At 37.7% G+C, this 72,089-nt stretch overlaps 2 protein-coding genes and 1 pseudogene across 2 annotated transcripts in view; 2 read left to right on the top strand and 1 right to left on the bottom strand.

The window, feature by feature from the left end:
* Positions 1-3,425, top strand: part of LOC114688040 (arylacetamide deacetylase-like 2) — a 10,781-nt gene extending 7,356 nt beyond the window's left edge. Inside the window, exon 3 of the mRNA XM_037206627.1 lies at positions 1,740-3,425. Coding sequence (XP_037062522.1) covers positions 1,740-2,342 — 603 coding nt within the window. The 3' untranslated portion in view covers positions 2,343-3,425. The remainder of the gene's footprint in view (positions 1-1,739) is intronic.
* Positions 3,426-13,908: 10,483 nt separating this feature from the next.
* Positions 13,909-48,333, top strand: LOC114688041 (arylacetamide deacetylase-like 2). The gene is made up of 5 exons (XM_028862664.2): positions 13,909-14,093; positions 33,579-33,801; positions 33,986-34,055; positions 35,585-35,756; positions 47,228-48,333. Exons 1-5 carry the CDS (start codon positions 13,956-13,958, stop codon positions 47,828-47,830), a joined length of 1,206 nt encoding a protein of 401 aa, XP_028718497.1. The 5' UTR covers positions 13,909-13,955; the 3' UTR covers positions 47,831-48,333.
* LOC114688042 lies at positions 43,225-43,361 on the bottom strand (annotated as a pseudogene).
* Positions 48,334-72,089: the final 23,756 nt, after the last annotated feature.

The raw sequence follows: 72,089 nt of genomic DNA, 5'->3' as shown, positions 1-72,089 counted from the left end.
TGGACAGTGTATCATAGCATTAATTCCAACTTCTTTTGATTTAAAGATTGTGGAGTTTTCAACTACTGCCTAGAGAAATATTATTCTCTCTTTTTCTCCACCTTAAATGCAACAGTTTTCATTTAATGCCTCTGTGTATGCATGTGTTATGGGAGTATATATGTTAAAAAAATGTGTGTATTTACAAGTGCTTGTTCATGTGCATGCTCATACATGCAGAAGTCAGAGGTTGACACTGGATGTCTTCCCTGTATTTCTCTACCTTATTTTTGAAACTGGGTTTATTAATTGGGCCTCAGATCACTGAGTCAGTTAGATAGGCTGTCCTGTTAACTTCGGGGATCCCCTTGTGTCCACTGTATCCTCACAGTGCTGGGTAACAGGCACATGCTGCTATGCCCAGCTTTCTTGGTTCTGACCATCTGTACCCAGGTCTTCAAACTTGTATCAACAAATGCTTTACTGAGAGAGCCATCTCATTTCTCATTCATTTTATTATATATTTCAATTTAAAGTTAAGACAAAACTACGTTATAACCTTGGTGCTCTTCAAATACAAATATGTGTGCTAGCTCTCTTAGGGGCCACCCTCCTGCTACTCATGAAAGAACTATCACAATTCTGCCATAATTCTGAAGCTGTGTTCAAGGCAGAATTGTTGTCTACTCTTCTGAGAGGTTGCATTTTATCTAGAAAATTCCCATTCCAAAGCCACTGGGAAGGAACAAGGACCCAGGAAAGATTCTCTTAGGGAAATTTTTATTTCTTCATTTTCTTCCTGAACTTGTAAGAGCCCTTTTCTACTCTCCTGCAATTTAAAGTTAGTCAGATGATTAACCTTGTGATGAGCTAATGAGATTTCATTAAATTCTTTCATTTCCTTTGCTTATGAAGTCATAGTCTTGAGAACATTTTGCATACCTTGAAATACCCAAAGAATGGCTGTGTATACATTCACTGATGCATAACTGCTCTACAGTCTGGTGCTGGTTAAGTATTCATGCTTACATGATTACTAGATTCACTGCTGTGAAGTGCACAGGAAGAATATAGCTACTGACTCAGGACTCCTCTTATTTCTGATAAGAAACAGGCTACACATGCAACATTCCACATCCTTCTCTGCTATTCTGTTTTCCATAAATTGTTTTCTATATCTTCTATCACTTCTATCATGCCCATTACTTAGATAAATATTAGGTGTTTCCATCAGATTTTATATATGGGTTTTGGCATTTGTATTACATTATATTTGTAGTTTGGGCTCATTATATTACTTAGGTCAAAAATTATTTTAGGGAAACTACACATAGTAATACATGCTAATTTGTAGAACACTTGGGAGACTGAGACATGGGGACAGTATGTTCTCACACAACCTAAGATGCACAACATAACCCTATCAAAAACAACAAAAGCTAAATTTTTTAAAGAAACAAAAAAAATTTCACTATAGTTGTTTTTTCATCATTACTAGGGTGCTCCTGATCTTCCTGATCATATTCCTGTTTGGTAGTCATATGTGAATAAATGTGTGAGCACCAGAATATGCATTATTTCTGCACAGATGAAAGTGGGATGACACACTCTTGTGTCTCTAAATTAGAGTAAATTTTATGGAAAAAATCACTAATAACGTTTCAGCTTAATAAATTTATTTTACCACAGGGTATTAAGGTGAATATACCAATCATTTTGTTTGAAAGCTATTGACTCATGAGTACTTATTATATGTCTAGCTACAGAATGATCCAGAATACAAAGACAGAATTAAGGCACAAGCCTTGATTTACCCTGGCCTGCAGTCAACTGACACCCTTCTGCCATCTCATCGAGAGTATGAACATGGTCCAATTCTGTCCAGAGAGATGACAGTTAAGTTGGCGTGCCTGTATGTGGCTGAAGACAAAGCTCTGCTCCAGGCTGCACTGAGAAATGAACACATGCCTGAAGGATCAAGACACCTGTTCAAGTTTGTTAACTGGAGTGACTTACTTCCTGAGAAGTTTAAAAAGAACCATGTTTACACTGAGCCCGTTCTTGGAAAACTGAATGATTCCTACCCAGCACTTGTGGATAGCAGAGCATCCCCTTTGCTAGCCAGTGACTTCCAGTTACAGAGTTTGCCTCTGACCTACATCGTCACTTGTGAACATGACCTTATAAGAGATGATGGTCTCATGTATGTAACACGGCTTAGAAATGTTGGGGTTCCAGTTACTCATGACCACATAGAGAAAGGAATCCATGGAGCCATGTCATTTACCAGAGCTCCAGTGTTTCTACAGCTAGGATTAAGAATGAGAGATAGGTATATTAGTTGGTTAGAAGAAAATTTATAAACAAATCTTACATGTAGCTAGGCAGTCCATATGATGAATGAGAATGGCTTTGGATAAAGCTGCATTTCAATTTGAATGAAGATGATTGTGTATGTTTGAGGAAATTACTTCATCTTCTCAATTTTAAAAATTTTGCTAAAATGATAATGTCCATGTCATTATTCCCATTAATTATTGTTTGTTAGGAAAGATGTACTCTGAGTATTCAAAAATGGTAGGATAATGAAAAAATGTGATGAGATTCAAGGATATGATATGAAAGGAGTCATGAGGACTGGGTGGGTTGGCATATTACTCTCCAGCATTCTAGAGGCAATAATCCGTGAGATCAAGACCAGGCTGGTCTTTGTAGCTAATTCTCCTCTACTCATTGTTATACAGAGGCATGCAGTCTCAAAAAAAACTTCAAAAATATTAAACAAAAGAAACCATGAATGAGGAGAAAGTCTGATAAAGAACTATTACAAGGACATTCTTATGGACTAAGCTTTATACTGTACTTCTGCCATGTTTTTTCCAGTCATGTTTTGTCCATACATTATTTTGGTCTGCTCTAGGTAAATTAAGCTAATTGTTCTTTTCACTCACTTGCCATGAAAACTGTATACTGCTTTTTACAAAAATGCTTTGTGTATTGGAGGAAAAGTTTAATATCTGGATTGTAAATTGTTCCTAAAGCTTAAATATTTACTCATACTTTTGTAAAATCAAACTTGAAGGGACCTACATGGATTGCATTCATTGATAAACAGTGTCTCTTGATGCAGCCAACTGTATATTGCAGGTGGAGTTATTTATAGTATCCTCTTGAATTTCTGTCATGAATCATTGTGCACATGGAGGCTGCATATGCAAGGACTTATCTGAGTTGTTGGTGATTTCCAAATCTGTTTGCTTCCCTATGATGATGGGACCCATGCTCCTGTCAGCACAAATCAACTCATAAATATCTGCATTTCGGCTGGGAAGTATTGAAATTAATGTTTAATTTTCTTATGTCCTAGTGCTTCTGCTTCTTGTGCATGGTTGTTTGAACTTGCTTGTGCTTTTTATTAAATGCCAAATAAACCTTCTGAAATGGAAGCTAAGTGTGTTATATAGATTTAGCTGGAAATGTGACTTTCATCTCCAAACACATTTTCATTAGGGCTTTTCTTCAGCTTGAACCTTTTTGTTCATCTCAACTATGATTCACTCATATGTAAGAGTTGCCTATGTGAGGGAAGGTGACCAGTAGGGAGAAATGAACACCAACAGTTAGGAAATTCATGAGGGAAGACTGACCTCTGCTGACATCTAGGCAGAAAACAACCCAACAAGCAGTCTGTTGGAATAAGAAGACACTGCCTGTTCACAAACTGGTTTAACAAGTTTGAACCAATCTCAATGGGACAAGAACCTCCTTACATCAAATTATAATGAGAACACGAGGATACAGAACAAACAATAGAATAAACAGGACAAAAGTGACAACTTTTGTGTAAAATGAAACCCAACAGAAGAGCAGACTTCTCATCAGAAAATAAGCTTCAAGGGAAGCTGGAATGAGATATTCCATCTGAAAGATAGTAACTGCCAACTCTGATTACCATCTGTAGCAAAATTATCCTTTTGAACCTGGAAGAAAGAGAAAAACTTTCTATGCTAAACATAACTAAAGAAGCTCATGGCCACTAAGTCAGCTCTACTGAAGTAGGTTCAGGATTGGAAAGGGGACTCAAACTGTTCTTATCTCTGAGAATCCAAATACTTCCCCTAAGAGGAAGTTTTTCTGTTTCTAAGTGGTATTTTACAGAAAACTCCACACTTTTGATATCCCTGAACTTGGTCCCTTTCTCTGGGAATTTGGGTAAATGAGAGACTATGGAAGTAAAATGGGGCTCTACAGAGCAGGAGACAATCATTCATCTGATGCCTGTAGCCCATTTCTTTCTATTTGAATGGCAGTTTTGGACACAAAACTGTATTCAGTTTTTTAATTTGATTATTTGTCTTCTTGAGGTCATTTTCAATTCTTTATATATTTTGGATATTAACACTCTATCAGATGTGCAATTGGTTAAGATCATTTCCAATTATGTAGCCTGTCACTTTTTCCAAATGATTGTGCCCTTTGTCATAGAAAAGCTTTTCAGTTTCATGAAGTCCCATTTTTAATTGTTAGGCTTAGTGCCTGTGCTATTGGTGTACTGTTTAGACAGTCTCTTCCTATGCTAATCAGATTAAGAATATTCTCCACTTTTCTTCTATCAGATTCAGATGATCTGGAGGCCAGTGCATTGAAAGATAGTGGGAAGGGGTTTATGGGAAGGGTTGGAAGGAGAAGAAATGTTGCAACAATTAAATTATAATCTGAAAAAAATGTAAATCAGTAACAAAATAAATTTTCATAGAATGAAATGAAATCATAAACAAAACATAAAGGAAACTTATTGTACAACACAAAGATATGGTGATATTTTAGTTGTATTAAAATATTATTTGTATGTTAATAAATAAAGTTGCCCAAGGGTCAGAGCTATTAGCAAGCCATAGGAAAGCAGGGCAGTGGTGGCATAAGCTTGTAATCCCAGCACTTGGTAGGCAGAGCTAGGTAAGTCTCTGTGTGTTCAGGGATACAGCCAGCATTGGATACACATGCCTTTAATCTCAATACCAACCATAGAAGACCTGGAGGTCTGTACAGACAGGCAGTGACGAGACAGTCATGTGGTTGGGTTTACAACCAATGAGAAGGCAGAACAGAAACTCTATATAAAGACTTTAACACAGGAAGTAGCTCTGGTTCGGAGAGGTAGGACCACCACAGGAGGAAGAGTAAGGTTTTAGCTCTTATTTCTGACCTCTTGGCTTTCTTCTTTGCATTGGTTCTGTTTCTTATTTAATAAGACAGTTGGTTACATCTACACAAAGATAGTTATAAATTGCTTTAAGTGCATACATTCAGAAACTATTTAATGATGCACTGTTGAAACCTGGATTAAGAAGAGCAAGTAGTCCCAGCATTTAGGAGGCAGAAGCAGGTAGATCTTTGTATTTGAGGCCAGCCTGGACTAGAGAGTGAGTTTCAGTATAACCAGGGATACTGGTTATACTGAAAGAAACCCTGTCACAAGAAACCAGAACTAAAAAAAAAAAAAAAAAAAAAAAAAAAAAAAAATCAAACCCCAATTAGTAAAAGGAACCATTATGATCAGTACATGTTCTAGTCTATGCAAAACAAGAACACAAACAACCCACTTACTACCTGGGCCTGTAACTAAATAGAGTTCTCAAGAGAAAAAATACAACTGGACAAATGGCAGAGAACTTTTTTTTAACATCCTTGTCTGTGAGGAATACTCAAAACAAAAAATACTTTGAGATTTCACATTACCTCAATAAGAATGACTAAGAGCAGCAAACAAACAAAAGGAAATGCTAGAGTGGGGATTGAAAAAGGGAAATACTTATTCACTGTTGGAGCAACCACTATGGGAATCAGTATGAAGTTTCCTCAAAAATCTAAAAGTATATCTACCATATGACCCATCCATACCATTCCTGGACATATTCCCAAAAGACTCTGTATCCTACCCAAAATACACTTGTTTATCCATTTTCATTACTACTCTATTCTCAATACAAAAAAATGGAAACAGCATAGGTATACATTAACTGATAGATGGATAATGAAATATACACAAAGGAATATCATTCCATTAAAAAAAATAGAATTATGAAATTCTTAGATAAGTGGATGGATCCTGAAATAATGGTTCTGAGTGAAGTAACTCAGGCCCAGAAACACACTTCTGCAAGTTTGCACTCACATGTGCATGCTTCTTTTTTAATCTTTAGTAAATGTGTTTAAACTGGTGTACACATAGAAATCAGAAAACTGATATGGCTTTGGGAGGATTTCAAGAAAACAGATGGTATGAAGGGGGAAATGGATACTGGAATAGGAAGGGTTTATGGAGTGAAGGATGGATGGGCAGGTTAAGAAGGGAGTATGAAGAGGGATAACAAACAAAATCTTTCATATGCCTTATAGAAATCTACTATTTTAGAAGCTTCCTAAAATATATAGCTATTATGAAAAGAATTTAAATGGAGTTGTCATATATCAGGGAAACAATGCTTCTTCCAGACACCATCATCTACCAATGAAAAGAATCAGTGCCAGGTAAGGGAGAACTCTTTCCAAGATGGTAGTCAATGGGTCCTATAGTTCATCCCCAAACCTTACAGGCTATTGCAATTGCTCTTGAATACACTCCAGAACTTGATGGTGAGACTCTATTGCTGAAGACATTTGAGCCATAGGGCATGGAGAAATCAAGCTATTGCTGATCTAGAAGCTTTGGCACTGCTAGCTAGATTTCACCATGCTTCAGGATTCCATATACATTACTGGAAAAAAGCTTGTGAGCTACAGTCATCACTGGTATAGCAAGATATGGATACTGGCACAGCAGTAGAATGATTATTATACGATAACCAACAGTTTTGGAACCTGGCATTCCCAGTATCCTGTGGTCTCTACTGCAACTAAGTCTTCATCCTCACCTATGGCTGTCCTGACATTTGCAGAGAGACTCTGAACCTGCCACATAGTGTTGAACATCAGCAGCTCTCCATGACCCCTCATGCATTCAAAAGTTACCATGTGAGAGACTTCTACCCTATACTCTGTTGTGGGAATTCATTCTGTTCATCAATGGCTTTGGCATACAAGCCATAGTGTGTAGCTTTTTCTGCATATGTGACCTTTGAAGTGCTGAGGGAGAGTCATCATTTGTGCTTTTGTGTGGCCAGGACAAGGTCAAGCAGTATGGAGCAGCTTGCAGTTGGTCCCCATCCCACCAGAAGCAGAAGGACAGGACAATGGTAGCTAGACCAGCAGGATTAGCAGTCGTGTCTTCCTCGTTCTGTATTAGTGAGTCTGTATGCACATTGCACCCCTTCAATAAATTAATAATAGACTTTTGTAGATTGTTGCATTATCTGGTGCCCAGTGTGGGGCACAAACACAATGTTGAGCCCCATTTGTTATGAGAATCCATGAGAGTCTGTTCAAGGCTCTCAAGAATTTATTAGGGTATAAAAGAGAAATAATACATTCACTGATACAGAATAAGGAAGATGCCACTGCCAATCTTGCTGGTTCCGCTGCCACTGTCTTGTTCTTCTGCCCAGGGTGGCAATGGGGACCCACTGTAAGCTGTTCTATGCTGCTTGACACAGTACTGAGTTAGGGTTTGTTTATAAGTTGTTATAGGGTTGGGGGTGGAACAATAAAGTTTAGACTCAGGAATCTCTTTTGGAATAGAAAAAAAAGGGGGGATAAATAGGATAATAAGGTAGATTATTATATCTATCAGTAAACTAAAATAGCAACTGTCAATTTTAGATAATTTGCATTAGTATGGATTCTTGTATATTGATACAAATATAAAATTATTTTCCTATTCCTGTGTAAGATAAATTGTATACTGATACAAAGTCAAAACTGTATTTATCATATTGTACATGTTTTCCAACTTCTGTTTAAAACATTTTTGTATATTGATACAAATGTGAAATTATTTTGCCATTATGTATGTATGTTTCTACTTCTGTTTAGGATATTATTTTGCATATTGACGCAAATTAAGCGTATGTTTGTCATATTGCACTATACATTTCTACCTCTGATTAAGGTATTTTTCTATAATGTTACAACTTCCATGTCATTGTCCTTAAGCTGCACATCTTTTTAAAGATTATCTATTTTTATAATGTGAAGCTTTAGTGTTTAAGCTATATAGGTTGGTAAGAATTGCAGGTTAATTCACTCTGCCCATGACCTTGGACTATCTGTCCTGATAGAGGCAGTGCTTCTGGCCTGCCTACATGACCTCTTAAAAGAGAAAATGGAGGGGGTCACAATCTCTCTTTGATGTGGAAGGCTTCCTGATGCATGGTTCAGTGAACTGTTTTGGAGTTTTTCTACATCTTTCCCTGGGAGACAAAGAGGCAACTGCATCACTTCATTTTATATTTGTGAGTGTGTGGTCCCCCTTTTATCCCTTAATAAATAAGTCTTCCCAGATATCCATGGATTTCTTACATTATCTGGTGCCCAGCCATAAAACAAATATTTTAGCAGACTTCCATAAATTTACAAAGACCAAAGCTAAGGGTATCAATAAATAGCATTATAATTGAAGTCTTTCTAGAGACAGGAGTAGATGTGACTATAAGTACACCAGAATCATGGCATTCAAATTGGCCACTTCAGGAGGTAGATGTTCAGCTCCTAGGGATTGGAACCCTATCTCAGGTAAAACAAAGAATGAGGTGGGTTGAATGCATAGGGTTAGAAGGACAGAAAGGAAGGTTGAGACCATATGTGGCTAATGTAGCAGTGAATATATGGGGTCGTGATCTGTTACAGCAATGGAATACCCAGATTAATACTCCTCCAATCTCAGAAGCAGACCATAGATCAATTCATGTTTCTGGGAATAATATTATAAGACATTATAAAAAAGCAGTCACCAACCATTCAGGCTGTACAAAAACAGGGCATACATAACAGCTGTTGAACTTTTAGAGGTATCAATGACCCTATCTTTAAAATGGCTAACTGATGAACATGTCTGGGTTGGGCAGTGGCCTATGGCATCACAGAAACTACAGGTCTTAGAACAGTTTGTTAGGAGCAGCTAAATGCTCGACATATTGAAGAATAAACCAGACCTTGGAATTCTCCTGTATTTGTTATTGTGGAGACTACCTGCCCAGGGGTAGCATGGCCCACAGTAGTCTGCCTCTCCACCAATAATTAATTCAGATAATGTCTCACAGACATGGCCACAGGCTAGGCATCCTATTCCAAGGTGGCTCATGTTTGTGTCAAGCTGACAAAAACCAGTAGCTTACAATTCCAAAATCAGCTAAAGATTCCATGGGAAAAAAGAAAATGACAAACTAATGTCCATGATTAAATATTTACAAAATATTTGTAAACCAAATTCAAGAACTCATGTAAAAGTTCACTCACCATAAGAGGACTTCATTGTAGAGGTGAAGGAATGGTTCAGTATACATAAATCAATACATGTTGTAAATAATGCAAGTGAATTCAAGGGAAGAAATCATAGGATTTTCTTAGTAGATATAAAAATAGATTTTGATGAAACATAACACCATTCATGATAAAGTTCTTTAAATGGGAAGAAACATAATAATAAATATATTTTTATTTATTTTCAACATAATAAGGGATTTTACAATAAATGACTAAAACTTTAAAGAAACTGAGAAACTAAAGAAAAAACAAATATGGCTAAGGATATCGATAATCAATGCTACTGGGAACGGTCCATTTTACAAAAGCCAAATATAGATTCAGTGCAGATTATTAAAACTGTATGTCATTCTCCAATGAAATAGATAAAAATCATCTTAAGTTCTTAAGAAATACAAAATATCCTGCATACCTAAAACAATCCTAGGAAAAAGAACATTCCTTGATGAATCCCCATGCTAGATTTTCCATAGGGTAGAGCCATAGGAATAAAATAAGCATAATACAGACTAGAAAAACATCCATGTAGATAAAAAGTATTCAAATATTACAATAGAAGCCATGAAAATAAATCCATGTGACTACATCCCACTGACTGTAGACAAACATCCCAGAAATACATGTAAGAGGAAAGACAGTGAGAGAGTGGGAGATCTGAATTTCTACCCCACCCCTCGTCCCATTTTGCATGGTATTGAAAGGAACTGTCTGTCCCCTGACAGTGCCTGGTGCCCGCTACACTTTATCAACTGGGTGGCAAGCGAAACTGTATGAAAACCCCTGGCATTGATCAGAGATTTACATCAGCAGTTGGGATGCCCTCTCAAACCCTTTAGAAAAATCAGAGCCCTGCAGCTTCAGCCTGGTCTTAAAATGCTTGAATCCCCAAGAACATCATTCCAGTATTTCTAGTAGTAATGGAAGCCAGGGAGTGATGGGGAGTAAAAACCAACCAGCAGAAGGGCTGCTAGGTGGAGGCCTGTGGAGGTTGTACTGGGCCTCGGTAGTTTCCTATGGCTGTAAAACTAAGGCATCCTGATGCCTGAAGATACTTACTATTTCCCTCTCCTTCCCCTGATCCTCCCCAATCTCTCTTCCTCTCTTCTCTCTCTTCCCTCTTCCCCTCCTGCTCTTCCTTCCCCATTCCCTTCTTTTCCTTCCTCCTTCCTTGCCTCATTTATATTTTGGAGAAAGGTCTTGTCCCATATTTAGACTGCCCTGGAGCTTTGTGGTCAGTTTCACTGTGAACTCAGGATTCTTCCCTTCAACTCCCTGTTGCTGGGTTTCAACTGTGCCCCACCACACCGGACATAGCTTTGCTTTGTTTTGTTTTGTTTGTTTTGTTTCTTTCAGTTATTTGAGTGGGAACATCTCCTTTAAAGGTTGCCTTGTGACCCTCTCTACTTCAAAGGGCAATTGAGAACTTCTCACATGGCCTCCCTTTTCCTCCTCTCAGGCTTGTCTCATGTGTCTAAGTGGAGAAATCTCCTCACTTTAAGGGATCACGGGGTCAATGAGGCTAACCCATCTAATCATATTGTCTGAAGGCCTTTGTTTGAAAACTTCATTCCACCTACAAAATTTCTTCATAGACTACTAAGATTGTTAGTAGATCTACTAGACTAGATCAGTCTCCAGTGACTGGGAATCTTGAGGAGCCATCTTGGAATTCTGCTTGCTACAAGGGTTTTGTCCTTGTTCTGTCTGCAGTTGTGAGGCTGTTGTGCATTCTTCTGCATTTATACTGATTCCAGTTCACTGAGATATTGGACTGTGGGGTTGTGTCATCTGTCACTTTAGACCCAAGTCATCCTCAGTCTCTTCCACCTCCTCCCTTGCTTCTTCTCTCTTGGGCTTGTAAGAGTCAACCAGCATGGAGGATGAATAATGAACAATGGACAATAAACAATGGTTTGTTACCTTTTACCTTTATTTTTTTCTCTGATTCTCTTGAGACAAGATTTATTGGTATGCCCATCATGTTTATGCTTTCATGAAAACCATTGAACAAGTCCTTAATTTTATAGTTTTTTTTTAATATTCTTTCCTATTAGGGAAAAAATGGCATTTCAGAAGTCAGAGAGTAAAAACCTTTTTATTTTTCTTTTTTATTGATTATAAATTCTGTTTTTGAAAATTTGAGGGTAAATGGCACTGACCTGACTGGATGGAGGGAGGATAAGGTCCAAATTCCCTGTGATTTCTATGCAGTTCAGAGGAGAAAGGCAGTGAGAACATGCAAAAGGAAGCTAATATTGTAGATAGTGGGCTGATGTTTCCAGGATGCAATGTGGGGTCGTTCCCTTCAGCTTGTTTGCAGCCTCCTTAGCCCTCTTCCACCCATGATCTATGCAGTTCTAGTTCCCAAAATTAGAGTGTGACTTTTTACCGATATTTTGGTATAAAGACAGTTATCAAAGCAGGGTTGGGTAACGATTGCAACATGAAACAAGTAAGAGTTCCAGGAACAACTTCTGCCTACCAGTAATTTAGGAAGGTGGGAGGGTCCTCTTCTAGTGAAAGTATTCTATGGCAGAACTGGTAAAATATGGATAAGTGAAGAACTTTCACAAAGGAACTGACAAATGCCAAGTTATAATCAATTTTTAAAATCTTTTATCTAATCTGATTATATGGAATACCAGGATGCAACAAGTGTTTGTTTAATTGGTATGTAGTTTTCCCATGATTATACAGTAACTATATGAATCTACAAATTTTAAGTTTAATAGATGGTAAGCCACATACAAAAGTCAGCATTAGATGAGTTCATTCTCAATTTGGAAAAGAATAGTAATTTCATTTCTAATTGTCTCTAAAGATAACTGTCTGAGTAGACTTCAATTTCCTTTTTGAATTTAATTAATTAAAAAATTTCCTTAATTTTTTTTATCCTGATCAGTTTCTTCTCTCTCCTGTCCTCCCATCCCCTCCCCCTTGTTCCCCTCTACCCTCACCATCCCCACCCACTTCTCCTTATATTCAGAAAGGGACAGGCCTCCCATGGGCATCAACAAAGCATGGCACTTCAAATTGAGTCAGGACCAAGCTCTTGGCCCTGCATCAAGACTGCATGTAAGACTGTAATCTAGCATGAGGAATAGGTTTCCAAAAGCCAGCTCAAGCACCAGGGGACAGATCTTGATGCCACTGCTAGGAGCCCCACACAGAGCTCAAGCTGTACAAAGGTCACACACATGAAGAGGGCCTACAAGGTCCCAGGTGTGCTCTCTAGCTGTCGGTCCAGTGCTCTTGATCTCCCAAGAGCTCAGATCAGTTGTCCCTGTGGGTTCCCCCATCATGGTCTTGACCCCTCTGGCTCTTACAATCCCTCCTCCCTCTTTTCAACAGGACTTCCTCCAGGAGCTCAGTGCATGGCTTAGCTGTGGATCTCTGCATCTGATTCCATCAGTTACTGGGTAAAAGTTTCTGATTACAATTAGAGTAGTCACCAATCTGATTACAGGAGATGGTCAGTTCAGGTACCCTCTCCACTATTGCTAGGAGTCGTAGCTGGCATCATCCTTGTGGATTCCTGGGAGTTTCCCTGGCACCAGGTTTCTCCCTAACCCTGAAATGCCCCTGCCCCATAGAGACATCTCTTTCATTACTCTCCCCCTCTGCTCTGCCCCCTACCTGCTCAACTCAATCCCTCATGTTCCCATCCCCCATCCCTTCCCCAGGCCCCATCCCCTATGCCCAGTTTACCCAGGACATCTCTTCTATTTCCCTGTCCTTTGAGTCTTCCTTATTACCTAGCCTCCCTGGAGCTGTGGATTGTAGCCTGGTTATCCTTTACTTTACACCTAATACCCACTTATGAGGAAGTACACAGCTTTCTGGGTCTGGATTATGTCACTTGAGATGAGTATTTTCTAGTTCCATACATTTGCCTGCAAATTTCATGATGCCATTTTTTTTTCAGCTGAGTAATACTCCATTGTGTAAATGTATCACATTTTCTTTATCCATTTAGTTGAGGAGCATCTAGGTTGTTTCCAGGTTCTGGCTATTACAAATAACTGCGATGAACATAGTTGAGCAAGTGTCCTTGTGGCATGTTTCAACATCTTTAGAGTATATGTCCAAGATTGGTATAGCTGTGTCTCGATGACCTGTGGTGTAGGCGTTAGCCTTAAGGTTGAATAAATGATATCTATCATTTTACCTTATTTTTAAACTAATCACTACTCTTTGCAAAGTAGCAAGAGAACAAAGGATTCATTTGGTCCTTTTTTTGGTGTGCTCTAATCAGGGTCCTAATTGCTTCTGCTCTTCTGGTGTTAAGTGATGTAAGAGGAGCTCACTGGTCTAACAAGTTTATGCCATTGCTGCACACTTTATTAGATATTCTGTTGTAAATTCTATTTCACAAAGCTGTACAGTTGTGTAACCAGTTTCATCTGTGGCTTGATCTGAGAAGTGAATGTCAAGTCACTATTGCTAAAATTATCATTTTATCTTAGATAGTTCACCTACTTTTGTCCTACTGCTCCCTAGCCTATATATGAGATGCCATTGACTGTCACCGCACACAAGTTTGGTGAAGATTTATCATGGGGTACAAAACTCTGTGCTTTGGATTCTCCTGTATTCTATTTGCTTATTGTGTTTATTCGCCTCTTCCAGGAAATATTGAAGAACCTTGGAGAGTGAGATTGGCAGATACCCTTGTAAAAATGACTTCACTTTTGGTAATATATTTTTTTCCTGGGGAATTGGGATGCTATGCTATAAGTATATTTGAAACTCCTTTTACTTAAAGTGTTTGAAAGAGATTTCAGGGTTTTTTTTTTTCCTTTCTTTTTTTGCTTTTGTTTTAGTTGTTTGGTTGATTGTTTTGGTTTGGTTTGGGTTTGGGTTTTTCAAGGCAGAATTTCTCTATGTAATCCTGTTTGTCCTGGAACTCACTCTGTAGACAAGACTGGCCTTGAACTCAGATATCTGTTTTCCTCGGCCTCCTGAGTACAGTGATAAAAGATATTCACCACCACTTGGCTTTCTTTATGATTTGTAAACCAGATGATATTGCTGTATATTTAATCACTAATATCCTTAACTGATTGTCTACAAACAGGAAGACAGACAGTGTTTGCTAAATCACTACATATAGTGACCTTATGGCAACATCAGAATAAAAGAAATAGTATTATCTGAAAAAAATATTTGGGAATTGCTAGGAAGTTAGTTTATGTTTGATGCTTTAAAAAATGCCTAGGCTCCTGTTGGTGGGCCCTACTTGGCAAAATTGTGCATTTATTGACCATAAATGACTGGTTGTTTTCTGTCCATAACTTTCTCTGGTGCCACTGTTGTCCCTTGCTAATAAGAAGAGCTGTGGGGTTCTTTCCACAGCCCTTTGGTGGTGTTTTATACTTGTTGGGCACACATATAGCTGTGAATGATCAGGATGATAATTTCTGCCTATATTTTACATTACTCAGACTGATTTAGGATTCTCAGTCACAAAGATAGCCTATTACACAGAAAGCTAACTTTAGACTTCAGAGTAGATTCAAAGCAGTCTGGTTGCCCCTAGAGACAAATAACAAGGTCCATTTCCCAGGTGTTGTTTGTTGCTGATTCAAGGTCAGAGTAGAAGCAACTTTATTAGTCATAACTTCCTAAGTAATTGATTTTTGCATGTTGTCCCAGTCTCAGGCTCAAGGTTCAGTCAATTGTTTACTGTCTGGGATCCCTCACCAACTTAGAGCTATGTGCATGGATCAATGTGACATTACTAGCCTAAGAGAAACTACATGACTTATTTTGTGTTATGAGCATGGGTTGGACCCTGAAAAGTAACATAATTTTCCAGAGTTTGGTTAAGAAAGGGCAGCAGCAATGTAGAAGAGGAAGTTATGAAGAATGTGAGTGAAGTGTGTGTGTGCTGAGTGAGACACGAATAAGAAAAAGAAGTGTTAGGGAAGATGAGAGAAATGTGAGAAAATGAATGAATGAATGAATGAATGAATGAGCGAGCAAAGAGAGAGTAAATAATGTGGAAGAAATACATGTGTGTGAGTGAATATGTGTGTGTGAGAGAGAAAGCTGTGTGAAAGAGCTTCTGCTATGTATAGGAAATGTGTAAAGAGTGGAATGAAAATGAGAAGGAACTGTGTAAAGTGTTATGCAGTGAGAGAGCTATGTATATGAGATGTATAGCTATGGCTGTGTGGAGAATTGAAACTGTATGGAGGCAAGGAAGATGAAGCTACCATAAAAAAAGAGATGTAGAAGAGGAATTATGTAAAAGAAAGATGTGCAGACCTGTGAAAACAGATATAACTGTGTATCGAGATATAAGGCCATATGTATGTAGAGAAAGATACAGAGCTGTATGTACAAAATGTAACAGTGTGAAGATATGTAGCTGCGTGCAGACAGAAAGAGTCAGAGACCATTTTTAAGAAGAAGTAAAAGAGAAACTTGCCATCAGAAAATGAAATGTGTGCATTTCCTTATTTTACCCCTCAGATAAAAATGTATTTCTAAATACCCTGAGATAGAAAAAAATCTAGCCCTCAGAAAGATAAAAAAGTTTCCTAAGCCCTCACTGCCTTTGTGGACTTGTTTGAATACTCTGGGGGTAACTGGAGTCTGGCTCCCAAAGCTACCAATACACTATATTCTGATCATGGTTTCCCCTCTCCCATTTCCTCCCAGAAACTCCTCACCTCCCCATTCATCCAATCCATTTATTCTTTCTCTCTTTTTCCTTAGAAAACAAGCAAATAAAAACACAACACACACATATGACTATAAAAACAGAAAATTGGAAGTCATAAAATATAAGGAAAAGACAAATAAGATTTTTTAAAAATGCCTAAAAAAGCAATATTAGACAAAAAATCTACAAAACACTGGACAGTTCATTTTGTGCAGGCTATCTCTCCTGGACGTGGACCTAATCAAGTCTAACCCAGTGAGACCCCGCTGGAGAACACTAATTTTTGCATTGCAAGCAGGGAATGGTTGGAGATAGCTTCTTTGTTAGTGATAGGAGAGGAGCCCCTCTCTACTTCCCCCTCTCAGCACTGGGACCCCATCTGGTTTGAACCTGTGTAGGCCCTGTGCATGCTTCCACAGTCTGAGTTCCTATGTGTGTCAGTTCTGTTGTGTGTGCAAGACACTGGTTCCTTGGTGTCATCTATTTCCTCTGCCTCTTACAATCTTTAACCTCCTCTTCCACATAGCTCCCTGAGCCCTGAGAGAAAGGGTTTGATGAAGACATCACATTCAAGAATGAATATAGCAAAGTCTCTCACTTTCTGCACGTTGTCCAATTGTGGGTCTCTGTATTTCTTCCCATTTACCACAGGAAGAAGCTTCTCTGATGATGGCTGAGCAAGACACTGATCTATGCTATGTGCATAACAGAATTTCATTAGGAGTCATTTATGATCCTTTAGCAAGTCAATAGCATTTGGGTTTCCCCTAGGCCCGTGATCTATTCAGTCTCAGGGTATTACCCACCTGAGCAGAGTCAGCCATAGGTTCCATCTCATAGAGCGGGTCTTAAACCCAGTCAGAGAGTGGTTGGTTACTCCTAAAATATTGTACAACTATTTCACAAGGATATCATGCAGGAAGGTCACCATTGAAAAATCACAGGGTTTGTAGCTGGGTTGGTCTTTACTTTTCTTACCTGGTAGTATACAGAGTGCCTACCAGTGCCATGAACAATAGTCAGGAGGGGAGAGGGCTCTAGTGAGGCAACTGTTCAACTTGTACATGTTGACTGATATGTAGGTGACATCTCCTTAATATCAGTTTATGGAGAGCAACCATTAGTGTTGGCAATGGCTTGAGTTATTGTGAAGTTTTCTTGGTACCCATTTGGTCAATTAATTAATTAAATCAACCCATTTCTGACACTGAACTTCTCAGTTGGTGGTAAAAGATATCTAGTTGGGGTATTGTCTACTCTGTTATTTGTAACTCCATCTAGATTTCTTTCATATATATATGTTTTAGGAATCTTCTAAAACAGTGGCTTTCTAATGATCCCTCAAATTTCAGTTGTTCCTCCCAGTATTCCCTCCCATAACTCACTTTTCCCTCCTCCTTGCCATTTAATCCCCCTGTCCCAGTCTCTCCATTGTCACTCCATAACAATATAATGTATTTCCTGTTCCTTGAGATATCCTCAACTTCCCCATAGTCCCTTACTCCAATGTAACTTCTATGTTTATACAGATTGTAGCATGCCTATTGAAATCTTGAAAGCTAACTTCTACATTTAAGAGAATACATACAGTATTTGAGTTACTTCATTCAGGATGATTTGTTTCTTTCTCCACCAATTTACCTACCAATTTTCCAGTTTTGCAACTGAATAATGTTCCAGTATATAAAGATATCACATTTTCATTATCCTTTAGTCTGCTGGTGGACATCTAGACTGTTTTCCAATTTCTGGCTACTATAAAGAAAGAAGTCATGAAAATAATGAAGTGTCTCTGTAGTAGGATGTAGAGTTCTTCAGGTATATGCCCAAGAGTTGTTTAGCTAGATTTTGAGTTAGATAAATATCCAGCTTCTGAGGAACTACTACACTGATTTCCATAATGGCTATTCATGTTTGCATTCCCATCATCAAAGCGTAAGTGTATCTCTCACCCTCACCAGCCTCACCAGCATGAGCTGCCATTTCCGTTATTGACTTTAGTCATTCTGACTGATGTAAGATGGAATCTCAAAGTAGTTTGATTTGCATTTCCCTGATGACTGAACATGGGAACATTTCTTCAAGTGTCTCTCAGCCATTTGTGTTTCATCCTTTGAGAACTCTTTTTAGTTATATACTCCATATTAAGTGGGTTCTTTACTTGATGTCCAGATTTTTAATTCTTAATATAGTTCAGATATTAGCCCTCTATTGAACATATATTCCATAAAGATCTTTTCCCATTCTGTTGTCTAATGCTTTGTCCAAATGACCTTGTCCTTTGCCTTACAGAACTCTTTCAGTTTCATGAGTTCATATTTATTAGTTGTTGTTCTTAGTGTCTGTGATAATGGTGTCTTGTTCAGAATTCCTCTTCCTCCCTGAATAAGTTCAAGACTATTTCCTACTTTCTCTTCTATCAGATTCAGGGTATCTAGCATTATGCATTGATTCTTGATCCATCTGGAATTGACTTTTATGCAGGATGATAAATATGGATCTATGTAAATTTTTCTATATGCAGCTAACCATTTTGACCGGCACCATTTGTTGAAGGTGCTATCTTTTTCCCAATGTATATTTCTGTCTTCTTTGTCAAAAGTCAGATTGCTACAGGTGTGTGGATTTATGCCTGGGTCTTCAATTTGATTCCATGCACCAGTGTGTATGTTTTTGTGCCAATACCATGCTGTTTTTATTTTTGTAGCTCTGCCATGCAATATGAGATTGGGGATGGTGATACCTATAGCAAGTTTTTAATGCTAAGGATTGTTTTTAGCTATCATGATTATTTTGTGTTTTCATATGAAGCTGAAAATTATCATTCCAATTTCTATGAAGAACTGTGTTGGAATTTTGATGAGGATTACATTGAATCATTAGATTGCTTTTGGTAGGGTTGGCATTTTTACTGTATTAATTCAACTGATCCATGAGCATGGGAGATTTTTTCATCTTCTGATATCTTCAACGTCTTAAAACTTTTATCGTAAAAGTCTTTCATTTGCTTGGTAATAATTACTCCAAGATATTTCAATTTTTGAGGCTCTGTGAAAAATATCATTTTCCTGTTTTTTTCCACAAACTCTTCATTTGTATACTGATTTTTGTGAGTTATTGTTGTATCCTGTTACTTTGTTGAAAATATTTATCTACTGCAGAATTTCCCTGGTGGAGTTTTTAGGATCGTTTATGTATGCAATCATATCACCTGCAAATAAAGACAATTTTACTTCTTTTTAATACTTGTATCTACTTGATCACCTTTAGTTGTCTTATTTTTCTTGCTAAAACTTCAAGTACTATATTGAATAGATTTAGAGACAGTAGATATCATTGTCTTGTTCCTGATTTTAGTGAAAATGATTTTTGTTTTATTTTTTCCTTTTCAGTTAATGTTGGCTGTGGGCTTGAAAAAAATTGCCTTTATTATGTTGAGATATATTGCTTTTATCTCTAGTCTTTCCTGGACTTTTATTATGAAGGGGTGTTGGATTTTGTCCAAGGCTTTTTCTCTATCTAATAAAATGATTTTGTGGACTTTGTCCTTCAGCCTATTGATATGTTGGATTACATTCATTGATTTTTATATGTTGAACTATCCACACATCCCTGTAAGAAAGCCTACTTGGTGGGTGATTTTCTAATTTGTTTTTTGTATTAAGTTTGCAAAGTTTTATTGAGAATTTTTATATCCAGGTTTATAAGGGAAATTGGTCTGTGATTTTCTTCTCTTGTTGGATCTTTCTGTGGCTTGGGTGTCAGGGTAATTGTGGCCCCGTAAAAAGGATTAGGTTATGTCCCTTTTGTTTTATGTTGTGGAATAACATTTGAGGAATATTGGCATTAATTCTTCTTGGAAGGTTGGTAAAATTCTATGCTGATTCCACGTGACCCTGGGATTTTTGTGGGAAGGTAGGGTTGAGATACTTTTAATTACATCTTCTATTTCACTAAGAGTTATGGGTATGTTTAAATTGCTTACGTGATCTTGGTTTAGCCTTAGATGGTTGTATATATCAAGAAATTATTCATTTATTTTAGATTTTTAGTTTGGTGGAGCACAGATATTTCTAGTATGTTCTTGTGATTCCATGACTTTCCTCAGTTTCTGTTGTGACGTCTCTGTTTTCATCTATAATTTTTAGGTGATTTTATTTACATTAATTTATTTTTAACAGGTAAGTTTATAGTACAATCCAGTCACACTTATCCCTCCACCTTTTTAAATCCTTCTCCTAACCTTACCAACATTATAGACTTAAACTCAGGCAGGTAATTTTCACTCTTCTTGATGTACTGCACTGCAATCTTTCTGGACTCATCTTCATCCCTCTATCAGCCTGTCTGCAGATACCTTTATCTTACCCTATCTCTACTCCCAGGGGATGCCAATAAATCTTGGTACAGATTCAGATTCACTCTTTCTTATGGACCCTATCAGCCATTCCTATTAAGCCATGGACATTCCTTTGTGTCAGCCCCTGACACTTAGGAACACTCTCCACCTAGGATTCCCAGTGCAGACACATGGCAGTGACTCAGATAGATGACTCATTGTGTCCTTCTTCTCCTCCATTATGATATTTACATTCTCACCTCCTGCCAGGTAACAATTGGCTTACACATGCCCCTCCACTCATCTCAAATCCATTCATTGGAAACCTCAGCTCCCAGTTCAGACCCAAGGTCCCCTTATCACTCTCACCCTTATCTCTTCAGATTACTTTCCCATAATATAATCTACTGGTAGAATCCCCTCCTCCTACCATATACCTTATACCCTGGAGCCCACATTTATTCCTCTCTATCTCCTACTAACATGCAGAAACACCCTCTACTGGACAATCCATAACTACCACACTTTCCTAAGATCCATGAGAGCAACATAAATCAAGGAATGAAACATCTACTCAACAATAACAAGAACAGATATCAAGATGTCTCAATCACCTCAATTATCCTGTTGTATAATATTATTTTAACTATGCAAAGGTGTGTTACATTTGTTTATGTTCCAAAATATTACTTTAACTGTATACAACAATAACTCACAAAAATCAGTAGCCTTCCTATATACAAATGAAGAAGAGTTTGTGGGAAAAAACAGGAAAATGATATTTTTCACAGGACATCAAAAATTGAAATATCTTGGAGTAATTATAACCAAGCAAATGAAAGACTTTTACGATAAAAGTTTTAAGACGTTGAAGATATCAGAAGATGAAAAAATCTCCCATGCTCATGGATCAGTTGAATTAATACAGTAAAAATGCCAACCCTACCAAAAGCAATCTAATGATTCAACGTAATCCTCATCAAAATTCCAACACAGTTCTTCATAGAAATTGGAATGATAATTTTCAGCTTCATATGAAAACACAAAATAATCATGATAGCTAAAAACAATCCTCAGCATGTGTTATTTTTGTTTGTGATGCATTTGTTTAACAATGTCCGGATGTGTGTTTAATTTGTAAAGATATGTTGCATCTGTTTCACTTTGCCTGCCTAAGGCACCTGATTGGTCTAATGAAAAGCTCGACAGCCAACAGGTAGGCAGAGAAATAATAGGTGGGGCTGGCAGACAGAGAGAATAAATAGGAAACGAAATCTAGGCTTGAAAAGAAGGAGATGAATGAAAGAAAAAGGAGGAGAGAATGAGGGGCACACCCAGGGCAAGAAGCCAGGCAGACATACAAGAGCAGTGAAAATAAGATATACAGCATTGAGAAAGATAATAAGGCCTGAAGCAAAAGGTATGTAAAGAGACACAGGTTAATTTAAGTTAAAAGAGCTAGCCAGAACCATGCCTAAACCAGGCTGAGCATTCAAAACTAATAAGTCTCTGTGTCATGATTTGGGAGCTGGTTGGTGGCCCAAAAGAAAAAGTCTTGTACATTTTGGCACCAACATGAGTGCCAAATTTCCACACAAGGCCTGAGTAAGCTAAAAACAAAACAAAACAAGACATACAGTATACATGCAGCAGAGCACTTAAACAGTCGTTTTCACATTAGGAACAGCAAGTTAAGGAAGAACACCTACTGCAGCGTAGGCACAGGCATTCCAAGCCTGGGGTGTTGAATGCAGTTCTCTGTCAAAGGCACCTAGGCAGAAGTTTCTTTCTCGCCTGCCAGTTTCCAAATAACAGACACAGAGACACAATATTAATTATAAATGCTCAGCCAATAGCTTATGGTTGTTACTAATTAACTCTTACATTTTCAATTAACTCATATTTTTATCTACTTTTTGCCATGTGGCTTGGTACCTTTTCTCAGTACAGCATGTTCATCTTGCCTCTCTCGCTGAATATGCTGGAGACTCCACACTCTGTCCTTCTCCTTCCCCACATTCTCAGTTTGGCTTTCCCACCTAACCTTATTCTGTTCAGCTATTGGCCAGTCAGCTTCTTTATTAAACCAGTCACAGCAAAATATATTCCTACAGTATATAGGACTATTCAAAATTTCCCCCTTTTTGTCTAATTAAAAAAGAAGGTTTTAACTTTAACATAGTAAAATTACACACAACAAAAACAGTTATCAAGTAAGAATTACAGTTACAATATCTAATTCATTTGTATTTGTCAAAGTTAGAGAAAATATTCTACTATCTATTTTATCTTTGTGAATCTAAAGTTTATACTTAATTTATCTTTTATCCTAACTAACACTTTGACATATGGCTATCTAGTCTTTAACTCCATCAAAGACCCCAGAAAGATAAAATGTTACCAATGACAGGGACATCTGCCTACCTGAACAGTTACCCTAAGTTCTTCTGTAACACTGGGGCATACATCTTTGGCTCACAGGCCTAGTATATCTGATGGACTTTTCTGAGAAGCAAGGAATTTTGAAGGACTCTTCTACTTTGTCTGGTTAAAGTTTGGAAGTTGACTTTTTTTTTTTTTTTTTTTTTTTGCATCCTGCTGGGCCACTTTACACAGCATACTGTCGGAAGTCGAGGCAAGAGCAGTTTCTTGCCCAGTGGCTATCTTTTGCCACAAAGAAAGCAAACTCTATATGGAGTTTCTTTGGTGCCCATCATCTTCTCTGAATTAGGTTGGTGTTACCAGGGGCAGATATGTCTCACTGACGTGAAAAGCCTTAGGTTATTAAGCATATTAAATGCCACATTCTGTAAGTCTTGGAAGTGTATTGGTGGCAACTCCACGTAGTTAAAAGGGAGGTTTATTTTGGGGGGTAACTTACAACAAGTAAACGGATAGGCTACAGGGTCAAGGAGAGGTGCAGGGCAGTCCAGTGGTGTTCTCCGGAGAACTCTGCTCAGTCTACCATCCAACAGCCAGGATTACCAGGAACCAAGAGACCAGCACATCTTGATCCTGTCTCAGCCCCACCTCCGGGGTAGACATGACAGTTACCAGAAGCCTCAATGGGGTAATAATTCCAGGTCAAAGCTGGAACAGCTACCACTATAGAAGTGTTTGAAAACCACCTATTTAAATACATCTGTGTATTACGTTGGAAACATACCTAATATGACTATGAGTTTGACTAGTATAGATGATTGCTAATCTTTATTTCTTAATTATACATTACATTTTTAAATAAGCTGCATAGACATAATAACCCAAATAAGAGTAGAAATATACATACACTGTAACAAAATTAACTTTAAATTTGTATCAATATATAAAAATCCACACCAATGTAAAATATTTAAGACTAGTAGTTGTTCTTTTGACTTAAAAGTAGATTAAATAATCTACCCTATTATCCTATCATTTCTATATCCCTCCTTCTTCTTTTCATAAGGAGATCTTTGGATCCAATCTCCTTTGTTCAGCTTTCTTTCCGACCATACCAATAACAATTTGTACTAACTCTCCTTAAATCACAATAAATATGCATAACCCATCTTTTGAGAATGTGGGTGTCATGCTCTAGACTATTTCCTGTTGTTGTGGGGTGCTGGAAATCTTTGGAGAAACCTTGAGAAAATCAGGATAATTGTTAGGTCTTGACTAGAGTATTCTGTGAGGCTGGATCACTTCTGTCTACTGTGTCCCTTTAGAAAAGAGTCTGCCTCCCAGGGATATCAACAGAACATGTCATAACCAAATGCCATAAGACAAACCATCAAGGCTGGACAGGGTAACCTTGTAGGAGGAAAGAATCCCAAGAGCAGGCAAAGAGATTCAGAGATACCCATAAAAACCCTAAGCTAAATAACCAAAGCATGGAGGACCTAGTGCAGGCCCATGCCAGCTCTGTGATTCCTGCTTCAGGTCCCTATGAGTCCTGCTTGGTTGATTTTGTAGGCTGTTTTCTCGTGGTGTCTTTGACCCCTCTAACTCCTGCAATCCTTCCTCCCCCTCTTCTAAAGGCTTCCACAAGCTTCACACCTGTTTTGCTGGGTGTCTCTGTTCTGCTCCCATCGGCTCTCAGAGGAACTCTCTCTGATGAGATCAGGCTAGGCACCAATCTATGAGTAAAGCAAAGTATCTGTGGGGGCTCACAGAGGCTCCCTAAGTAAGGCCTTTCTCAAGGTCAGAAAATCAGAGCTTGCTTTACCCAGCAGGGCTGCATACTAGGATGATTTGGTGAAGGGCATGATTACCAAGTGTTTTGAAGGGTTTACACTTGGCTGTACATTGTACTTTGATCTTGAAAGGGGAGGTCTTTTGCCTCTCCCCTTGGTAGTGTATAGAAAGCCCATTAGAATAAATCTCAAGGTGGCTAGGTATTAACCCAGGGCCCTCCTGAAGCTATCCTGTGTCTCTGTCTTACTGTCTCTATCTATATTTCTATTTAATATTTCCTCATTCCTCCCTCCTCCCACCAAGAACCCTTCAACAGGTCATAACCAAAGCCCCCCCTCCCCGCCCCTGTGGGTACCTGCCCTGAGGAGATTTCTCCCAGAGTCCTGGGGAATAAGCATACAAGTGACTGGGTATTTAATCTGGAGGATATCAAATGAATCTATGCACATAGTGTTCTTTCAGTCCGTTCACTTCATTGTTCTAAGTTAATTATCTGATGTCTTTGCTGTTCTCTCTCTTTTTTTCTTTCTCTAAGTCTACAGCCCCTTTTTCCTCATCATTTTCTCTTAGCTGAATTCTCACAATTTTCACAGGAGACTCCTTGCAATCCTAAGAAAAGTTTCAAAACCCTCATGGTCACAGCACATTCCTAGAATAGATGATAGGGAGCAGAGCCATTATCATAGTAATGCAAGGTTCCAAGGTCCCAAGACCAGAGGGAGGGATCTCAGTGCCCAGTACCACAAACTCTGAGACATAGTTTTTTATCATCAGACTTGGAAAGTGAAGAATTGGCAGGCTTTTCTTATGGAGTTTTGTGTTAGTAGCCTTAAAGAGACACCTACAACTCTGACCTTGAGCATAACTGTAAAGTTTTAAACTTATGATTGATATGCAAAGGACTTTAGTCTAGTTTGAACTTACTCTGAGGTAAAAATGAGCTAAGTGCATGCAGTTTGTGTTAGACTGAGACAAGATTATTATTTTTTGCATTAGTCTGAGCCAAAGGAACAAAGCTGTGTTAGTGTCAACACTCTCATGGGACAATGGACCTGGCTGTGAAGTATATCTCTAATACAAATTGCTAAAAGGTCTTATTAATAGAAAACCTGGAACCAGATATTGGGGTGAAAGCTGAAAGATCAGTGAAACAGAACAACCACAGCCAATCTCACCTTGCCAACTGCTTAGCCGATCCTGTTTCCACAAATGGGTCTCAGTTTAAATACCGCTTAGTTCCTATCTCCTCATGCCTTATATACTGTTATCTACCCAGCCATGGGATTAAAGGAATGTGTACTTCCCAAACAAAGCCTACAAAACCTCTAGTTCCTGGTCCTTATATACCTTTCTGCTTCCTGCCATCACTTTCTGGGATTAAAGTCATGTATCTTTTCCAAGCAAAGACATGAGATCTCAAGTGCTGAGATTAAAGGTGTGTGCCACAATGCCTGGCTCTGTTTCCAATGTGGCCTTGAGCTCACAGAGATCCAGACACATCTCTGCCTCCCAAGTGATAGGATTAAAAGTATGTGCCACCACTGTCTGGCCTCTATGTCTAATTGAGTTGCTGTCTCAATCTCTGGTCCCCAAATAAGTTTTTAGGGTACATAATATATTGGGGTACACAATATATCACCACATATATCCTATATTCTATATATCAAAATTATACAACTAAATGAAAAAAATCATCTTCTTGACCACCAACAGATACACATACCCATAAGATTGAAATGAGATTACATTCATACATTTTATGAAAATGCATGATAATGGGAATATCATAGCTGTAATTGCATAAGAAGTTTTCAACAAGAAACAATCAATAAAGGCAATAACTCCAACATGGCTTACATGAGAGCTTAGTCCTCTACCAAAACCCTTGGTTCTTTTAGATGGGACTTTTGAACACTAGTCACCTGCTGCATACTCCAATGGTCCTTTGCTACCAGCAGCCCTCAATAAGGTCAGAGCTGTTCTCCCACAAGCACCATGAGGAATCATTTCATTAGTTTTCTTTGTCAGTTGAGTTTGGTTCTGTGCTATTTCTCTGAGCTACACAGCTGCCAGTTCCTGGCTGTCTAGGCAGTTTTGGACCTGAGCTTGGGTATAATGTAGATCAGCCATTTGTTGGCAGCTCCCACAAGCTCAGAGCCACCATTGCCCTAGCACGTCTTTCAGGAAGGACAGGTTTGGGGTTGACAGTTTCGTGGCTGGGTTGGTGTCCCTGTCCCACTACTAGAAGCCTTGTCTGGTTATAGAAGATAAATAGCTCAGAGAAATAGGGTGTAACCAAACACAACTGACAAAAAGAAAGAAAGAATTCCTGACGGTTCTCTGCTTTACTCACAGGTATTTATTAGCTGTAGGAGTTCCCTAGTAGAATTTTTAGTATTGCTTATGTATACTATCATATCATCTGCAAATAATGATACTTTGTCCTTTTCCTTTCCAATTTATATCCCCTTGATCTCCTTCAGTTGTCTGATTTCTCTAGTTAGAATTTCAAACACTATAATGAATAGATATGGAGAGAGTGGACAGCCTTGTCTTGTTCCTCATTTTGATGAGATTACTTTGAGTTTCTGCACATTTAATTTGATGTTGACTATAGACTTGCTGTAAATTACCTTCATTATGTTGAGGTATGTCCCTTGTATCCCTAATCTTTCCAAGAATTTTGTTATATAGTGGTGTTGGATTTTTTTCAAAGACTTTTTTGGCATCTAATGAGATGATCATGTTTGTTTGTTTTTTCACTCAGTTTGTTTATGTGATGGATTCCATTGACTGAATTTTTTTTATCTTAAACCATCCCTGCATCTCTGGGATGAAGACCATGATATATGATTTTTTTGATGTGATCTTGGATTGTGTTTTTAAGTATTTTGTTGAGTATTTCCATTTACGTTCATAAGGGAAACTGGTCTGTAATTCCCTTTCTTTGTTGACTCTTGTGTGGTTTACCTATCAGGGTAACTGTGGCCTCAGAAAACAAATTTGGCAATATTCCATCTGTTTCTATTTTGTGTAGAATTCTGGCCGAAAACCATCTAGCCCTGGCTACTTTTCTTAATAGATGTTCTTATATGCATGTTTCTGTATATGCATATTTGCTTTTAAGTTGAGAGCTTTATACTATTGATAAAAAAAATCTTTAATATGAGAAAACAACAGTTCTGATACCATCATTAGTACCTGTCACTCCTCGAAGTATTTTATATGACTGCCATTATGATCTTCTACTTGTTACTTTCTTCTAGAATTTAGCATTTTTTTTTTTACTTTTGTTTATAAGATCTATAGCCGAGTGGCAGTGGTGCATGCCTTTAATCCCAGCACTCGGAAGGCAGAGGCATGTGGAACTCTGAGAGTTTAAGGCCAGCCTGGGCTACAGAGTGAGTTCCAGGAAAGGTGCAAAGCTACGGAGAAAAACCCTGTCTTGGAAAAAAAAAAGTTCTATAATGTTTCAGCTAATATACAAAGAAGATTATATGTACCACTGGCCTAGATACATGGCATTTCATCTTGTTCTTCAGTTACTATTTGTGTAAAAATGATCAGCCTTGGGGGTTTCTGGAGACAGTATTCTCACAATTAATGTAGACAGGTATAATATCTGTATGGATTTTTAACCTTAACATCATGAGGAAGACATGCTGTGGGATGTCTTTCTCTATGCTGTGAATATGTATGGCTCCCATTGGGTAATAAATAAAGCTGTGTTGGCCTATGGTAAGAAAGTCTACAGCCAGGTGAGAAATCCAAGCAGAGATACAGAGAAAAGAAGGGTGGAGTAGAGAGAGATGCCAGCCACCAGCAAAGAAGTAATAAGATGCCAGCAGACTGATAATGCCATGGCTGCATGGCAACATATAGGTTAATAGGAATAGATTAATTTAAGATGAAAGAGCTAGCTAGCCAGAAGCTAGAGCCATAGGGCATACAGTTTGTAATTAATATAAGCCTATGAGGAATTATTTTCTAAGCAGCTGCAGGACTGTAGGGCCAGGTGGGACCAGGTGGGACCAGAGAAACTTTGGCTACATTTGGCACTCAACGTGGTAGCAAGAATTTCTACCTAAAACCTGAAAAAAGCTTTAAAAAAAGGTGCTAAAATGAAGCTAAAAACAGCTTCCTAGTGGTGTCTCTCATGTGAACTGTGATTATATATATATATATATATATATTTATATATATATATATATATACTCTTGTTTAAGGTATTATATCTATGCAAGTCATTTAAAATTATATAGTTAAGAAATACAGATTAATAACTATGATAATCAAATCTATAGTAGTTTTAAGTTTTCTAAGTATACATAAGTATATTTCAATTAGGTAGGTAATCTTCAAACACTTCAAAGACCTACAGAATATGGTATTTAAAATGTTTTAAGTACTTAGACTTTTCTGGACAGTGAGACGCATCTGCTCCTGGCAGAACCAATTACTTCAAAGAGGATGATGGGCATCGAAGAAACACATTATGGAGTTTGCTTACTTTATGGAAAAAGTTAGTCACTGGGGAAAAAATGCCCTTGCCTCAACTGCTTCACAGGATGCTGTATAAACTGGACATGCAGGACTCATAGGAAAGTGACCACTGAACTTTTCAAGGCAAAATGGTCCTTCAGGTTTCTGCTTCACAGAAGAAACTGCCAAACATTCTATGGGACATGGATAGAAGCAACTGATGAACTTTGCCAGGATGAGCAGAACAGTCCTTAAAATTTCCTGCTTCACTGAAGGCTATGATAGATACTCTAGGCCTGTAGGCTGAAGATAAATGCCCCAATGTTACAGAAGGACTTTAGATGCTTCTGTCATTTCTATTATTATGGAAGTTGTTTGCCATGCACTTCCTGTTTACTCAGGTAATATATCTTTCTGGGGTCTTTGATGTAGTTGAAGACTAAATAGTTCTAATTATAGTTTTCCTTAGTCATGATAAAGATAAATTAGATATAAAACTTTACACTCACAAAAATAGTATAGAAGATAGAATATTTTCTTTAATTTTGCCAAATACAAAGACTAATATTGTAACTATGATTATTGCTTGATAACTGTTTTATAATATATAATTTTACTATGTTAAAGTTACAACCTTCCTTTTTGACTAGACAGAAAAGGGGAAGTATTGTGTAATGTCTTTCTGTATGCTGTGAATATGTGTGGCTCCCATTGGACAATAAATAAAGTTGTTTAGGCCTATGGCAAGAAAGCTTACAGCCAGGTGAGAAATCCAAGCAGAAGTACAGAGAGAAGGGCGGTGTAGAGAGAGATGCCAGCTGCCGCCAAAGGAGCAACAAGATGCCAGCAGACCAGAAACTCCATGGCCATTTGGTAACATACAGATGAATAGAAACTTGGTTAATTTAAGATAAAAGAGCTAGCTAGCCTGAAACTGGAGCCATACGGCATACAGTTTGTAATTAATATAAGCCTCTGAGGAATTACTTTATAAGTGGCTGTGGAACCACGGGGACAAGTACGACTGGAGAAACTTCCAACACAACAGTACATACTCCAGAAGATTCTAGTCACATAAAAATATACAATGATTTCACTGAAATTGGTTGGTAATATGTTAGATAACTTATCAGAAATACTAGAGAAAACCTGTTTTCAATGGTATAAAGTAAAAAGTGGCTTCTTTTTCCTTCAAGTGATCTTAAGAAAATGAAAAGATGCTGTTTTATAGCTAAAAGGGTGGAATATAAACTATGATTTATATAAGAATTTGATGACATTTAAAAATATTAGACTAAACTAGAGATGATGGAGACAGCATAGTGGGTAAAACGTTTGCTGAGCACGGGTTGGGGTCTGCCCTCAGGTCTCCAGAACCCACAGTCTGCTGGATATGGTAACCCACATCTCCCTACAGGGAGGGGAGGGGCGGGGAGGAGAATCAAGGAAGCCACTGAGTCAGAAAGATTGGCGTATACAGCTGGAGCAACTGAACCTGTCTTTAACAAGGTCAAAAGATAGGAACCAACACCCAAGTTTATCCCTGACTTCCACAAGAACACATGACCGACATGTTTACATGCACACACAAACACAGATCATTTTATAACACCAAATTGAATGACCAACAAAATAAAATAAAATATTGGAACATACCTAAAATGCCGCTTTTCAGATAATTTTGTTTTAGATAAAATTACAGCCAGCTGGTGATGGTACATGCCTTTAATCCCTTCACTCGGGAGACAGAGGCAGGAGGATTTCTATGAGTTCAAGACTAGCCTGGTCTACAGAATGAGTTACAGGACAGCCAGCGCTACACAGAGAAATTCTGTCTCAATATATATATATTGAAAAATATATTGAAAAATTTGGTGGCAATAGATGAGATTACTATTACTTCCAAACACAGCATGCTTAATATTTTTTTAATTTTATTTATTTGTACGCCATGCTTTCCCTGTTTTATTAGTTCTTTGCGAATTTCATACAATGGTGTTTGACCATATTTACCACTCTTGAAACCCCTACTGAGCCATACAACATTCCTTACTTGTGTTATCTTTTTTCCACACCCATCAAGTCTACACTGGACTTCCTAAATACTCTTGGATGTGTGACTTCTCATAGGCGGACAAGTGACGTACCAGAAGCCACACCCATCACAAAATTGACTCTCCCTCTCTGACCAGCTGAAAATTGCCATGAGCTCCTGGGCTAAGAGGAAAGACTGCATGTTTATCTCCCTCTTCCATGATGGGATTTATTCTGTTTTGAGTTTACACAGCTTGGTGCATGCTGCCACAATCAGTGACTTCATACATTCAACTGCCATGTTGTACCTTGAATACTCTGTTTCTTTATATTTATTCAATATCTCTGGCATATACAGCCCTACAGTCTATCGAGGGCCTTTGAGATCCAGCCTCAAGGTCCTCTTCAGGGCTCAGGTCAGACACTACAGGAAGTGAAAGGAACTTAGGGTGTCTGAGGGCAAACAAATTAGCTCACATGCATGCTCTTCAAATCATGTCTCTTTATTGTTCCACGTTTCTTCTAATTTTCATGCCCTAATTGTCTAATTTCTTCACTCTAATTCTTTCTTCTAGTCTTCCTGCTTCTTTTTCTCTAGCCTAAAAATTCTCTTTTTACAGCAGATTTGAAGCAATAAAAAAATGCAAGAGTTATCTCTCATTGGTCAAAAACATATTTCTAGGATGAATGATAAAGAGCCAAGCCATTTGCCATGGCAACACAAGGTTTTAAGGTTTCAGGACCAGAGAGAAGGGGCATAGTGCCCAGTATGACAAACTTCAAGACATAGCTCTTTGTCAGCAGACTTGGCCACAAAGGACTGGCATGCTTTTCTTAGGGTGCTTTGTGTGGATAACCTTGGTTAGACCCCTGCAACTCTGACTTTGTGCATAATTGTAAAGTTTTAAACTTATGATCTATTTACAAAATCCTTTAATCTAGTTTGGACTTGCTCTGAGGTAAAAATGAGCAAAATGTGTGCAGTTAGTCTGAGCAAAAGGAACAAAGCAGGCTTTTAAGTGTTTGTGGAACAACAGATCCAGCCATGAAGCACATCCTAACATATAGTCCATACATCGAATATACAGCTAAAAGAGAAGTCATGATTCTGACCATCCACAAATGCATGTGCCCATAAGACTGAGATGCAATCATGAGATTACATGTACATATTACATGAAAATGCATGGTAATAGGAAATTATCGTATCTGTTATTGCATAAGTGAAATTACAGATAAAAGCAACTGGTTTTTCAGAGCCTGTGACCCTGCCTAACAGGGTTCCTCCATCAGAAAACCATTTGTCTAGTGGGATGGCATCTGAATATTCATTATGAATTGCTATAAGCTGTAATTGTGTCATGGCTCACAGTAACTCGGAATAATCGCTCCTGACATCAGTCTCCACTTCTGCAATGATCTCTGTGTTTTGGAAGGAGAGAAGGCTCTATAGAAGTTCCATTTAGAGTTGAGTATTCATTAGTCTTTTATTCCCTTTAACTTAGTTTGTTTTGCATCTCTACATTAATCACAATCTACTACAAACAGAAGCTTGTCTACTGAGGACTGAGAGATGTATTAACTTATAGGTATAACAGTAAGTCATTAGGAGTCAATTTAATACTATGTACATTTAACAGAGTGGCCATAGTATGTTTTCTCCAGGGGCCTATGACCTGTCTATCCTGATTCTTGACCCAACTATGGTATTAGATATAAGTTTCATCTCGTGTAATAGGACTAAAATCCAATAAGAACGTATTTGGTTACCCCCATGATGTTCAAACCACAGATGCAAGAGCAGGTAAGTCTTGCTAGTCCTATGGTTATTGTAGTTCATGGGGTTCACAGTTGGGTAAAATTGATGATTACTTTCCTCTCTGGTAAGATACATAGCATGTTTAGCCCAATAAAAGCTAGCAAGTAGGAATGAAGCTTCCAAGCCAATAGACTTAGTATCTCCAAGCATTTATTTATTATTATTGGACAGATTTATGAATTTACCTGATGAATTCCCTTCTCTCACTCCTTTCTATGTCTACTGGAATCCATTTTCTCACCAGGTTCACCCACCCACACGCACTTTCATGTCTTAATTCTTCTGTGCGGTCCAATGAGTTTAATAGAGTTTCTTGCTTGAGCATTGGGAGGAGATTATTTACTATAGCAAGGGTAACTCATTAACAGCTATGCAAGAAAATGACTCTTTCTTCTTACTAACCTATAACCACCAATATTTTCTCAAAGGGATGGAATTTTATTGACGCATCTACCATTCATTATGAATTGTTCATGAACCTAATCTTGTGCTGGTCTGGAGCAGATAAACACATTGAGAATTTTATACTACCAAAACACTGTTAGAGATAAAATCGGTCCTCTAAAATATATCACACTGTTTATTTTTATCATTGCATGAGTGTGTGCAATTTTTGTTATTAAAAAATGTTTAATGTTTAAAACTTTGTCTTCTTATAGGCTACATTATTTGAAAACACAGGTCTTATGAAATATGAAGGACTATTTTCAATTATAGCAAAAATGCACTTTACAAAACCAGTTTCAGATGAAAACATTACAGTGATTGACACAAACTTTAGTGACATTCCTGTTCGTCTGTACTTGCCAAAAAGGAAATCTGAAAGACAGAGACCAGCTGTAATTTTCATTCATGGTGGTGCCTTCGTCACAGGAAGCTGCAGTAAGTGTATTTCTGATGTGTGTGTGGCTCATATATTCATATTCAAATAAGTGCTGTGGATTGACAAAGTACTTATCAATATAATGATGACTTGCTTGAGTAATATGTGCTTCTTAAGTGAGATACATTGGAATTTGTTTTCTATTTACAGTGCACCAATTTATATTTATTTCTACTATTTCAGAGGTGTCAACCTATGATGACCTGAACAGATGGACAGCAAACAAGCTTAATGCTGTTGTTGTGGGAATAGAGTAAGAGAATGATAATATTTCTTATCACAGCCCTAGCTCTCACAACATAAGCTTAGCTTTCTCAGGACTACATACCCACCTAAGTTTCACAAGTAGCTTATTTTATCTTCAAGTAACATAGTAGAATGTATACTCATTATATGCTTGAGATATTGTTTTTTGACATGGTTATAAAACAGTGTAAAGACAGTGTTGCTCTTGGTTCTAGGATTTTTTTTGGTAAAAATGTTGGTAAAATTTGAATATTTTAAGATATTATATAATTAATATCTTATTATCTCATGAATTTTACCAACATTTCCAATAACACACAAAAATATGAGCAAATGCTTATTATTTTATGAACTATTGTGTCTTCTAAACTACTGAGACTTCCATCCGGAGGATGAAAAGGTTATTGCACATCTAGACAATTCCATAGTGAAATATTATAGAAATAGATTTACAGAATTCTAGACTTCAGACAAGAATCACCTCAAGGAATTTCATAGTCCAGAGTATATTGGGGGCAGGTAGGACATACTAGAGAGATTAGCTCTGTCCTGCTCATAATTAATTGTTAATGGAACCAGACAAATTGCTTATGTTTTGAGAAATATCTAAGTTATAATAGTAAGAATGGTGTGCCCTTCCTGCAATAATTTTAGCCAAATTTAACACATAATCATTTTAATAATATTTTAAATGGTGTGATATATTGTATAATGTTTAAGAATTCTACATGATTTTAGGTACTTGCTGTTCTTTACTGTGAAGAGTAATGATATTTGTATGTCATTGTTCATAATATGCTAATTTTCAAATATTTAAGATACAGATTAAAATATAAATATCTGCAAGGACCATGTGATGGATATTGTTTAATATAAGCATGTGAATAATTCAGAAATTTAATAGATATTAAGGTGATAGAAATAAAAATGTGATAGCCCAATTGAAGTGTCTTCCAAAGAGAACACACAGACACACACACACACAAAGCAAAAATGAAAATACATAGTAGTACTTAGTCTTATGAAACAATTCAATAATTTGAGTAAGATCCACTGGTACATTTAGAATGTTCATGATTCACAATGACTATGATGATTAAATTCTGATATTCAATTTGTGATATGAAATTCTACAATTTTATAAATAATGGACCTACATGCATTTATAGTTGAAGTCATCTGTCAATAATTTACTCTGATATTATCTGTATTTAAAATTTCTGGGGAATCCTATTGATAATTCTGAACTGCTTTTGAGTTACCAGCACATTGAGGGCCACTGAAGCATACAGGCTTCACAGGATGAATACACCTGTCTCACTCATTTCTCCTTAGAACCATTACCTGAAACCCTGAACCCAAATCTATGCCTCACTTTAAGAAAGAAGTTTCCATTGAGCTTGGGAGTAATTGGTGAGATTTATGATTCAACGTAAGGCCAAGATCTCAGTGTATCTGTTGGCAAGAATGAGAGCTATCTAATTGTACAATTTTAACAAGGGCTTTGCTGTGTTTTTGTTTGATTTTTCTCTAAAGCTACAGACTTGCTCCTCAGTATCCATTCCCAGCTGCCCTGGAAGACTGTATTTTTGTGATCAAGTTCTTTCTCCAGGATAAAGTGCTTGCAGAATATGGAGTGGATACCACTCGAATCTGCATTATGGGAGACAGTTCTGGGGGAACCTTGGCAGCAACAGTGGTTCAACTGGTACGTTGTATGTATTATATATGTTTTAATCCTAACATAAATGAAGCAGTGTTTTAAGTGTATTTGCAGTACTTTTAAACTGTTATCTGTGACATTTAAACTAAACAGGATTAGCCATTTTGCACATTACTTTAGATGTGGCTTTAATTGTCTAGGGCTTAGGAAGGGTTTTACAACCCTACTTATTTTTTTAGGAGGAGGGGCAAGGGCAGTGAATCCAGGGATATGTGCTTGCCAGGCAAGGACTCTACCACAGCACTATGCAACCTTCCTTTTTAAACTTACTGTTTCAAAATAGGTTTTTGATGAGATTCCCTGAGGTTCTTCGTAGTTTGTGTAGGCCTTGAACTTGTGAGCATCCTGCTCAGCAACTCAAGAACCTGGTATTAGAAAACTGTCATACTGACCATTACTCAACCTGGCTTACCTTGCCAATGTTAGGAAAAGGTTCAACATCATCTATGAACCACTCTATTCATCAATAAGGGATTCTGGGTTCATAATTTACTGATTTTCTATAGATAAACTATTAAAATTATCAATATTTTTCTATCACTGTCATTGATGAATGTTTAGTTATTTTTTTTCTCTGAAACTAAATATCTGACAAGAAGCAATTTAAGGGAAGAGAGGATATAACAGCTCCTGGTTTGGAACATTCAGTGCATCATGGCCTTGAAGGCATGACAGTGGGAGCTCCTTTTGGCTGTGGTGGTGGAAGTGTAAAGCTGTTTGCTCTCATCTCTCAAGTCTAGAAATCAGAAAGAGATGCTTGCTGGTACTAAGCTTCATTTCTGAATTACCAATCCTCTTCTTTTCTGAAAACTTCAACTTGTAAGATGATGCCTTCATGTTCAGGGTGAATCTTTACTCCTAAGTTAATTCTCTCTAAAATACTCTCATAGATACTCCTAGAGATGTGCTTCATTCTCTTGCATGATTCTAAATTCAGGCGAGTTGATATTGACTAGTAATCATGGCAATGTGGCAAACATGCAGATTGTCATAGATAACATTGGACAATATATCATGCTTGTATAGAATAATTCCTACTGTAATAAAACTGTTACCTCATATTAAAATTCTTGCTGAGCAAAGCTAAATAATCACTGCTCAATAAGTGATGTTTTGAAAAGTGATCTTACTCCAACACATGACTCATATTCCCCCAAATCCTTTTGTAGAACAAAATAATATTTATTTATTTATTTATTTATTTATTTATTTATTTATTTATATTTGGTTTTTCAAGACAGGGTTACTCTATGTAGTTTTGGTGCCTTTCCTGGATCTTGTTCTCTATACCAGGCTGGCCTTGAACTCACAGAGATCCATCTGGCTCTGTCTCCCAATTGCTGGGATTAAAGGCATGTGCTACCACTGCATGGCTCCAAAATGAATATTTTGTATCATTTATACTGTATAGATTGGCTTCCTCTTATAAAGTAGATGTTGTCTCTAAGTTTGTATTTATTGAATTTTACGGAATACTTGTATTTTTATTTGAAATTTACTTCAATCAAGAATATGTTTGCTTTTTCAAGACTAATTAATTCATTTTAAAATAATTATCCCTTTGATTATTCAACCATTATGAAATGCCATCTCATACAAGCCCATGAAATACTCAAATTTTTTCTTGAATCATTTTGACATTCTATTTGGTGAGGTAATCAGTGCATGAACAGGGTCTCAGAATAACAGATTTCTTTTTTAAAAAAAAAATTCTACAGCAAGTCATAGTTTTTCTAATAGAAAAACAAAATATAGATGGACTAGAGTACAAAAGATGTGTTTTCTCATGTCTTAAAGAAACATGGCACCACTGCCTAGATGCCTCCCAAACAGATCAAGCCAATCAACTGTCTCACCTATTCAGAGGGCCTGATCCAATTGGGGGCCCCTCAGCCTTTGGTTCATAGTTCATGTGTTTCCATTCATTTGGCTATTTGTCCCTGTGCTTTATCCAACCTTGGTTTTAACAATTCTTGCTCATACAAACCCTCCTCTTTCTCGCTAATTAGACTCCCGGTACACCACCCGGGGCCTAGCCGTGGATCTCTGCATCCAGATTCCTCAGTCCTTGGATGGGGTTTCTGGCACAAATATTAGGGTGAGGGGAAGGAGAGGGGGGCAGGAAGGGGGAGAACAAGGGAATCTGTGGCTGTTATGTAGAACTGAATAGTATTGTAAAATAAAATAAAAAATAAAAAGAAACGTGGCAGCCTGAAGAGATGGCTGAGAAGGTAAAGGCACCTGGTGTAGAAGGCCTGATTTCACCTCAGGGACCCATATGGTAGGAACAAAAATTAATCAAATCCTAAAAGTTGTCATCTTTAGGTGATGGTATATTATTCTTTAATATACCATCAGGAAAAAAAAAGACATAACACTGTTTTAAACTGTGTGGCCCAAAACTAACATAAAGAGTTAGAGATTAAAAATGTGTCATTTCAGCAGGGAGCAGCACTGTGATGTCTTCATATGAATCCCAAAGTCCACAAGGTTCCACCAAATCATTTAGAAAGATGAAAGGATGATGAATGGATTAGTTCAACAAAGATGTGTGGATAAATAGGCAGATTTGTGATGGCTCAGAAATTGTCAGAAGTGAAGAAATTTTAAAAAAACTAAAGTGATGAATAAAGACAGACCACCTTCTCCCCAACTGAATAAGATTTTAGGCATCATGTATACAGTGTTTAACATAAGATGGGAAATGATCATTGAAATCAAGGTAAGTTGCCTTGTAAGTTTTAAGAAATGATTCTCTTGCCTAGGTGTTAACAAGCGTACATGATTATGGTCAAATTAATTAATACATACTCAAATAAATGGAATAGTTATTGCCAGACTGGTAGTTTGTGGTTCTGGCTAGTATAGAATCATTAACTTGGTACACTTTAATCCTTCAGTTCATTTTTGAAAATTAAGTTTGGCTTATAACCTGAAATAAGATAGGTAAGAGCACTTCATGATAGATAAGCAAACATCACATGAAAGACTTAGGAATATTGGGATTGAAATATCTGTGCCAAAATGAGTTGATTTCAGTTACTGAAAAGTTGATTCACTGTGTAAAGATGCTGGTCACCAACCCTGACCATCTGAGTTCCATCACGGGGTCCAACATGTTGGAGGGAGAGAGTAACTCCTGCAAGATGTCCTCTGACTACCACATGCACAAAGGCAATTTTCCCACCCCTACTCTCTCTGTCTGCCTGCCTCTCTCTCTCTCTCTCTCTCCCTCTCTCTCTTTCTAGATCTCTGAAATGTTTGAAGATGACCTATCTAAAATTTATCTCTGTGTGACCCTGAAAACATGCCTAATATGACTACAAGTTCAATTGTAATAACTAACTAACTTACATTTCTTTAAATCCTACTTAGTTGGTAATAATAACTTTCAAGGATTAGTAAATTGCATTACATTGTTAAATAACTGTATAGGTACAATATCTTAAACAAGATTAGAAATACATGTACAGTATTTTTTGACAAAATCAATCTCAAATTTATATCAATATACATAATTTGAATACAATATACAAAAATCCAATCCAATGTAAAATATTTAAAACTAGTAGTTTCTGTCTAAAAGTAGATTCAATAATCTATCTAACTTTTTATCTTATCATATCTGTATAAATCAATCTCAAATTTGTATCAATAAACGTAATTTATATACAACATACCGAAATCCAATCCAATCTAAAATATTTAAAACTAGTAGTTGCTTTTTAAAAGCACATTCAGTAATCTACCTTTTATCATCATATATCCATAATTTCTCTCTTTTCCTTTTCAGAGTAGATTCAATAATCTACCCTCTAATGATCATTTATATATCTTTTTTCAGAGCAGATTCAATAATCTACCTTTTATCTAAACCCTCTTTTTTCTTTTCAAACAAGAACAAGAACCTTAAATCTAATCTCCTTCGTTTAGCTTTTTTCCTGTCATTAACAATAACAATTTGTAATCAACCATCCTAAACAATGCAATTATCTGAAACCCATTGAAAGACCAAAAAATGACCCATCCCACCTCTTGGGAATGTGGTCATTATATTTTTAAAATTACTTCCTGCTGTCTGGGGGTGAAGGCATCTTTAGGAGATCCCAAAAAGAAAATTTTTGAGTTAATTGTCAAGTCCTGGGAGAGGTAGTTGTATCATTTGTTGTCCAGTCTCTGCATAATGTAAAAATGCAGGGCTTGTCTCAAGTCCATGCTCAAGTAGTCTGTGAAGCTAGATCATCTCTGCTAGCCATCTTGAAATTGTCCTTAGCAGCTTGTAGTCCAAAGCTAATCTTTGGGTAATGTTTGTCAACTTAGTGATATTATCGTCATCCTGATGGAATCATCATTAGGGGTCCCCATCATCCTTTTGGAGACTTCAAATTTGCTGTTAGGTGTGGTCATGATTCCCTGTAGAAAACTGATAGAAATTCAAGTGCTGAAAGAAAATATAATGGAATTCAGCTACTATCACAAAAGCTACTACTTGGAAAGGTCAAGGACATTTCCAAAGGTCAAATCATGGCTAAAGAAGTTTTGGTGATATATTAGCTTTTGTATATATATATTAACCGATTCCTGTAATGATTTTCCTTGTATGCTATGTATGCTTCTAAGAACTCATAACAGTGTATTTTATCTGAAATACCTATCAAGCATCCAAGACCAAATGATCTCCTGAATTAAGGTAAATTAAGCTCAGACCCTCATTTCTTATATAGCCTTAGTGGTGTTTATACAAACAGTATAGACTCCTAACATTTACCTAACCACCCCTAGGAATGTAGTTTGAGCACATAAATTCCCCTTTTCTGATCTATTAACCAATTTTGACTCTTAGTTGACTTCCTCCTTTACCACTCCCCTTTTAGGTTGTAAAAGAAAGCCTGATGGTCACTGCCAGAGGAAATTTCTTGTCTGCCTTTTGACTCTGTAAGAATTCAAGCCTAGTGAATTTGCTTTAGCTAGAGCATTGCTATTGCATGGGTATATAACTGTACCTCAGAGACTTGGAGAGGATAAAAAGGATTTTGACTGGAGAACTAGCTTGAGAACTAGAAGAATGAGATAGAAGATGAGGAAGAACAAGATGGGGAAGAATGAGATGAGAAAGACCAAGATGGAGCAGAACAAAGATGAGAAAATTAAGATAGATCTTAGAGGGGACAGCAGATAAATGTAGAGAGAAATAAGACAAGAAAGGAGCTAGGCATGAGAATAGAATTGAAGTTGTGTAGATAGGATTTTATCCCAGAGGAATAAAGTAGATGGACAAAGAGCTCAATGTATTTACAGTCTTTTTCTGAAAATAATTCTCGATGTTTGTAGATTCTTTTCTGGGCCACTGGGAAGAATATTCTTAAGGCTGGTCCTTAATAATATTTGAGACCTGGCGCCCTTGGGTACCCAGACTCAGAAGAGTAATTAACTGAGCACACTCAAAAAGGAGGAGTGTCACTTGGCAGAGCCTGTCCAGAGTACAGGCAATTTCCCCAGGGAGTAATAAAGGTGACCCTTGAATTTCTGGCTACTAACAGACTTCACCAAAAGATGCTGCAGACCTGGAGGACCCAATACCTCTTGTAGTAGTGAGTAAATATGAACCCCCTTTTCTAAGAATATTTCTTGTACCATGAGTCAAAAGGAATCTAAAGAGAAACAACTTTTGATAGAAGTTACAGGACACAGGTTTAAGATAAAAGACATTTTAGTCAGCTCCAATCATAAACTGACTTAAACCGGCTTAGATAAGGAAGCAACAAACTTTCTTAATCCCAAAAAAGCCACCTAAAAAAACGTAAGATTTAGAGGATTCCTAAGGGCTGCTGGCCTTGTAGGATGGTTTCACTGGCAGCCTATGATAAGAGGCAAAGATTTTAACCCTTCCCTTCAAAGGAGAAATGTGCCATTATTTCATCTGGGGTCTTACAAAGAGAAAACACAATATTATCACACTACAAGACTTTTTGAGAGCGTAAACTAGAGCTAATGAAGTCCACTAAGTTCTCAGTAGCAGCAGTGTCAGGCTACAAACAGCTTTTTTGTGCTATGAGTCACTGGAGTCTAAAAGCTAACTTGAGCTATAAACCTTCCAAACTGCCCTGCAGCTAGATAGGAGCTTGGTTCCAGCAGCCCTCATGTAAATAACAATGCAAGCCTCCCAGCCCTGCCAGAGCTGGTTTAAAAACTAGTGGCAACTCCCAGCTCTCCTGTTGCTGTATTAAAAACATGTCTTTTTATCTCTCTTTCTCTTTCTGTGTTGACTATTACTATGAAGTTCTTGGTAATTTACAAAAATCTTGGCCAAGTACAAGAACTCCCAGTTAACTCTTTCAGTACTGGACCTGTGCAACGGGAACACTCTTCCACGATCTGGAAATCCTATGAATTTTCTGGACTGCAGAGACATCTGGGGGACTGAGAAATTCTACCTAACTAAATACTTACTTCTTTTTGAACATCTGCCTTCTTTTCCTGCCATCTGCAACTCAGCTCACCTCAGCCTATGTCTCCAGCCCTCCCCTCACCTTGCCACTCATGTTGGGTTTTCGTATAAATAAGTATTTGTGATGGGTTTTTATTTGAAAACTTTTTTTATAATAAAGTTTAAAACTGAGAACTTATAGGTAAAGACAGTATTTCCACCATGAAATTTTACTAGTTTTAGCACAGTGAGTACTGAAGGAAGAAGGGATCCAGTGGCTCACAACAGCATAGGACTAGTAAAATTTGAATCCCAGACACCCTCCTCCATGTCAATGTATCATAGCATTTATTTCAGCTTCTTTTGAGTTAAAGCCTGTGGAGTTTTCAACTACTACCTAGAGAACTATAGTTCTTTCCTTTTCTCCATCTTAAATGCAATAGTTTTCTTTTAATGTCTGTGTGTTTGCGTGTCCATGTGTTTATGTGAGTATACACATAGGAAAATGTGTGTATTTGCAAGTGCTTGTTCATGTGTATGGTCATGCATGGAGAAGTCAGAGGTTGACTCTGGATGTCTTTCTCTGTATTTCTTCTACCTTATTTTTGAAACTAGGTCACTTACTGGGCCCAAGATCACCGAGTCAGCTGGATTGGCTGTCCAGTTAACTTCAGGGATCCCCTTGTGTCCACCCTATCCACATAGAGATGGGTAAGAGGCACATGCTGCTATGACAAGCTTTCTTGGTTCTGACCATCTGTAGTGAGGCCTTCAAACTTGTATCAACAGATAATTTATTTCTTATTCATTTTATTTTGTATTTCAATATAAAATTAAGATAAAACTACATTATAACCTCAGATTTCTTCAAGTACAAGCATATGTGCTAACTCACTTGGGGGCAGCACTCCCACTGCTCCTGAAAGACCTATTGTTAGTTATTTGGTGGTGCTCTTACCCTGTGAGGAAATATCACAAAACATGACAGAATCCACTAACAAGAGTTTTATTAAAATAAAAGAGAGAGACAGGTGTGCTCAGGCCTGTTGAAAGGACATGTGTATTGGCGAAATTATTAAGGCCACTCCACGTAGTTAAAAGGGAGGTTTATTTAGTGGCATAACTTACTACACTTGATCTTAGCCAAAAGGCCGAGAAGCGATAAGTGGTAAAACTTACAAATGAAGGGACAGGTAGGTCACAGGGTCTGGGAAAGACATAGCGCAGTCCAGTGGTGTTCTCTGGAGAACTCTCCTTGTTTATTTCCAGCGTCCAGGGTCTGGGAACCAAGAGAGACTGTGCACCCAGTCTTGGGTCTTCAGGGTCCTCTCTTGGCCCAGCTTTGTAGGCATGACAGTTACTGAAGCCTCAATGGGGGTTGGAATTTCCAGATCACGGTTGGAATGGCTACCTACTACATCTCCCCTTTTGCCTAAATAAGAAGGTTCTAACCTAATACAAGACTATATACAAGGAAAGTTTATCAAATATTATCCAGTGGTAAAGAGGGTTAAAGACCTAGATAAGATGGAACTACAACCAATGCGAACAATATTAAGTGAGAAAGACATACTAAAATCCAGAGAAGTCTAGAGAATAGGTAAATGGCATGTTACAAAGATCATTCCGAAAGGTGTCCTATCCTAAAGAACCTGAATCTAATACTTAATATGTTCTATCTAAGATTATATATATATACTAAGTTGTAAATATAACGGCTAGTCTTCAATCCCATCAAAGACCTGAGAGAGAATATAATGGTACCTGAGAAATGGAAGATGGATGCAAGCAACTTTTGGAATCTTGCAAGAGTAGACAGAGACAGCTAGCAACCTGGACAGTCACCTAATGTTTCTCAGCATTGTTGGTGCATTCAAATTGGCCACAGGCCTAGAGTATCTGACAGACCATTTTCAGAAGCAGGAATTCTGAAAGACCATCTTACCCTGTCTTGGCAGAGTCCAAAAGTCACTTTTTCTTGTGTCCTGCTTGTCCAGGAGGACAGCTCTCATATTGTCAGCAGTTGAGGCAAGGGCAGTTCTTTGTATGTATCCGACCTATGTATCTGTAACTCTGGATAACCTAACTAACATAACTATAGAGATGACAAGCATAGATGACTATAAATCTATAAGTCTTATCTACCGAAATAACCTAAGGACTAAGGCTTCATGTAAACAAGGTAAACAGTCTATAAGCAAATGTATGGTAAAAGACGATGACTTCAAAATTGTGACAATACACAAGATATTTATAACAGGGGTAGGAATGTATAGTGCGATATGCAACATGACAATAATCTTAAATATATATCAATATACAGAATATCCTAAACAGGAGTAGAACATACATACAGTATGACAGATATAAATTTACATTTGTATCAATATACAAATATTTCAAATAAGAGTAGAAATATATGTACATTATAACAAATATAGTTCTGTATTTGTATCAATATACAAATGATCTTAAACAGGAATATAAAAATAGTTTACATTTGTATCAACATATAAGAATTCATAACAGTGCAAATTATCTAAGGCTGCTATTTTACTAAATTTGTTTACTAGTATATACAATAATCTACCATAATATCCTATACCTATCCATTCCATTTCTTCCCCGCCCCCTTTTTAGAGACACTTTTTTTTTTAAGGAGAATACTGAGTTTAATATTTTCTTCCACCCCCAACCCTATAACCATCATCCATAACCCTGAGAAATTGCTCCTTAGGGAGAAGAAGCATCGTTTTCTTAGAATTGCTTCCTGCTGTTTAGGGGGTGATGGTATCTCTGTTGGGTATTGTGAGAAAGCTCAGATAGTTGAATCTCAGTTAAACTAACTGTAGATTCTGCAGCAAATCTTAGAGTAATGGATAAAATTGTCTGAAATTCTAGCAAGAAGTGTAGTACGATGATGATTACCATGGCATCAATCTGGATTGGGTAGAGTTGTTGTTGTTGGGGCCCCATCTTCCTTCTGGAAACTTCAGAGATTGCTATTGTAAAAACTTATTTTTCATCAAAATGGAAAGTTTGGATTTAAAGAGGACATAACATGTAAGAAAGGATTCCGAGAAATCATGAGTAAGCATGGAGAGATTTAGAATCTTGAAGACAATGGTCCTTTTTTATTGGTTTCCTTCTGTCCCACACCAGAGGGCTCTTCTGATATGGGACTGAAGAATCTCTCAAACTTTTAGCAATACACTTGGGTTTACAAGGCTCTTAATCTCATGGTCGTGCGTTCTGGCCCCACACTAGGTTCCAGATATTGGCGAAATTATTAAGGCCACTCCACATAGTTAAAAGGGAGGTTTATTTAGTGGCGTAACTTACAAATGAAGGGATAGGTAGGTCGCAGGGTCTGGGAAAGACATAGCGCAGTCCACTAGTGTTCTCTGGAGAACTCTGCTCAATCTACTTCCAGCGTCCAGGGTCCAGGAACCAAGAGAGATGGTGCATCTGGATCTCGGGTCTTCAGGGTCCTCTCTTGGCCCAGCCTTGTAGGCATGACAGTTACTAAAGCCTCAATGGGGGTTGGAACTTACAGATCAAGGTTGGAATGGCTACCACTACACACCTGTATAAAGAGAGAAGCCAGGAATATGGGTCCAGCTTATAAAGCCTGGGTTGCACATGCATACACAGGTTTATGTGACTACTCCATGCATGCACGTAGATCACATGGTTGCATTGCGTGCTTTACAAAACCATGCAAAGCCACTCGGTCCTGGTCACACAAGACATTTTGACCCGGAAATGGCTATTTTGACCCGGAAATGGCTATTTTGACCCAGAACTGGCTAGGTGGAAGTGTCTAGGTCCACCGGACTTGCAAAACCATGCCCAACTGTGGGGGCATGTTGTGAATCTATCACCTATCACAACTCTGCCTCAGTTTGTAAGCTGTGCTCAAAGCAGAATTTTTTTCCTACTCTTCTGAGAGGTTGCATTTTATCTAGAAAATTCCCATTGCAAAACCACTGGGAAGGAACACAGACCCTGGAATGATTCTCTAAAGGAAATTTTTATTTCTTTGTTTTCATTCTGAACTTATAAGAGTTCTTTTATACTCTCCTGGAATTTTAAGTTAATCGGATGGTTAAACTTGTGATGAGCTAATGAGTGTCATGGAATTCTTTCATTTCATTTGCTTTTATGAGGTCGTGGTCTTGAGAACATTTTGCTTACCTTTGGGATACCCAAAGAATGGCAGTGTATACATTCACTGAAGCACAACTGCTGAAGAGGCTGGTGCTGGTTAAGTTCTCATGCTCACAGTGAAGGCTAGGCTCACTGCTGTGCAGTGTACAAGAAGAAAAGAATGTAGCTGCAGACTCCGGACTCCTCTTATTTCTGATAAGAAACCGAGGCTACACATGCAACATTCCACATCCTTCTCTGATCTTCTGGTTTCCATAAATTATTTTCTATATCTTCTATCACTTCTATCATAACAATCTACTTAGACAAATATTAGGTGTTTCCTTAAGCATGCTAAGTTCCATTAGATTTTATATGTGGCTTTTGGTATTTGTATTATATTATAGTTTTGACTCATTATATTAGTTGGGTCAAAATTATTTTAGGGAAACTAGACATAGTAATACATACCTAATTGTAGAATATTTGGGAGACTGAGACAGAGGGGCAGTTTGTTCTCAGACAACTTGAGACGCACAACACAACCCTATCAAAAATAACAAAAGCTAAATTTATTAAAAGAAACAAAAAATTCATTATAGTTATTTTATCATTTTCACTAAGGTGCTCCTGATCTTCCTGATCATATTCCTGTTTGGTTGTCAGATATGAGCAACAGAATATGCATTATTCATTATTTCTGCACAGATGAAAGTGGGATGACACACTCTTGTGTCTCTAAATTAGAGTAAATTTTATAGAAAAAATCACCAATAATGTTTCAGGTTAAAAAATTTATTTTACCACGGAGTATTAAAATGAACCTACCAATAATTTTGTTTGAAAGCTATTGACTCATGAGTACTTATTATATTTCTAGTTACAGAATGATCCAGAATACAAAAACAGAATTAAGGCACAAGCCTTGATATACCCTGGCCTGCAGTTGATTGACACCCTTCTGCCATCTCATCGAGAGTATGAACATGGTCCAATTCTGTCCAGAGAGATGACAGTTAAGTTGGCGTGCCTGTATGTGGCTGAAGACAAAGCTCTGCTCCAGGCTGCACTGAGAAATGAACACATGCCTGAAGGATCAAGACACCTGTTCAAGTTTGTTAACTGGAGTGACTTCCTTCCTGAGAAGTTTAAAAAGAACCATATTTACACTGAGCCCATTCTTGGAAAACTGAATGGTTCCTATCCAGCACTTATGGATAGCAGGATGTCCCCTTCGCTAGCCAGTGACTCCCAGTTACAGAGTTTGCCTCTGACCTACATCATCACTTGTGAACATGACTTTGTAAGAGATGATGGTCTCATGTATGTAACACGGCTTAGAAATGTTGGGGTTCCAGTTACTCATGACCACATAGAGGAAGGAATCCATGGAGCCATGTCATTTACCAGAGCTCCAGTGTTTCTACAGCTAGGACTAAGAATGAGAGATAGGTATATTAGTTGGTTAGAAGAAAATCTATAAATCAATGATACATGTAGCTAGGTCTTCAGTAAAGTGTCCGGAAAGTTATGTTTTGAACTATTATATTATGAATGAGAACAAAATGATCTGGCTTTTAGATAATGCCACATTTCAATTTGAATGAAGAGTAATGTATATGTCTGAAAAAGTTACTTCATTTTCTCAGTCTTAGAAATATTGCTAAAATGATGATATTCACTTCAATATTCCCATTAATTACTATGTGTTAGGAAAGATGTACTCTGAGTATTCAAAAATGTTAGGATAATACAAAAAGCAATGTGATGAGACTCAAGGCTGTGATATGAATGGAGTCATGAAGAGTGGGTGGGTTGGCATATTACTATGCAGCATTCTCAAGGAAATAAGGCAGGCAGATTTCTGTGAGTTCAAGATCAGCCTGGTGTTGTAGCTAATTCTCATCCACTCATTGCTCTACAGAGGCTTGCAGTCTCAAAACTATGAATGAGGAGAAAATCCAATAAAGAACTATTGCAATGACATTTTAATGGACTGAGCTTTATACTGTACTTCTGCCATGGTTTTTCCAGTCATGTTTTGTCCATACATTATTTTGGGGTGCTCTAGATAAATTAATTGTTCTTTTCACTCACTTCACATGAAGTTTGTATACTGCTTTTAAAAAATTCATTGTGGGGCTGGAGAGATGGCTCAGCTGTTAAAGGCTAGGCTCACAACCAAAAATTAAAAAAAAAAATTCATTGTGTCTTGGAGGAAAAAGTTAATATCTGGATTGTAAATTATTCCTAAAGCTTAAATAATTGCTTACACTTTAGTAAGATCGAACTTGAAGGTACCTACGTGGATTGCATTCATTGATAGGCATTGCCTGTTGATGCATGATGGTACACAGTAGATTGCAGGTGGAGTTACTTCTAGTATCCTCTTGAATTTCTATAGCGAATCATTGTGCACACAGAGGCTGCATATCCAGGGAGCTTTCTGAGTTGGTGATCTCCAGAACTGTTTCCTTCCCCGTGATGATCTGACCCATACTCCTGTCAGCACAAATCAACTCACAAATCTCTGCATTTCTGCTGAGAAGTGTTGAAATCAATGTTTAATTTTCTGATATCCTGATGGTTCTGCTGCTTGTGCATGGTTGTTTGACCTGCTTGTGCTATTTTTTTTAAATGCTGAATAAACTTTCTGAAATGGAAGCTAAGGGTGCCATATGGATTTAGCTGGTAATGTGACTCTCATCTCCAAACACATTTTCATTAGTGCTTTTCTTCAGCTTGAACTTTTTTGTTCATCTCAACTATGATCCACTCACTAATCTCTCAGATCTCATTATATGAGTGTCTTTCCTGACACTCAGACACTAAGATGTTGTCAGAATATTAGGAAAGGTTGACTCAAAGATTCCTTTGCCGTTCTTTGTGGCACAATAACATCTTAAATAAAATCATTTTGCTTGTTTCATTTATAAAAGAGAAGGAATATTGGTCATCTTATATCAAACCACTCTTGATAAAAATTGCTTGTCTTCTATAACTATTAATCACAAATTGAGGGAGGGTTAGAAGGTCATAGGTAGACATGGAAAGTGAATGTGTGTTTCCTCAAATGATAGTTTATTGTTTGAAGAGACATTTTGGAGAAAAAAAATGGGAGATGGGTTGGAAGCAAGTTTTCTAATCATAATCAAAAGTGGAAAGGGGAGCACCCAGGGGCCCTATAAAGCTCTAAAACCAGAACCTGATTAGCAGATTCCTAGCTTAAGATCTCTCCCATACTGAAGAGAGTTCTCTAAAACAAAGCTGCTACTTTATTTTCTCTGTGACTTGGTCTTATATCTTTCCTGGATGTTCCTTTCGAGTAGTTTTTATGGCATGAGCTCAGAAACTCCTAGACAGCCAGTCAAATTTTTTTTCTTTTTTCAATTAGTACTTAAGATTCTGTCAGAATTTAAAAGATCTCCACTCAACAAGTACAGACTCCCTACTTTATTAATCAAGTTGATTATTATACTTCTGTAGCTTTGACAAAACATATAGATAGAAAATTAGACGATTAGTATGATGGGTATTCTTGGTTGTCAACTTGACTACGTAAGGAATTGACTACAATCCAGAATGAAGGGTACATCTGTGAGAGATTTTCTGCTTGGTTTAAAGTGGGTGAATCCACTTCTAGTCTGGACCTTTGAGGTAGGAAGGCACTCCTTTCATTGGGATCTTGAAGATAGAAGACCCACCTTTAATCTGGGCCACTCCTTCTGCTGGAAGCCTATCTAGGGACATGGAAGAAGGAAGCTTTTGCTCTTTGTCTGCTTGCTCTTAATTTGCTAGCACATCCATTCCTTGACTGGCATTGGAGCCTCCTTTTTTGCAATTCCAGCATCTACAGAAGACCAGCTGAGACATCCACCCTTGTGAGACTGAGCAACTACTAGATTCTTTAACTTTCTGTTCACAGCTAGCTATTGTTGAATCATTGGACTTCAACCTATAAATCATTCCATTAAATTCCCTTTACATACATACACACACACACACACACACACACACACACACACACACACACATAACACACACAAATATGTGCACATAAGTATATTCCTAGGAATTTCAGCAAAACCTTCAATGTACCATGTGATAAATGTACACATATCAGTTTGCCATAGTCTGTAGGGTTTAAAAGCACTCAGTCTTTGGGAAAAGGAAGACTCTTTGCCACCAGCTAACAGAAGGATGATGCTGTCTGCAAAGGGGCATCTCTATGTGACTCCTTTTAATAAAGATTTTTAAAAATCAGACAAAAATGTTGAAAGAGATACTGGAAAACCTTTAAAGCTACAGGGAATAGGTTTTGTTGTATTTTGAAAAAACTGATTAATTGACACATTAAAACTTGAGCAACTTGGGGAAAAAGCTTCATTTTGTAAACCACCTTTTGGATAAACATACAACACAACTCAATAAAAGGAAATGAACCCATATGAAACATCTCATGTACTTGAGACAGCCCTGGGTCACAGCATCTTTTATGAAAAGCAGAGAGCTGTTTAGGCAGAGCATAAACTGCATACTAGGCAAAAGAAAATGGTATAATATGGCTAAAAGCTACCCAACTTTTTTGTATGTTTAGTTATTATACACTTATGAAGTATTTTATAGCTGCTGTTGTCAAAGATTACATAGATATTTTGAGGCACCTACAAATAAATAGCACTTTTTGGATACGTATTAAAATTGGAATTCACTAACAAAACAGTTAAGCCATCAATAAAAAGTAAGTTTAACTCCAAGTATCTTGAGAAGAAAGACTGAACTACCATAAACACTCTACTTCTCTAGGTAACCATGTTGTCTTAATTTCTCCTTTAGTCCATACACTGTTTTCTGTCCCACTCTTTCCTACCCTCTTTTGTTGACATTATTCTGCCAGTATTTATCCAGTGAAGAGGAAATGAATTGAAAGAAGGGGCATGCACAATAACACAAATTACCTATAAAGACACAGTTGGACACAGGTACATAGGAACCAGAGAAATAATCATGCAGTAGTATTGTAGTCTGAGAGACCATCTCCCAGGACTGCACCCAGGGTAATAAAAAGAATGCCTTCAGAGTAGCAGGACTTAGAAATAATTCTTATCTATCAAAGGAAATAAGACTCAAACACAAATTGAGAGTCATATGCTTTATTTCTCTACAGCTCCAAAAATTCTTTCTTTTCCTCTTCACCTCCCTCTATATACATCCCAAGGAAAACAATAAAAAGTTACATCTGAGGGGGGTGAGTAACCATGGCAACAAGCTACTGAGGAAATTTTATAGAGGGGAGCTCTTCATTAGCCAGATGTAGCAAGCCAGGAACTGACACCAAAGTTGCTTTGTTTCTGACCTTGGTTCCACAATTAGAATGTGGGAATTTGTCCTTGTATATTATCTGTGAAGGTTTAACTTATGAGGCATTCAATCTAGTTTGAATTTGTTTTGAGGCCTAAAATCAGCTAATTGTACGTAGCTTGTTTTAGAACTGAGAAGTAGTTGCTATTTTCTTTATGTTAGTCTGAATTAATGATATAAAACAGGCTCAAGTGTCTTACAGTCCTTGTGGAGCAATAGATCTAGTTATGAAGCATATCCTAGTGTATTTCTACTCATCAAAATTATAGATTATCTGTAAATAGATGTATATTATAGGGACAATGATCTTGAAGTGTGACAATCCACAAAAATATCTTAATCAGAGGTATAAATGTATAGTGCAATATGACAACAATATCTTTAATATATATCAATATACAAAATAGCCTAATCAGAGGTAGAACATATTTAAGCTATGACAAATATAACTTTACATTTGTATCAATATACAAATTATTTCAAACAGGAGCAGGAACATATGTACAATATGAAAAATATAGTTTTGTATTTATATAAATATACAAATTTTAAAAGGGAATAGAAAAATAATTTTACATTTGTATAAATATGCAAGAATCCATACCAATGCAAATTATCTAAAACTGATAATTAATGATTTAGTTTACAAGTAGGTACAATAATCTACTTTATTATCCTATCCTATCTATTCCCCTTTTTTTCTTTTCCAAAAGAGAATCCTGAGTCTAAACTTTATTGTTCCACCCCCAACCCCTTTACAACTTATAACCAACCCCTAACAGAAAACAATTTCCACAACCCTGAGAAAACAAAACCTGTTGGGAGAGAGGGCATCATTTTCTTAAAATTGTTGCGTGCTGTTTAGGGAGTGATTATCTCTGTGGGATCCTGTAAGAAAGCTAAAACAATGGTTAAGTCTCATAAGGACTATCTGTAGCATTTGCAGCTAGAATTGTAAGATGGTGGACCATCTCAGCTAGCCATCTTGGAACTATCCTGAACAGTTTATAGTCCAACGCTGACCTGTGTGTGTTGTTTATCACCTCAATGGCATCATTATGAACCATGTAGAATCATTGTGTGGGGCCCCATCTTCCTTCTAGAGATTTCAGAGATCACTATTAGGGAAATTTTTGTTCATTGTGGAAAATTTAAACATTATTTATATCAGAATGGAAAATTTAAATTTTAGGATATTACTATATCTAAAGGAAGGTTCAAAAGAGTCAAGAATAAGTATGAGGAGAAATAGAATTTTGACAATAATCCCTAGATTTTTGGTATTCTTCTGTCCCACACCAGGTGTCTCTGTGTGAGATAGAAACTCTTAATTATTTCTTTTACCAGCATGCTTGGATTTAGAGAAGGAGAGAGCCACACTCCAACTCCAAAGCCAGCTTTGATTATAATTGAATTAGGACTACAACTTTCCAAGAAAGTTGTAATTTCCAAGAAGCTTATAATTTTTTTCTGGATAGCCTTCCCTTCTGCTTTAGATGTCTAGATGTCCAAGTTCTTTTGACTTCTTGAAGATGAGTATTTCTATTTTCCTGTAAAGACAAAAACAGAACCCTGCCCTGACCCTTGTTTGGTGAGTTTTCCTTATAACTTACAGAATTGTCATATTGGTAAATGAGCCATCATTTCTCCATATCAAGAGGTTTCTCCTGTTCAAATAGAAACTTTACTAATTTTTATGCTATTAATAGCTTTTCTTCCGTGGAAACAAATGTGAAACCCTTTCCCCAATGTAGCACATATCCTGGTTTCCATTCTGAGGTCAACACATCTTTGAAGTACACAGGCTGATTTAACTCAGTAGTTTTTCCATTATCCAATATCTCTCTGTAGCTACTGTTCCTTTTTTATCAGCATTAAGAAAATTCAAGGTTAATAATGCATTATGCAATCTGTCTTTGGGGGTTTGGGTTCCCTCTTTCTGTTTATTAAGCATTTCTTTTAAAGTGAAATTGAATCTTTCTACAACCACTTGGCCTATAGGATTGTGTGGCATACCTACAATGTGTTTTATATCATAATATGCAAAAAAAACTGTTTTATTTTAATGGAGACATATGCTGGAGCATTGTCAGTCTTAATTTGTAAAGATATACCCATTATGGCCATGACTTCTAATAGGTGTGTAATTACAGAATCAGCCTTTTCAGAACTCAAAGCAGTTATCCATTGAAACCCTGAAAACGTATCTATTGTATGGTGTGCATATTTAATTTCCTAAATTCTGCAAAATGAAACTCATCCATCTGCTAAATTCATTACTCTGTATACCTTTTGAATTACTTCCTGCAGGTAATAGAGTTTGAAAATAGAAGGAACAAGTAGAACATTTTTTTCACTATTTCTTTGGCTCATAGCCAAATGATGGAGAAATATCTTTTTAAACCTTTGCTATTGACATGATTTTTTAATGAAATTCTGAGGCCTCCAGCACACTTCCTATTAATAATCAATCAATTTCATTATTACCTTGTGCTAGAGGACTTGACAGACCCATATGAGATATGATGTGTGTTAAATATATATAATTATTCCTATTTCTGATTATTTCCTGTAATTGTACAAATAGTGAAGTTAGTTCTGTTTTATCAGGAATAAATTCAGCAGTTTCAATATGTAAAAAACTCTGCATATTGAGAGTCAGTAACTATATTGAGAGGTTTTGTAAAGTCCATTAGTACTATAAGAATGGCATACAATTCTAACTTTTTTACAGAATTGTAAGAGTTTTGAACCACTTTACTTAAATCTCCTGATTTATATACTGCCTCTCCTGAGTTACTTGCATCAGTATATAATGTAGGGACTTCAGAGATTGGTGTTCTCCACACAATGTGAGGAAGGACCCAACTGGTTCTTTTTATGAATTTGACTCTCTTACTTTTAGGAAAACTATTATTAATCTCTCCCAAAAAATTACTGAAAGCTCCTTAATAATATTCATTATCTTTCCATAAAGAAGATATTTCCTCATTAGTTAAAGGTACTACAATTTCTGCTGGATCCATTCCCATCAATTGATGAAGTCTTAATTTACCTTTTAAAATCAAATCAGAAATCTTTTCCACATATATCTTTGATTTCTTACTCTGCTTATATGGTGGAAATATCCATTCTAATATAATATCTTCCCTCTGTAGCAAAATCCCTGTATGGGATTGCCTAGAGGGTAACATAACCAGAATGCAGTTATACTTTGGATTCACATGATCCACATGTGTCTCATGTATTTTCTTTTCCAGTAGAGCCAATTCCTTCTCAGCTTCAGCTGATAATTCTTTTAGACTATTTAAGTCCTTGTCCCCTTCTAGGTTACAGGGCAACTTTTCAGTTCATCAGGACTTATCCCAATAGTGGGCCATAAATTAGAAATGTCTCCTAGTAATCTTTGAAAGTCATTAAGAGTCCATAATCAATCTCTCCTAATTTGTAACTTTTGGGGTCTAATTTTTTGGAGACTTATTTTATATCCTAAATAATTAATAGAATCTCCTCTTTATATATTTTTCAGAAGCAATTTATAATCCCCAGTGAGGCAAAACTTTTTTTACTTCCTCAAACATTTTTTCAAAGAATCTACATTTAAATTAGCTAATAAGATATCATCCATATAATGATATATTATAGATTGTGGAAACTGTACATAAATTATTTCCAATTTTTTTTGCAAAAAATATTGGCACAGGATGGGACTATTTAAGATTCCCTGTGGGTGAACCTTCCATTGATATCTCTTAACTGGCTGAGAATTATTATAAGCAGGCACTGTGAAGGCATATTTTTCACTAATCTTTTCTTGTAGAGGTATGGTGAAGAAACAGTCTTTTAAGTCAATAACTATAATAGGTCATTCTTTAGGTAACAGAGAAGGCAAAGGTATCTCAGACTGGAGAGAGCTCATTGGCTGAATTACTTTATTGATGGTTCTCAGATTTGTCAGCATTCCCCATTTTCCTGATTTTCTTTAATAATAAATACAGAAGAATTTCAAGGGCTTGTTGATTCTTTAATATGTTGAGTATTTAGCTGTTCCTGAACCAGCTGTTCTAATGCCTGTAGTTTCTATGATATCATAGGCCACTGCCCAACCCAGACAGGTTTGTCAGTTAACCATTTTAAAGGTAGAGCAGTTGGTACCTCTGAGAGATCAACAGCTGTTGTTCCCTGTTTTTGTAAAGCCTGAATGGTCAGTGGCTAATTTTTATAGTCCGTTAAAATAGTTTTCCCAGGAACATGAATTGGTTTATGGTCCATTTCTGAGATTGGAGGAATATTAATCTGGGTATTCCATTGTTGTAACAGATCATGACCCCATAGATTCACTGCTACATTAGCCACATATGGTCTCAGCCTTCCTCTCTGTCCTTCTGGCCCTAAGTATTCAATGCATCGCATGCTTTGTTTTACCTGAGATAGGGTTCCAATCCCTAGGAACTGAACATCTACCTCCTAAAGAGGCCAATTCGGATGCCATAATTCTTGTGTAATTATAGTTACACCCACTCCTGTGTCCAGCAAGCCTTCAATTACAATGTTATTTATTCATACCCTTAGCTTTAGTCTTTGTTCTTTGTTGCTTTTTATTGGATACTTTTTATCGCGCATATCATTATTGTATGTGGTTTTGTTGTTTTTTTCTTTTATTTTTATAAATCTATGTTGAGTGGTGTTTACCGTCTCTATGCTCTTTCTGTGTGGTGCAGTTCTTTCAGCTTGTTCCAGATTCTCCTCTCTCCTTTCCACCTACTCCTGCCTGGTCATGCCATCATGTTTTATTTCATAGAGTGATATCCAGCAGCTATGGTACTGTGCTTTTTTTATGTTTTTTAGGCACTAGCTATTCACTATTCATTAGTTGTTCTGGGGAGGAGTTTCCTCTACAGTGACTGGGAATGACTCAACCATGTTTGACAAGGGGGCCTGTGAGAGTTCCCCAAGGTGTTTCCAGATGGTAAAGGGTTGTCTTCTTTGTTTCTTATTGATCTGCATTCATTAGTCCAATGTTGGCTTTTGCTGCACCTTCTACATAGTCCAGAAGGTTGGGGCCTTCTGTTTTGGTTATTCCTAGAAGCAACATTGTTTCTAGGAGTGCCCTGTGAACAATTTCTTCTTATATGGCCTGGTATATCACAATGACAATATTTGACACTTCGATGTCTTTATGCCTTTGGAAATTGCCCCTCCTATCTAAACCTCATCACTATAGTTAAGAGATTGATTGTGTGTTGGATCCATTATTCTATGTGTGCTGATCTGACCTTTAAAGGCACAATTATCTTTTTGCATTTTAAATTATTTTCAAAAGCCAAAGACTGAATTAGTACTCATTTAACTTCTTGATCTGATATTGTTTTGTTTACAACTGTAGTCAGTCTTTCCAAAAAAGTCAGTAAAAGCTTCTTTTGAGCCTTGTATGACTTTAGTATATGGCTCATTTGTTTTTCCTGGTTCTGGAATCTTATCCCAAGCATTTAAGGCTGCCTTATGGCATATGGACAAGGTATGCTCATCAAAGGTAGCTTGTTTATTTACATCAACAAAACAGTCCTCAGCAAGAATCTGACCTTGAGAAATCTCAAAACCTCTAATCTTGCTGTTCAAGGGCTTTAACTTCTCTCCACCAGATTTTCCATTGTAACTGGTGACAATATTCTAATACTGCTGAGATTAATTGATTCTAGTCATTTGGAATTATTCTATTCCTTGAGAGCCACATATTTAACATCTTTCTCACATATGGTGAATGCATACCATAGGTAGTAGCTACTGCTTCCTTAATGTCTTTTAAATCTCTCATATGTATAAGCTTTCATTTACAATCTGTGTATCCTCTGGAATAATTAACATTTGCTGGCTTTTTTTCACAAACAGTAACAGAATAAATCATAGCAGGTGAAGTCACAGCCTTAGGCAAATCATGTCTAACTCTGTAAGGTACTGGAATGGTTAGTTCCCCTCTAACCTTTTTTGTCTGTGCCTCAAAGCTCTTTTTACCAGTTTTAATAACTTCTTCTAAGGCTTGAAATCAATTTGACACTGCTTTTTGTAGGGTCTCAACCTCCTGAACAGTAAATGATTCCAGTGACTTCATTAGATCACTCAGTTTCTTTTTTTCTTCATTCACATATGATTCTAAAGATTTCATTTTATCATCAATGCTACTTTGTCATCCTTAGAGATTATTTGTGTGGTATGCAAATTACTTTTCAAAAGCACAGCTCTATCAGCCAATTTTTCATTTCCATGTTCCACAGAATGAATTTTATCTGCCAATTTATCATTATCATTCTCAATGGAATGAATCCTTTGGGCTAATTTCTCGTTACCACTTTGCAATATCTGTATCATTTCAATAAGTTTCTCATTTTTGGCACCATTATCAAACCATTTTTTAAGGTTATGATATGAATTGCCAGGCTAATAGCACCTATAGCTAAGAATGTATACATCTCAGGTAGGTCATATATCTCTTCTAAGATTTCTATCCATAGTAGAAACAGCATGGTTTTTAAATTCCCGAATGGTGATATTATCTGCCATTGGCATGGAAGAAGTTTACAAATTGAAAAAGAAAATCATCAGTTTAAAGCATAAAGTTATTGAGTAATTTACCTCAGATACAGTCCTCTGGAGAATGTCCTTGGTGTCCTAAGCTCTTAATTAACCAGGCAAGTATGGATGGCTGGTTTGCCCAGTGATTTTAGGATGTACTGATGACATTTGGTCAGCAGGTGCCACAGGTGTAGTGCCAAAGCAGGCCCTGGAATGCTGCTCTGACGTGGCATTCTGACTTGGTGAGGTTGGCTGACCTAAATTTTTGGCAAAACTTAAATAATATACTGAACAGATTTGGAGAGAGAGAGAGAGAGAGAGAGAGAGAGAGAAGAGAGAGAGAGAGAGAGAGAGAGAGAGAGAGAGAGAGAGAGAGAGAGAGAGAGAGAGAGAGACTGAGAGGAAAGAGAGAGAGATAAAAGCTGGATCAGCGGGTCACCCAGGAAGTGTTGCCACACGCAGAAGCTGGGAGTTCCAGGCAGGAAGATGCCAGGCTGGAGGCCAGGAGGCCAGGGCTGCCTTTCTCAGAACCCAGTGCTCACCCTGCTGACTGCTCATGTTTCTGGCAGCAGCTTCAAGCACCAGGGAACAGCAAAGTGAAAATGGTTGGTGAGGAGTGAACTGCTCAGCACTCAGCAGGCAGCCAGACACAGCTTTTAAAACCCTGGGTTTATTTCTGTGGTTGTTGCCATCATGCTTCTGAACTAACGGGAGCTCACGGACTCTGGACTGACAACTAGGAATCCTGCATGGGACTGAACTAGGCCCTCTGAATGTGGGTGAAAGTTGTGTGACTTGATGTGTTTGTGGGTCCCCTGGCAATGAAACCAGGATTTATCTTGGGTACACGAACTGACTTTTTAGACCCCATTCTCTATGGTGCAATGCCTTACTCAGCCCTGATGCGGGGGGGGGGGGGGGGGTTGGTCTGGAGTCAACATGGTATATAACAGCCTGTGTTGACTACCTTACTCTCTATGAGGAAGGGATGCAGATGTGGGTAGGTGAGGGGCAGCGGAAGAAGAGAAGAGAGGGGGAACAGGGGTTGGTATATAAAAGGAAAAAAATTTTTAATAAAAAATTGTATATATATCTGGGCTTGGGATGCACAAGTAGAAAACTCCCACTAGGAGCAGGCCCGCTGGAAAGGGTGGGCTGGCTGTGGGACACAGGCACACAAGGGACTGGAACCTCCAGAGCCAGGGTACCACCTGGGCTGGGACACTTACCAGCAGCTTGGAGAAGAGTGGAATTGTGCTTCACCACTAGTGAAGTTCTGGCGCAAGCAGGGCTGGTTGTGCACAAAATGGCAGTGGTGGTGGCTGGGGCAGGGCGGGGTGGAGCCACTTGGACGGGGCGGGATCTGCTGGGAGCTCAGCTGGACCTGCACCTTAATGCACTGAGTGCTGGACCTGCACCTCAATGCACTGAGTGCTCGAGGCTCCGGGGAAATGAGCCTGCTGTGGCTGAGTGCTGCTGGCTGATAGGGGCCTTAAGCAACTTGGGGGATGAGAAATGCTTGCACTGAAAGCCGCTATAAGTGGGGTGGAGTGGAGCAGAGCTGGGCTCTGCTTGGACAGACCAGGGGCATGTGGGCTTGGGGGTGGTAGGGTGCAGCGGCACACAGCATAATTGTATGAGTGCCCAGGGAGCGCTGGGGCAAGGTCTGCCAGGGTAGGCAGCTGCAGAGATGAGACTCAGGCAGGCCATGTGGACTAGCCACTGGCGGTCAGATTCAGGTCATGTTAGGCGTCACTTATAACGAGAGCCTCAATGATATATATATATATATATATATATATATATATATATATATATATATTATATGAGTTGTATGGGGAAAACAGACTCACTGATAAACAATAAAGCGACGCTGTTGCCTCTTCATCTCTCAGGGAAAGATGGGGAAAGCTCCAGACGAGGTCACCGAACAGAACCATAAGCCAGGAAGCCTTCCACGTCCAAGAGAGAGCTTGTGACCCCCTCCCCCTTCCCCTTTAAGAGGTCATGTAGGCAGTCAAGAAGCACTGCCTCTATCAGGCCAGATAACCCAAAGTCACGGGCATATCAAATTCCTACTACCGCTACTCTCTTATTTAAAGAAAAGAATTTCCAACTTGACTTACAACAAGATCAGAGTTTATGGTGGTAGACTGGACAAAGGACAAACCAGAATAAAGTGTTTCAAACTGACTAAAATGTAAAAGAATGAAAATCTGCATCCAGGAAGAAGGAGCAGCTATGATTTACTCTACTTTCCCACCAAATATACATGAAACTAGTAAATGATGCGCATGAATACAGCATGGACAATCTGAAAGCTGAGGAGAAGCTGGACACCCGCCAGGGAGCTTGGAATTGAATGCACAGTGGAGTGGTCTGCCGCAACAGGTCTGTTTCTATTTAATTTCGCCAAGAGTTTGAGCATGAAATACCAGTTAACCTCCAAAGCCACGGGACACAGCCAAAACAAAGACAAAAACCATCTCTCTAGCTAAACCAAGTAAAGGTCAGATTAGCTAGATAGAGCTACCTCCAGAAACAGAGGAACATGTTCCATCCCACCCCAGCAAAGTCTGGTGGAGGAGACTGGACTTGTGCTTTCCCGAGCCTTCACTTCAGTGAAGAAATGGAAACAACCATTTCAAGAACACAGAACCAAACAAGGTGTTAGGACACAGAATAAACACACTGAAATCAACACTACCTAGCAATTTATTGAATGTGAAAGTTGCATTTCAATTTTGCAATGAATGATGAAATGCCAAACTTAGAAATTCAAGAAATAGTTGTGGGGTTTTTTGTTGTTGTTATTGTTGTTAGTTTTTTTTTTTTTTTTTTTTTTTTTTTTTTTTTTTTTTTTTTTTTTTTTTTTTTTTTTTTTTTTTTTTTTTTTTTAAGTTACCAAATTGCTGGGATACCAAAGGAAACTTGAAAAGGCAGGGATTGTGGAGGGAAACAACAAAGATGTTTCCATGTACAACAGCCAGCTCTTGGGTCCCTGGACATTGGTAAGTTTGAACTGGGCAGGCATTATATATAAAAGAATCAAAGTAGTTATTAAGGGAGTAACAATATGATTGTGCCAGTGGGTTCAGGATGAGTTTCAAACCATTTAGCCCACGATTTTGGTGCCCTCTGTTGGAATTTTGAAACATAGTCAGCTAAAATTTTTGCTGTCTCTAACCAGACCAGAATGATTTACATAAAAGTAGATTCCAGGACCTTTGTTGATGTTTTTCATTATTGCTGTTGTTTATTTGTTTGTTTGTTGTTTTCTTTTTCTCCTCTAGAATGATCTAGGCCTCTCCTATTTTTTAGTGTAACCTCTGCCAAGGAGTCACCTGGACTTGGATTTTGACAGCTTTGAGAGATTTCATCAAGGATTTCTTGAATGTTTCAAGACAAAGAATGATAGTGTATGTATCACTGATATGGCTAAAGTCCATATCCCTGTGATAACACCTGCTACTATACTTAATTCTACAGAGGAGGGGAATTGTTTGCATGTGCTGTCAATTAAGAAAACTGGAATTATCTGGCTTTTAGGGACCAAATTTATATTTGTGGATAAGCATGCTAATGTACAAGTCCCAGACCCATTGGTAGGAAGAAAGAAGTAGGCTGATGTGCTAAGGAAGTAAATGTCCTGTTCTGATAGGTAGGTGATTTGATGGAAGAAGAAACTGAGTAATCATGGAAAGAAGGAGGAGAGCTCATATGTGGATTGTGGCTGGTACTTGGAGGTAGTGATGTGGAGTGAGTGATGTCTCATCCCAGAAGTAGAGTGGAACAGGAGGGGATAACCAAGAAGGAATGAATGAAGGTTAGTAAGTCTAAATCACAGGAGAGTGGCTATGTTTTCTGGAGTTTGAAAATAATGTCTTCAATCCCCATAATAGTGATGGAAGATGGACTTGGTTGTCATGAGTGCTCAATTAAGGTCAGTGCATAGCCCCCAAGTCTAAAATAATTGGTTTGCTATCACATATGGTGTTATCCTGGCAGTGGAGATTTGGAACCCTTATTTAGAGTCCAATCTTAAGAGGTCATGAATTAGCAATCCTGGTTAGATATTTACAGCTGGAAGTTTCTCTGGTCCCACCCGGCCCCCCACCCATGGTCCTGCAGTTGCTTATAAAATAATCACTCAGAGGCTTAATATTATTTACAAACTGTATGACCTATTGCATGCCTCTTGCTAGCTAGCTCTTATATTTTAAGTTAACACATTTCTATTAATCTATGTATGGCCACGTGTTCCATAGCTTTACTGGTCTGCTGGCATGCTGCTCCTTGGGGGGCAGGTTGGCATCTCTCCCGACTTTGCCTTTCCCTTTTCTCTCTCTCTCCTTGGATTTCCCACCTGCCGCTAAGCTGCCTTGCCATAGGCCAAAGCAGCTTATTTATTAGCCAGTGGGAACAACATATATTCACAACATACAGAAAGACATCCCCCAGCAGATATTGAAATGGTCGGCCTCTACAGAGAACTTGAGAACAACACTTTCCAATGTTCTCTCACATTGTACACTGGACATGTTCTCAGCAGAGTTCATGGGTTAAGAAATATGCTAGCCCCATGTCTACACTGGCTACAGTTGAAGCAAGGCCCTAGTAGTGGTCTGTTGTGAGGGAAAGATTGTTTTTGGTTGTCCTGGATGGTAATGTTGATTAGTCGTTTTTTAGTCTGATATCTTGTCCACTTTTGTATAGTTTTTTGCTCTACCATTATTAAAGACTTTGAAGACTGTTATAATTAAATTTTTAGTAGGGTGAAGTCCATCACCCAGTTTGAGGAGTTTTTTTCTTTGGTGCTTGAGGAAGACTGGGGGAAAAAATAAGTGTGCAAATATAGTCTCCTACCTCAGAGTTATGATTTAGTTTAGTATATTTAAGAAGTACTTCTTTAACCTAGATCACAAAGGCATTTACCAGGTTCTCATTAGCCTGTCAGGTTATTTCTTGGATCTTGCCATAATGGGCTACCTTGAGAAAAGCCTTCCCCATTTCCTTCATTAGAGGGGGTATGAAATGGGACATGCCTGTCTACTGGGGAATTGAACCTACAATTCTATTTAGAATCAAAGAGGGCACTGACGCATTCTTTGTGGAGACTGGTGTGAGCCCTGAAAAGGAAAAGAATCTATAAAAGCCACTTCTGAAGGCCAAATATGGTTGTTTTTTTGTTTGTTTGTTTGTTTGTTTGTTTGCTGTTGTGCAAAAGGAAATGATCTAGTTGTCCTACAAGGTCACATTGTGAAAATGTAACATGTTAGAATTCCATAGTGTGTTGAGGAGGCTCTGTACACAAGGGACCCAGACAATTCCAATTTGGGAAGGCCAGAAAGGGATAAAGTTACACCTTAATGGACACTATCCTGGCTGTGAGTGATTTCATGTCTGTGTAGCTAGGAAGCAGGGGATTTTTGTGGAAAACTGAAAAGGAAAGGTAGAGGGCAGTGAAAGATGGCACAAAAGAGTGTTAGAAGCAAGATGTGAGATCAAGAGAGTATTTGACTTTTGTGGTAGCTTTAGGGGGAGGAAAGTTATGGTAGAACCAGGGAAAAGACATTGAAAAAGGTGGTTCTGGGACTAGTTGGAGGCAATTTGCATAAGTTGGGGCTATGTCTTTGTTTGTTTGTTTGTTTTTGTTTTTGTTTTTGTTTTTCGAGACAGGGTTTCTCTGTGTGGCTTTGAGCCTTTCCTGGATCTCACTTGGTAGCGCAGGCTGGCCTCGAACTCACAGAGATCCACCTGTCTCTGCCTCCCAGTGCTGGGATTAAAGGCGTGCGCCACCACTGCCTGGCTGAGGCTATGTCTTTAAAGGCATAGGAGGAATTATCTACAGGATCAAAGTATGAGGAGGAGACATAGGTTTTTCAGATTCAGGTGCTGTTTCCTAGGATGGAGGGGTGGTCTTTGAGTGGACAGGATTTTGTGTAGTAACAGAGTTTGAGATGTAGAATATCATTGAAAGAGAAAGGGACACCTATAAAGTTAGAAGCTGAATGTAAGGAATTTCAGATCATTTGGATGCCTCTGAGTTTCCTGGGATAAAGATACCATTATCAGACTGCTTGTTGGATGCCATTATCTAGTTTGTGTTATGGATAAATAGTATGATCAATGAAAATCGGTATCTTGTGTTTAATAACACCCACAGAATGAAGAGCTGTAAGGTTGTGAATAAGACAACCAATAGGGAAGCCTTTGAGTGAGTGTGACTGAGCAGGCATTAGGGAACCATTAGTGAATCCAGAAATCTAGAAAAGAGAGAAAAAGGAACCAACATCTTTGGAACTTTCAGCTTCCAGTTTGGAAATTTGTTCAAGGTCACAAGAAAGACCAAGGTCAAATTCTAATCTCGTAAGATTCAGCAGGTCTAAGTAAAGCTTGAAATAACCTCTGGCCTAAAAACATCTTTAATCATGCTGCCACAGTGACGGTCTAAGAGACAGAGGAGGTCTAGTCTCCATTTCTAAAGGATTACAAGGGAAGGGTATGTGGGTGTATGTGGGGGTTCTGTTCCTTGTGGCAGCAGGCTCAGTTAATGTATAACCTGTGCTAGCTACAGGGCACATGTGACTTAGACTATATGAAGGACTCATAAAGATGCTAAACAATGGAATGGTGCAGGTGAATTTATTGTCATAGTCAAGCTACTTTAAACCTTGTGTGGTAGGGGTGTTGAAATAGTTTCCTACTCTCCTTGTGGAATTCTTTGCTAAAGACTAAGGCACCTAGGTGCTCTAACAGTAACACTTTACGCACATTAAGAAGGAAGCTAACTAGTTTTGCATCTTATACTCTAAACCTACCCAAATGTTCTACATAATCCAAAGAAAATTCTTCAAAAGGGCTTTAACTTATTACTTTATATTTGATTGTAAAGATTTTGAAACAGTATCATTTATACTAAACTACTTGTTGAACAAGAGAATGTGGTGGTAATCTAATTGTACTGAATTATTATTTTGATTGTATGTTAATAAATAAAGTTGTCTGGGGGTCAGAGCTATTAGAGCCATAGCAAGAGTGTGGCGGTGGTGGCACACGCCTTTAATCCATAAAATATCTGTGTGTTCAGGGATATAGCCAGCATTGGAGACATATGCCTTTAAAACCTAGGGGGCTGTACATTCAGACAGTGACGAGGCAGTCATGTGTTTGGGTTTACAACCAATGAGAAGGCAGAACAACATACTATAAAAAAACGAACCAACAGGAAGTAGGTCTCTTTTCGTGAAGCTGGGACAGCAGGAGGAAGGGTGAGATTTTAGCTCTGAGCTCTGACCTCTTGGCTTTCTCCTTTACATTGTTTCTGTGTTTCTTATTTAATAAGACGGTTGGTTACATCTACATCTGGCGCCCAACGTTCGTGTTACGAATTCATGAAAAAACTGTTTGCCTGTGGCCTTGTGAGCCCCAGCTCAGGCCCAAGCTACACTCAGCCGGTGGTGGTTGTGGCAGCGCACGCCGGTAGGATTTGTTGAAGGAGACAGAGGTAGGAGGATCCCGAGTTTGAGGCCGGCCTAGGAGGTTTGGGAGAAGCTTTGGCCCGAACTGAACCACAAACAGTGGTGGGACCATGGAAGCAGTGGCTACTGCTCCACGTTGCCAGCTCCTTCTCATCATGTTGGTGACTGCGGTGATGCTGCTACCTGGGACGAAGGGTTTACTGCTGCTGGTTCAGAGAAGAATTGCCAGGACCATCGTGTTACAAGAAAGCATCGGCAAAGGTCAGTTTGGAAAAGTTTGGCATGACAAATGGTGGGGAGAAATTGTTGGGAAGATTTTCTGTTCTAGGGAAGAATGTTCATGGTTCCGAGAGACAGACATTTATCAGACTGTGATTGCTCCAAACCACAGAGGAGGCAAAAAAAAAAAAAAAAGTCTGCAGGAAACCAAGACCATGCCTAACAGTGACTTTGAAATCTTCAAAAAGATGACAGGATCCTACAACGATGATTCCACATGGACTATGATAAAGCCATTAAGCCGATTAACACCATGGAAAAATCGACTTTGGACTACAAACTGGTCAGGACAATTTCGAGAGGACTAGCTGAAATGATACAGCCTGACAGACTACTCGAACAAGGGCTTGAAACAAGCCCTGAACTTTCCTTTTATGCAGAGAATGGACAAATGATACAGGACTTGACAATTAACCCAAAAATTTTCTTTTCAATATTCCCTAAAGATATCTTCACCCCTAGAAAGCAAAAAAAAAAGAGAATATAGATATGAGATAGATCATCGAATCTACTCTGAGGAAAAAGATAAAGAAATAATAGGATAAATAGGTAGATCACTGAATCTACACCGAAGAAAAAGGGGAAGATATAAAAATGACAAAAGGTAGACTAATGAATCTATTATGAAAAGAGAAAATATGGATATGATAAGATAAAAAGGGAGATTATGGAATCTACTTTTAAAAAGGAACTACTTGTTTTAAATAAGATAAGTAATGAAAATTTTTTGGTCTGAGTTTATCAGATGTTACTGGACTGGACATTGTTAATATATATAATGGAGTTTTTTGTCTGGATCTGTCAAATGTTAATGGACTAGACATTGTTAATGTAATCTTGACTGTATATTGCATATACTTATTGAAGATAGTTTTTCTTGTATTAGTCATAAGCTTTTTTAAATTTTAGACAAAAAGAGAGGAGATGTGCTGGTATTGTGTACTCTAATAAATTTATCTGGGGTCAGAGAACAGACAGCCACTAGATACAAAGGCTAGAAAATGGTGGCACTCACACCTTTAATCCTAGCATTCCAGAGATAGAAATCCCTCTGGATCTCTGTGAGTTCAAGGCCACATTGGAAATAGCCAAGCATGGTGACACACACCTTTAATCCCAGAAAGCCAGCCTTTAATCCCAGGGAGTGGTGGTAGAAAGAAGAAAGATATATAAGGCGTGAGGACCAGAAACTAGAGGCATTTGGCTGGTTAAGCTTTTGGCTGGTTAAGTTTTGGGCTGGTTGAGCATTCAGGCTTTGGAGCAGCAGTTCAGCTGAGAGCTATTGGGATGAGGACACAGCAGCTTCCAGTCTGAGGAAACAGGACCAGCTGAGGAACTGGCAAGGTGAGATAGCTGTGGCTTGTCCTGTCTCTCTGATCTACCAGCATGGACCCCAATAACTCGGCTCGGGTTTGATTTTATTAATAAGACCTTCTAAGATTCCTTCTACAAGAGAATAAACACAAAATAAAGCAAAGCTAACATTTAACATCTGTTAAAATACACTACATTTTTTAGTTATTTGCTGCTCTGAGAGAAATTTCATCCAAGCTGCTACAAATAATTTGCAAATGGTAGCAATGATTACCCTGCCAAGACCATCATCCCCACTTTACATACTTGGCCTCTTCTCTAGACACTAGACCCACAGAGAAACTACACCCATTCCTGCTACTTTATATGTGGACCATATATCCCATGCTCTCTTTCTGACCTCCACTTCCCACGCCTCCTTTTGAGTAGGGATACTAGACTCAAACTGCCAACTTTACCAGCATCAGATGCATGAGGAAAAGTTCTGAGAACCTCCTGAAGATTGGGTCTGAGAATCTTCTAAACTCTACCGGAGGTGTGATTCTGGGCTTAGAAACCTCACGTAGCTCAAGATAAGCCAGGACTACATCTGATATCCCACTTAAACATCAACACAGAACTGCCTAAAGATTGAATCCCAAGCACTATACAACTGGTCAATTACCTAACAAGAAACAAAAGTTCAAATGCATACTCAACAAAAGTGAAACAAGATTCCATACCAAGAAACTCTACCAACAAACCAATCCCAGATGCCTAGGTACTACTGCAAAAAACATAAACACAATAGCCAAAGTCAGAAGTCATTGCCAAAAATAGTGCCTCCATAGTTATTTTCACCAGAAATGTGACTCAGATGATGTTTGAGACAATAATTTGAAAATAATAATAGACACAATCAAAGAACACAAAGGGATATGAATAAATGCCAAAATGAAAATCATGAAAGCCATTTAAAGAAATAATGAAAACAATTTAAGATAATGAAAAAGGAATTTAATAAATAGAATCTCTAAAGAAAAGCCTATATGAAATAAAACTTAAAATGAAAACTTTATGAATTCAAACAAAAAAGCTAAGAGGAAAACTTTCCTAATAGATGAATCAGGTAGAAGAAAGAATGTCAGGTCCTGAAGACAAAATAGAGGAATTAGATCACTCAGATGAATAAAACATTAAATACAAAAAAAAGAACAAAATATGCAGAAACTCCAGAACACTACCCACCTCCCAAAAAAAAAAGACTAAATCTGTGAATAATAAGTACAGAAGGACAGACTGAGGTCAAATGCAAAGAAAATATTTCAACAAAATCATAGAATAGTACTTCCCCAATTTAAGACAAGATATGCATATAAAGATCTAAGAGCCATAGAATACCAAGTAGACAGGACCAAAAGAAGACACACACCTCATTGTGTACTAGTCAAATCACTATATGTATGGAATAAAGAAAGAATATTTAAAGTGACAAGAAAGAAAAATCAAGTCATATACACAAGTGTATCAGAGTAACAGCAATTTTACCAATTGAATTTTGCATGTTACAAAAAAAAAAATGCGCACAAAACAATGAAGCCAGCCCAGATTACTATACCAGGAGAAACTATTAGTCACAATAGATAGATAAAGGAAAATGTTCTATAACAAAAACAGATCCAAGAGATTTGTGACCACTAAGCCATCTCTACAGAGAATACTGGAAGAAATACTTAGGTCCAAAGAGAAAATTAAGCATGCCAAAGAAGCTACAAGAGCAAACAAGTGGTACTGGAACACTAAATCAATCTAACAGAGCACCAGAAATGCAACAAAATGATAGGAATTAATATACATTATGCAATAATAACTCCTAATATTAATGGTCACATCTCTGCAATATAGAGATATGGGTTGACAAATTAGATTAGAAAACAAAATCCATTTTTCTGCTGCCTCCAAAAAACATATCTCGCAACCTTAGGGGAAAGGATGAAGAGAGTTATCCCAAAAAAAAATGGAACTAAGAAATAATCAAGTGTGGCTATTTTAATATCCAACAAAATAGACTTCAAACCAAAACTAAACAGAAGAGATAAGGGGGAGGCTTCACACTTACTAAAGTAAAAATTTCAACAACAAGATATTACAATCTAAACAAGTAAGCACCAACAAAGGTGCACCCAATTTCAAAAAAGAAGCACTATTAGATTTAAAATCACAGATCAACCTCAACACGTGATGAGTGATACCTAATTCACCCACAGGCTGGTCATCTGAAAAAAACAACAACCAAAAAACTAAATAGAGGCCAGTTGTGGTGGTACATACCAGTAGGACTTGCTGAAGGAGGCGAAGGCAGGAGGATCACAAGTTTGAGGTCAGCCTGGGCTATAGAGTGAGTTCCAGGAAAGGACCAAAGCTATACAGAGAAACCCTGTCTCAATAAAACAAAACAAAACAAAACAAAACAAACACCTAGAGCCATAATAAGTCAAATGGACCTAACAGATACATAGATAACATTCTAACCAAACACTAAGGAATACATGTTATTTTCTGCTGTGGATATTGATCGTTCTTTATGCTGTGAAGGTACTGCTCTGATTTATTGATAAATAAAATGCTGATTGGCCAGTATCCAGGCAGGAAATATAGTGTTGGCGGGATAAGGAGAGAGGAGAATTCTGGGAAGTGGAAGGCTGAGTCAGGAGATGCTCCCAGCCACCACTGCCATGAGAAGTAAGATGTAAAGTTACTGGTAAGCCACGAGCCATGTGGCAAGGTATAGATTTATAGAAATGGGTTAATTTAAGATATAAGAACTATACAGCAAGAAGCCTGACACGGCCATACAGTTTATAAATAATACAAGTCTCTGTGTGTTTACTTGGGTCTGAGTGGCTGCGGGCCCCAGTGGGACCAGGGAAAACTCCAGCTATAATTTTCAGAATTTCATGGAATATTCTCCAAAATATACCACATATTATGACACAAAACAATTGAAATCACATTCTGCATTCTGTCTACCCACCATAGATTAAAGCTGGATATTAACAACAAAATTGGATAAAGGGAGAAATGAAGAAGGAAATTTTAAAATGTTGAGAATGGAATATAATGAAAAACACTGCATACCAAAATCTGTAGTACATAATGAAGGATGTCATAAAAGGAAAGCTTAGCCAGGCAGTGGTAGCACATGCCTTTAATCCCAGCACTCAGGAGGCAGAGGCAGGTGGATCTTTGTGAGTTCAAGACTAGCCTGGTCTACAGAACGAGATCCAGAAAAGGCACAAAGCTACACAGAGAATCTCTGTCTTGAAAAAAAAAAAAAGGAAAGCTTAAAGCCCTATGTGCTTATCAAGAAAATTATAGATCTTTAATTAATAACTTAATGATGACCCTGAAGGCCTTAGAAAAAAAAGAAAAATCAACGCTCAAAAAATTAGACAGGAAAAGTTAAGCAAAATCAGGGTTAAAACCAATGAAATAGAAAATGTAAAAATACAAAGAATATATGAATGCAAAATTTGATTCTTTCAAAACATGATTGCCACATCATTATCAAAACTAAATCAAAATAAATAGATGATAATAAAATTAGAGATTAAAATGGAGGAGACATGACAGTAGGCAATGAAGATGTCCCAAGAATCTTAAGTACTAAAAATGAAAAACTGAAAAATCTAAAAGAAAATGGTGACATTCTAAATATATGTGACTGATGATAATTAAATCAAATTAAGTAAATAATGTAAATAGCCTCATAACTGTGGTTGATATATTGTGCACCCCAATAAACATATCTGGAGGTCAGAGAACAAAGCAGCTACTATATTAAACATAGAGGGTAGGCATGATAGCACACACCTTTAATCCTAGCATTCTGAAGGCAGAGATCCATCCTGATCTCTGTAAGTTCAAAGCCACACTGGAAACAGCCAGACATGGTGACACACCTTTAATCCCAGCACTTCAGATCTCATGTCTTGCTTGGGAAAGACACACACCTTTAGTCCTAGGAAATGATGGCAGGAAGCAGAAAGGTATATAAGGTGTGAGGACCAAGAACTAGAGACTTTTTAAGCTTTTAGGCTTTTAGCAGCAGTTCAGCTGAGATCCATTCTGGATGAGGACTCAAAGGGTTTCAGTTTGAGGAAACAGCATCAGCTGAGGAGTTGGCAAGGTAAAGTTGGCTGTGACTTATTCTGTTTCTCTGATCTTTCAGCGATCACCCCACTATCTGGCTCCATGTTTTTATTAATAAGATCTTTTAGTGATTCATGCTACACATAACATCCAGTGAGATAGAAGCGGTAATTTAAAATCTCACAGCTGAAAAATAAAAATCAAGTCAAATGTATTCAATGCAGAATTCTCAGACCTTCAAAGAAAAATTATGATTAAGACTCTCTAAGCTATTTCACAAAATAGAAAAGGAACAAACTACCCTGATACCAAAACCAACAAAAGATCAAACCAAAAAAGATAAATTATAGGTCAATATATCATTAAAAAATTTCATTGAAATTTTCTTTGAAAATTCTCAATGAAATTCTTGTGAATTGAATTTAAGAGCACATTAAAAAGCTTATCCACCATGATGAAGTAGGTTTCATCCCAGAGATACAGGGATGGTTCAACATATGTAAATCAATAAATATGATAAACCACATAAATATACCATAAGGCAGAAACTGCATGATCATCTCATTAAATGCAAAGGAAGCCTTTCACAATATCCAACACCCATTC

This window comes from Peromyscus leucopus, chromosome 6 (genome assembly GCF_004664715.2).
Source record: "Peromyscus leucopus breed LL Stock chromosome 6, UCI_PerLeu_2.1, whole genome shotgun sequence".
NCBI classification, from domain to species: Eukaryota; Metazoa; Chordata; class Mammalia; order Rodentia; family Cricetidae; genus Peromyscus; species Peromyscus leucopus.
Note: the sequence above shows the minus strand (reverse complement) of the source record. Positions and strands in the feature narration are given on the sequence as shown.

Bases quoted from the DNA above. Each gene is read 5' to 3' on its own strand.
- LOC114688041 (XM_028862664.2), top strand. From the start codon at position 13,956: ATGGGGTACAAAACTCTGTGCTTTGGATTCTCCTGTATTCTATTTGCT. The intron at 34,056-35,584 runs GTAAGAGAATGA...TTTTCTCTAAAG, and splicing joins GCTGTTGTTGTGGGAATAGA to CTACAGACTTGCTCCTCAGT. The intron at 35,757-47,227 runs GTACGTTGTATG...TTATATTTCTAG, and splicing joins CAGCAACAGTGGTTCAACTG to TTACAGAATGATCCAGAATA.